Genomic DNA, 70,454 nt, shown 5'->3' with positions numbered 1-70,454 from the left:
ATACCGATACATCGCCCAGCCCTACTTTGAAAGATAATGTCCCCTGGATATACATTTTAAAACTTTAATTTGTGGAAAATAAACCGTGGTTATTCCCCACAGACAAGTCCATCATCATGTGGAAGCTGACCCGCGATGAAACAAACTATGGCATCCCTCAGCGCTCCTTGAAGGGTCACTCGCACTTTGTCAGCGATGTTGTCATCTCCTCGGATGGACAGTTTGCCCTGTCTGGCGCCTGGGACAGCACCCTCCGCCTGTGGGACCTCACCACGTAAGACCTGCCTGCCACCTTACCCTGTGGTGTACTTTCACCCTCTTGCTCATAGGTCTGTAGATTATTCCAATGTACTTGTATTGACATGTTTAGTATGTGTTTGTCGTAGACTCTTCCATCCCGATTGAGGCCGTGTCCACACAAATGAATTAGACTCCTCGCATATTTTTCACGGTCCGTTAAGAAATTTCCATCCTCATGACTAAAATAAAATAAAAAATCTGTACATATTAATCTTTTCACATTCCAGGGTGTACCCCGCCTTCCGCCCGATTGCAGCTGAGATAGGCTCCAGCACCCCCCGCGACCCCCAAAAAGGGACAAGCGGTAGAAAGCGGTATCAAAGATCTGTCCTCATACTAATCCATTCACATTCTGTCATCAGGGTCTCCTTCGGGTCATTAAATAGTATTGAAAGTCATCAAGTAGATTTTGTAAAAATTATAATGATAAATTACCCCTTACATAGCAATTGAAAAAATAAAAACAATGCCCAGAAGCATTAAAAAAATCATACAATTGCCATTGGCAACAAAAAAACAAATGGACTGTTTATTTTTTTTTTGCAAAAAATACACTTCAAGATGTTCAACATTAATTGAAGTTTATTTTTTGCTAACAGATTGAGTCTATTTTATGAGGTTTGTTTACATAGTTAAGACAATTGTTGTTCACCCCACAATGGTTAAAAAAACACTAAAGAAATTGCAATATATTTTGCGTTTGAAAGGGTTATACACATTATATATTATGATTACATGAGTGCTTAATTTGGCCACTTAATGTAAACTTCAATTTTTCAACATTGTCTAATGCTTACAATTTTGTCTTTACAGACAATTGTCGGTTTGACTAACGAGCTAAGTTTCATTAAAAAGCATTACATTAGATTTCCTGATACCTGCAGAAACTGTAGTTTGGCCTATAAGCCAAAAACAAACACAGGTGATACGGTTGTGCATTCTAATGCCCAAGTTCTGCCACACAAAAAGCTAAATTTGTAAGGATAAATACCCGTTTCCATGTAGCTGAGAAGCATTTTTAACATATCCGTATTCGAGTAGACATGGCCTGAATTTCAAATTAAGGAAACCATAGAAACTTGCTCACTAGCGTAATTTTCAGACAATACCGTGCACTTAAATTGTATTTTTTTCTCAAAAAAAGTCAGTGCGCCTTATAACCCGGTGTGCCTAATGTACGTATTAATTCTGGTTGTGCTTATTTACCTTAAAGCAATTTTATTTGGTCAGGGTTTACCCTAGATTGCCAAGATACCTATGGTATGGAGCCGTGGCCAATGTGACCTCACATTTGCTACGATGCATAAATTTTCTTTAAAAAAGCAAAAACAACAAAAAGTATACATTAAAAACAAATTTGTTATAAATTTTAGTATTAATTGATTTAGGTAGAAATATCTAATTTTACATTACAAGACCTCTTTGACAATCAAATCATGTAACAATCCAAGTTGTGTTGTTAATGTGTGGAACTGGTGTCTCTACATGTTGTAATGCCTCCTCTGAATGCAAGTGCTCCAAAAGCAGAATTTCAAATTCTGTGTTTCTACAAAATACGGAATCAGGCAAGACACCAACTGCAGGCATTTTTTTTTTATTGTCGTAAAAAGCGTATTTGTTCTTTTTGTGTTGAGCTGTTTATAAAAGCATTAATGTCTGAAACGCATTAATGTCTGAAACACATTAAATTAAAACAAATTAATTGACCATTCATTGTTAAAACAAAAAAACTATCAGAATAGGGTACACTTATTAATGATGAAAAATTACATCTGTGATACTGCGATTCATTTTGATTTAACTATGAACAATTTGATTAACGCGATTAAATATTTTAATTGTTTGACAGCCGTAGTAATAACATATTTTCTTTACATAATACTGTTTTGCTGTATTTTTCAATTGTACATTGTACTTTGTGATTTTTTTTTCCAAGAGAATTCGTCAATCCTTTTAGTCACTATTTCTTTATTAAAATTAAAAACAAACATAGCCTCTATTTCTGGTGTTATTGTAGACTGTACTCGTGTTTAGAGACATCTGTCACTCTGTCCACGACAAAAAGCGAGCTGCAAATAGTCTGGCACATGCTTTGCGCTGCTGCAAGCCTTCTTCTTGAAAGCCGTCAGCGTCATCTTAAATTTTATAGATCACTGTCGGCAGGTTTCTCGGGATATATTAAAGTATGCGGACATTCTGCCTCCGATCCAGACAAATCCGTGCGTATGGCTTTTGCCCTTGCAACATTCGGTTTCCGCAGCGCTGTTCCGGTGGGGCCCGTTGTTAGCTTGGTTGGCAATAAAAGGTAAAATGGTCAGATTGTGTTTTTTCTGGACATTACAATACTTTATATTGCTTTTTGTTTTCAAGCAAAAACTCAAATTTTAAGAATATAGAACATTACACTCAAAGCTCAAATCTGTCAATGTTTTATTGCAATTTTGGTCATCTACGAAGCCGCACCGCTTGAATTGTCGGCGCAATACGGCTACTGCAGTCAGACGTACTGTGCTTCAACATACAGGTATTATGGTGTGTGTGTTTATAAGGATCTCAAAATTGCATCTAGTAGGAGACATTATCTGGCGTTTGTTTCGCAATGTTATGCAAAACCAACTTTACTTGGTTCTTGCTGTTGTGTATTTGCGTTCTACATTAGTCCCGAAAATGTGAGCGCGTCCGCGGCAGAAGCTGTAGGTAGTCAAGAAGCTTGTTTTTCTCCATCCTCTTGTAGTGGGGCATTCATCCTCCGCTGTTGCCATCTAATATAACGTAGGGTACAGTCTAACATATACTGTATGTGGCAGTAGACTTGCTATGGAAGAGCTAAAACTACTGCTACAACTAAGGTGAAGAGGAGAAGACGCTGTCAAAGTGGAGCCATGTAAATAAGACCGCCCACAAAACAGAAGTTGAAGCGGCTCGAAAATGGTCTGTAAAACATCCATCCATGCAAAATATGGATCAAAGAACCACCATTACATGTTATGTTGACCACAAGGAAGTGATTTAAATGTAGGAAAAAAGTTGTAATATGACCCCTTTTAATCTGGTGTGTGTTTTGTATGAAAATAAACCCGCTCATCAGCAGTGAGCTTAATAATCCGGTGTGACCTATGGTCTAAAAAATAGGATGGTTCGGTTTTTGTTTTAAAATGACATAGGGCGTTTAATAAGGTGTTCATTGGAATTACGTGATAAGCGATCTCTAATGATTTTAGAGTACATGATAAAGTGAAAAGGAAACCACTTACTGATTTATTAACAAGCATGTTACACAACACCGCAGCAAGGGAACCAATGTAATAACTGAGCAATCTGTTTAACTAACATTAATGCCATTGAGGTAATTGTAAACTACAACACAGAATGTGTTATACCCATGCGTTTCAAATATAGCCAGTGCCATCTTGTGTTAAAAACTAATTGGGGTTGCCTACAGCCACGGCTGCTAATGCCAGTCTTTTTTGACCTGCCACTAATTACAGATCCTGGTGGTTATTTACTTTAGTTTCCCATGCAACCAGAGACTATAGGAGACTGCGGCTAATTGAATGCCGGTGTTTATTTGGAATGTTTACAGTAATTAAAATAAACATTCATTCCAGGATCCTCACCATAAAACCTGTATCACCTCTAAAGGCAATTTTTCAACTAACATTTTTAATGACATTGAGGAAGCATGAAACTTCCTAACCTTGGGGCTCAGTGCAGTTTAATATTCCTCTCAACTGTCATGTCTTCTCAGTGGCGCCACCACTCGCCAGTTTGTGGGACACACCAAGGATGTCCTGAGCGTGGCCTTCTCTGCTGATAACCGACAAATTGTGTCTGGCTCCCGCGACAAGACTATCAAGCTGTGGAACACACTTGGAGTCTGCAAGTACACTATTCAGGTGCCAAACAATTTGTGCTCCTAAAGGCTAATTGACCAAGCGACATTTTGAATGTAGGCCTAAAGAAAATACCGCTGTCAAGTCAAAGCATTCTTGTTCATTATTAGGATGAAGGCCATTCTGAGTGGGTGTCGTGTGTGCGCTTCTCCCCCAACAGCAGCAACCCCATCATTGTGTCTTGTGGCTGGGACAAAATGGTCAAGGTATGTCAGTCCTTACTTCCACATGATGCCACATGCCCGATGATTATTTAATGCATGTATTAGCAGAGTGTCACACTGATGAAACACTTATACATATGAGGGCACATTGCTGCTGACTTTGTCATTATGTGACCTACGTGCCGCCATATGATGATGTTTTGCTCCCAGGTGTGGAACCTTGCCAACTGCAAGCTGAAGACAAACCACATTGGTCATACTGGCTACCTGAACACAGTGACCGTGTCTCCTGATGGCTCCCTGTGTGCATCTGGTGGAAAGGTAAACTAATCACTAGACTTTTACTACTAGCTTGCAGCCTTCACCTGTGATGAATCTCATTTGCCTGTCTGTTTATCATTGATGACAAAGAGGCTGTTTCTGAGTTTTACCTGCACCTTTTTGATATTTTCTGGACAGTGAGGTTGCCTGTAAATTGTTTGATAATCCAGGCTGATTGGAGCGTTGTTGTTCCCTTCAGGATGGTCAGGCCATGCTGTGGGACCTGAATGAGGGCAAGCACCTCTACACCCTGGACAGCGGAGACACCATCAACGCCCTCTGCTTCAGCCCCAACCGTTACTGGCTGTGTGCCGCCACTGGCCCCAGTATCAAGATCTGGGTAAACCCTTACTGTTACATGCTTTGTATTGGTTGTGCTGTGGAAAAGCGGTGATGAAACTTCAAATGCCAACTGTATTATTTGATGATAAAGAGGCTGTTTCTGAGCGTTGTGGAAACCAAACTGCTGTTGTCTAAATTGACTGCATTTACTGACAACACACTTGTGTGTGTGTGTGTGTGTGTGTGTGTGCAGGATCTGGAGGGCAAGATTATTGTGGATGAGCTGAGACAGGAGGTGATCAGCACAAACAGCAAGGCTGAGCCCCCACAATGCACCTCTCTGGCCTGGTCTGCCGATGGACAGGTACTATTTACCTTTTTGTGTACAACCCTGATCGTGTTTGTGCATCCCCAGTGATTATACCTATTCACATAAAAATCTGATGTCTTCTGATGACAATCCTGCAATTATGAGGGGCAAAAACAATTCTTTATTTTTTATTTGTTTTACACAATGACACTTTTTTAAATTTTAACCTTTGTTTTGTTTTTATACAGACCCTGTTTGCTGGCTACACTGACAACCTTATCAGAGTGTGGCAGGTTACTATTGGAACCCGATAAGAACTTTTCATCAAAGTAACTTTGAATAAAAGACAGTTTGAAAGAACATGTGGTATATGTGGATTTAATACTCCTTACTGAACTGTTGTTTCTATTAAAGAAAATACGTTATTATAAAACACTTGCAAGTAGAAAGTTAGCTAAATGTAGTACATGGTCCCCATTTAATCTCTGCTTTTGTCTACATTTGTGTTTTTTATAATGCACAATAAGAATAAAATGTTTTTACACACATCATTGTTGTACAGAAACAGACCTATTAAAGAGTCCTAGTCTGCCCACTAGACAGCATTGAGAAGGTGGCTGAACAAAGGATGTTCACATCCATCATGTCTAATCTCACTGCATGCACGACACTGAAGCACAGACTGTACTCCACGGTACAGGAAGAAGTGTTATCGCAGGTCTTTACTACCTGTGACTTTATAAGATGTTTTTATTTTTACTGTGATCTGCTTTTTTTCTTGTGCAATATGGGTGTTAGTGGGGTTTTTTGTTATATACAGTGCAATTGATTAGTGAGCAATGTGAATTCTCACATTTAGTGTTGCACATCAGTCTATCCCTAGGTGCATGTCTTTGGAGGTGGTGGATGTATTCTCACTCATTGTCTACTTTTCATTGCAGTCCCACTTAAGTTCCTGTAAGTACCAGCTGCACTGCAACCACAAAGTCCACATTGTGGGACAAAGTTTATCCTGTTGGGTGACCAAAATGTGTGACTTGCTACAAGTTATCACTCCTGTCCTCTAGATGGCGGTGTTGTCTCCCCGGAGAACTTGCCATTTAGGGAATATCCACTTAGGTTACACACTTGATCTTTTTTTTTTCTTTTTTTTTTTTTAACAAAATCTAGCAACGTAGCATTTTAAACATTTACTATGTTTTATCAACCTTGCTGACTATCTGATTCGGGCTGTTTATTCTAGAGATGTGCAATGTTTGTGGTATCCTAGCAACCCAACGAGTGAGTCTCGGATTGCTGAAGACCCAAACTGCGGCTTATTCGTCATTTAGTGGAAGATGGAACCCACGTCATGGCCTCGTATTTACGTGGAAAGAACTTTGGCTCTCATTAAACCAGATGCAATCCACAGAAGTGAGGAGATTGAGGATACAATTCAGAAAAAAGGCTTCATTATCCTCCAGGTTTGTCTTTTTTTGTGCTTTCTCGTGATCTTGCATGTGATGAAGTAGTTCAACTAAAATGTCCCAACTATTCATCTTTGTTGCAGAAGCGCACAGTGCAGCTGACTCCAGAACAGTCTAGTGACTTCTATGCTGAACATTATGGGAAAGTCACCTTCCCCAGACTGACTGCTTACATGAGCTCGGGTCCGATCATCGCATTGAGTCTCGGCCGCCACAATGCTGTCTCTCACTGGAAGTCCATCATAGGACCTGCTAGAGATGCACAATCTCATCCAGAATGGTAAGACTTACTTATTTTTAAACTGTGAGCGGTGGTGTCCAAAGTGTGGCCCGAGGGCCATTTGCGGCCTGCACCAAATGTTTAACAGCCTGCCTCATGTAAAAATACTATTTAAAAAATAAATAAAAACATATTATAAAAGAGCGAGCAAATAAAATGTAACAAGAAAAAGTTGCCATGCAGACTGTTTTGTTTTTTCCTAAAAGCTGTCATTGCTTGAAAACGAATCATGAATCAACATCAATTCCATGAATTATTGACCGAGGCTTTTAATTATTTTACATAAAATATTCCACTTTGAAATATTTTTTGGGGAAAATATTGCATATCTTAGACTTGGACTTCGACTTCCTTTTATTGTCATTCGAATTTGAACTTTACAGTACAGATAAGAACGGCATTTTGTTGCATTAGCTCATGGTAGTGCAGATAATAATGAATAGATTACTGTACTAGGGATGATACTCGAAACCGGTTTTCCCGGTTGTTCGATAAGAAAATAAGCGAGTCCTCGGACTCGAATCCCTTTTTGAGAACCGGTACCCGTTATCGAGACCACTATAGTAAAGAAAAGAGTTGGTTCTTTATTTTAATCCCTCGGAACGAATCCCGTCCCGACCAGAAATGCTCCGTGTGACATCACAATAAATCAGTCACGTAGCTCAGTCATTAGGCGCAGATAGCGAAAGCAGGAAAACAATGGACGGGAAAAAGCGCTCCAAGGTGTAATAAAGTTCCAAACAAAAGGTATAATCCAATGAATAACTTTACTGAGAGATTTGAGCAGGGTACAAACTCATGAACACTTTTACGACCCTCCGGAAACATAGCAACCAGGCTAGCAACGCACCTCCTTTACGGCAGCTGGCGCAACGTTCTTAAAGCAACCGCAGCAAATACATATATATACAACACATCTCCCTTTTTTAACTTTTGTTTTTCACACTGTATATGTGTTGTCTGTCTAATTATAAATAATGCAGACGAGGCGTGTTGGCTGAGTTCTTGACGTTTACTTTCACGGGTGACGACATGCAACAACACTTTTCGGGGCTACCACGCATGCTCGTCACTCCCGTTGCATGCTGGGTAGTGTAGTTGTTATATTCCCTAGCTCATAACGTCTTTCCCCCTATAAAGAAATAATGTTAGCTCAATAAAGTGTGTTTCTTTTTTTAGCTTTAACTTTTCATTTTTTAGCATTGTAACCACATTTGCAAACAACTTTTCTCTTCATAGAATGTTCTTTCTTTCTTTAAAGGGCAAAAATGTCAAAGCATCATAACAAACAGTTATGTCAAATAGCAGCAGAATTGCACTTTTTGGAGAGCTGTATTATTTCCAGTTTTGTGCCCAAGGGACTGATTTTATTTAACACTATATTATTATTTATACACCTAAAGTGATCACAGACAGGTTGTTTTTGTGTTACTGTATATATTTGTTTTTCTGAAAAATCCCACTTAATATACTTTGGGTAACAACAGTCAATGTTTATTTATTTTATTTTATTTTTTTAGGGGGGTAACAGTCAATATTTATTTATTTATTAGATTAAATTGTTTTCTTATATAATAAAAGTGAGCTTTTGTTAAACCAAATATTGTGTTTTTTTTCCATATACAACAACCAAACTGGACTCGATAAGAGAATCGATAAGGAATCGGTTCGATAAGAGGATTCGATAATAGGCTCGAACTCGATAATTTCTTATCAAACATCATCCCTATACTGTACAGATAAATATATTGCACTCTTGCATATGCATCCACGTTTATGGATGTATGTTATATTGTCTTTACATTCCAGCCAGTTAATCCATTTTTGCGGGGAATTTGAGGGGTTTATTTTAATGCGTTCAAGAGTCTTACGGCCTGAGGGAAGAAGCTGTTACAGAACCTGGAGGTTCTGCTACGGAGGCTGCGGAACCTCTTTCTAGAGTCCAACAGTGGAAACAGTCCTTGGTGGGGGTGGGAGGAGTCTCTGCAGATTTTCTGAGCCCTGGTCAGGCAGCGGCTTTTTTGCGATCTCCTGGATAGGAGGAAGAGGAGTCCTGGTGATCTTTTCCGCCGTCCTCACCACTCTCTGGAGAGACTTCCAGTCTGAGGCACTGCAGGCTCCAGTCCAGACAGAGATGATATCTTGTGTTTGACATATAGAAAAACTAAGTTTTCTTTTGACAAAAAGGCCATAAAACCAAACATTTTTAAAAAACTTCAAATTGATTGAGAGATTTAAAGTGGAACTGCAGTTTTTTGGGAATTTTGCCTATCGTTCACAATCATTATGAGAGACAATTCGACGGATGTATTTTCATAAATAAAGTCGGCTTGCAACAGAGCCAATGGAAGGTCCTCTATTCTGCCCAAAAAACCCAATTTGGATCCCTAATACCATCCAAAAAACGCCAACAGCATTAGATTTACATTTTGTGACTTGAATATTACCCGAGTATTAGTGATATTGTTATTACAAGCGCTAACGCAGACATCCTATTTTTAGCGGCGCTGTGATCACTAGCTTGTGTGGCTCTGTTTACATCAGCGGCTGATGAGCTGCTTTCTCACGTAGGAGTTTGCCGAAGTTTATTCTAGATCATAATCTCTCTCACCTTGATAATAGAAGGATGAGGACGTAATCTGACAAATTGGTAAATTTTGACAGCCAATTTAGACTTGGAAATGGCGAGAAAGACACACATAGACGCTTGATTTCACCCCCCTTTTCTTAGCGAGGATTATGAGTCAGACATTGTACAGTAAATGACGTTTTATTATGTTTTTTTGTCTCTTGTGATGTATGCAGTGAGTAATAATCAGTGATGTTGTTGAAGAAGCGAACGTCATTATACGTTTTTGAAATGAATGTGCTGCCATATGCATAAAATGAGCAAATTACGTAAATATAACTTTTTATTAAATGTGCCCGTTACTACATACATACAGTTTATATTTCCATCATGTATATAAAACCTTAATGGAGGTGTTTGGATGTTTTGAAGGGCTTTTTAGACAGACTAAAGTGATTCCCATTAGCTACATTGTAAGCAGACTTTTGATCGCATTTATTAAATATTTAGAATGCATAAATAAATAAAAATCATGTGTTCTTGTCTTACATAGTTATTGTGAATGTTGGTTCAAATGCAAACAAAGTGCAGTTCCCCTTTAAGTATTGTAAGTTAAACGAAAAACATGCAATACTTTTTTTTTTTTCCATTAACATTTCTCAGACTTGGGGCCCTTTCGGATTCCCAAGAATTTAAAAGGGATTTTTTTCAACAAATGATAATGACTTAAAATCAGCGTTGTTATGAATCATTGACCTAGTTAAGGCTCCAAGTACATCACATTAAATATACCACTTTGAACATTTCTTTGGGGAAAATATGACATATTTTGTGTTTTTGCCATAAAACACGGGGTTTTCTTTAACTGAAAGGGAATAAAACACTGTTGTTGTTTTTTAATTTATATCGACAGCTAGGCCTGAAGATGATCTAGAAATGTAAGCATTGTGTAATAATATTGAAATATATATATATATATAAATGTGTATATATATATGTATATGTGTACGTATGTGTGTATCTTTGTATATGTACATGTGTATATATGTATGTAAATGTGTATATATGTGTGTATATGTATACGTGTATGTATACATCTACGTATATATGTATACTGTGTATATATATATATATATATATATATTAGGGCTGCAACAACTAATCGATTAAAATCGATTATTAAAATAGTTGCAGATTAATTTAGTCATTGATTCGTTGGATCTATGCTATGCGCATGCGCAGAGTTTTTTATTTTTATTTTTTTAAATAAACCTTTATTTATAAACTGCAACATTTACAAACAGCTGAGAAACCCATCCATCCATCCATCTTCTTCCGCTTATCCGAGGTCGGGTCGCGGGGGCAGCAGCCTAAGCAGGGAAGCCCAGACTTCCCTCTCCCCAGCCACTTCGTCCAGCTCCTCCCGGGGGATTCCGAGGCGTTCCCAGGCCAGCCGGGAGACATAGTCTTCCCAACGTGTCCTGGGTCTTCCCCGTTGGACGTGCCCTAAACACCTCCCTAGGAAGGCGTTCGGGTGGCATTCTGACCAGATGCCCGAACCACCTCATCTGGCTCCTCTCCATGTGGAGGAGCAGTGGCTTTACTTAGAGCTCCCTCCGGATGGCAGAGCTTCTCACCCTATCTCTAAGGGAGAGCCCCGCCACCCGGCGGGGGAAACTCATTTCGGCCGCCTGTACCCGTGATCTTGTCCTTTCGGTCATAACCCAAAGCTCATGACCATAGGTGAGGATGGGAACGTAGATCGACCGGTAAATTGAGAGCTTTGCCTTCTGGCTCAGCTCCTTCTTCACCACATATATATATATATATATATATATATATATATATATATATATATATATATATATATATATATATCCATCCATCCACATATATAATGTGTGTGTATATACATAGAAGTATGATACTTTCCCATCTTTGTCCCCGCAGCCTTCGAGCAAAGTACGCCACTTCTGAGCTGCAGAACGCTCTCCATGGCAGCGACTCCTCCCACGCTGCCGAGCGGGAGATCAAATTCATGTTCCCGAACAGTAAGAAAAAGTGTGTATTTCAATACAACAACTAGTACTAAACCAACTTGTTCACTGTGCCGCAGCCGTCATGGAGCGCGTTCCCTCGAGAGAAACCACTAAAGAGTACCTGAGTCGGCATGTCAACCAAACTTTGCTGCGAGGACTCACTGAACTCTGCAAACACAAACCCCTCCAACCCTGTGTAAGTACCCCACTCAATGCTTTACATTTGGAAAAGTACACACGTTCATTATGAACAGCACTGTATCGTGTGCTTCCCAACAGGTTTGGCTAGCTGACTGGCTCATCACACACAATCCAAACAAGCCTCAAATATGTCATGGCGTTCCTGAACTGGACTAAAGGTAGAATATCACTCCCTAGTCTGCACCATAGTGAAGCAGAAAAATGGTCACATTTTTAAACCGCGGACATTTATCCATGAAAATATTGAAAAGCTACTGATGGTGTGTTTGATGGAGAAGCAGCTGGAAGTCCACTCTCCAAGGTAAATGCTGTACATTATTAGCACTGTTTTGTTTTTATCCAATATTTCTAATCTAAAAGTTCCATTTTATTTTGAAAAGGCTTATCACGTGTCAAAACTGTGCCGTTTTGGGGGAGCAAGCACCAATAAAACGGATTTCAATTAATTTCAACGGGAGATGTTGATTTGCGGGAAAAAGTCTTTTAAGTACAAGAGCTCCGTCTTAGAAACTATTTTTTGGATCAGTTTTACATGGTGGCCCCCAGTGTCAAATGCTAACATGTCAATCGAAGGTTTTATGCTTGACTCGGTGTGAGGGAGGAAAAAAAAGTAATTTTTTAAATTTTTATTACCACTTCAAAATGTACTCTGTCAGTTTTGTTTACAAACCAAGAATCAGAAATACTTTATTAATCCCTGAGGGGAAATTAAAATGTTCAGCACAATCCCATTCAAGATCAGACAAACATTACAGGGAGACAGAACAGGATCGCTGACGGGTCTGCCAACTTCCGGCGCCCCTTACAAAAAAGGTAAATAATGGGGAGGTTGAGGAAAAAAAAAATGTGTGTAAGCCTGGGCCCCCGGAGAGGGGGTCCAGACTGAGGCCAAGGGAAAAAACAACTCATAGCCATAGCACGCATCCCTCTTACATGTGTGTAAGAGGGTAACATCAAAGGACATTAGTGAAGTGAAGTGAATTATATTTATATAGCACTTTTTCTCTAGTGACTCAAAGCGCTTTACATAGTGAAACCCAATATCTAAGTTACATTTAAACCAGTGTGGGTGGCACTGGGATAAGGTGGGTAAAGTGTCTTGCCCAAGGACACAACGGCAGTGACTAGGATGGCGGAAGCGGGGATCGAACCTGGAACCCTCAAGTTGCTGGCACGGCCACTCTACCAACCGAGCTATACCTATATCTATAAGGCATTAAAAAAGAAAATAGCAATTTGGTAGATTAATATCATTTGCCGATAATTGCATCCTGTTAATGCATTTTTGGACATGATTTATTATGAATGATTGTTGCCTCCACTTCATTTCATGCATTTAAATTCCATTTCTGCAGTGGGTGAGGAGGTTTCAAAAACTTCCCATTATCCAACATGAATCAGAATAGTTTTATTGCCATTGTTTGAGAACGGGTTCACAAACTAGGAATTTTTCTTGGTGCAATGGTGCAACATAAAACACATATAACACATATTTGGTAACAACAAGAGCTGTAACTGAGCTATCAGATCTTGTTATAGACTCAGAAGGAATTCAAGGAGTTCTTGTTCATGTGCCTGATGGCCGAGGGGAAAAAACTGTTCAGGTGGCGGGAGGTGTGGGTCTGGATGGAGCGTAGTCTCCTGCCTGAGGGGACAGGGGAGAATAGTTTGTGTCCAGGGTGAGAAGAGTCAGCTGTGATCCGACCCACACGCCTCCTGGTCCTGGAGGAGAACAAGTCCTGGAGGGATGGGAGCTTGCAGCCAATCACCTTCTCAGCAGCACATCGATCAAGAAAGACACACACACTTGCTGCATTAATAAAAATAACTTTTTTTTTTTTTACATAACTATGGAAGCCTGGTTCCGCCACTGAAGAAAAATACCCCCATGTTAAGTCATATTATTAAATACAAAATCGAAATTATGAGATAAAAGTAAATTTTATTGAGAATAATTTATGACTTTCTATGTAATTATTTGGATTTTTTAATCTCATAATTTGTCTCATTTTGTCATGATGACTTTAGATCTAATTATGACTTTTTATCTCATTATTTCGATTTTTCATCTCATAATTTTGACTTTTTTTCTCTCATAATTTTGACTTTTTTTTGTCCCATAATTTCGACATTTTGTCACAATGATGACTTTTTATCTAACGAGTATGACTTTTTATCTCATTTCGATTTTTCATTATGACTTTTTATCTCAATATTTTGAATGTGTTCCATAATTTTGACATTTTGGCTTGACAACTTTTTATCTAACAATTATGACTTTTTATATACTTATTTCACATGTCGACTATTTATCTAAAAATGTACTTTTTATCTCATGAGTATGACTTTTTATCTCATAATTCTGACTTTTTATCTCAAAATTTCGATTTTGTTCCATAATTTCGACAGTTTGTCACAATTATGACTTCATCTCATAATTTTGACCTTTATTTTATGCTTTCTACTTTTTTGTCCCATAATTTCGACATTTTATGTCATAATGATGACTTTATCTAACAATTGACTTTTTATCTCATTTTGATTTTTCATCTCATAATTTTCCCTTTTTCTCTCAATATTTTGACTTTCTTTGTAATCATTTTTGACTTTTCATCTCATAATTTCGACGTTTGTGTCCCATAATTTTATCATACATTGTCATGACGATTTTTTATCTATCTTGACTTTTTATCTCCTTATTTCGATTTTTTTAATCTTATAATTTAAATGTTTTTAATCTTTGACATTTTGTCTTATAAATTGGACTTTGTTTGCACAATAATGTCGACTTTTTATCTCATAATTTCCATTTGTTACTCTTTAATAATGACATTTTATATCATAAGTGCTGGCGACTTGTCCCGGGTGTAGACCGCCTTCCGTCCGAATGCAGCTGGGATAGGCTCCAGCACCCCCGCCACCCTGAGAGGGACAAGCGGTAGAAAATAAATGGATGGAAGTTTGACTTTCTTTTCACCCAATGTTGACTTTTCATCACATAATTTTGACTTTTTATCTCAATATTTGAATTTTTGTTCCAGTATTTTGACATTTTATGTCACAATGACGACTTTTTATCTAACAATTAGGAATATGTATCTCCTTATTTACATTTTTAAATCTCTAATAATTTAATCTCATAAATTTGACTTTTTCACATAATGTCGACTATTCATCTCATAATTTTGATTTTTCATGTCAATGTTTTTTACTGTGTAATGTAATGTCGAAATTTTTGTACCCTAATTTTGACATTTTATGTCATAATGACTTTTTATCTAACAATTATGGCTTTTTATCTCATAATTTAATTTTTTAAAATATTTGACATTTTATCTCATAAATTGGACTTTCTTTTCACATAATGTCGACTTTTTATCTAAAATTATGACTCTGATTATGACATTTTATGTCACAATTTTGACTTTCTTTTCACATAATTATGACTTACCATGGGATATTTTTTTCATGACTTGGCTCCATACAAAAATATAATCACTTTCAACTCAGCTCAGTCTGTAGCTTGTGACGTCATCACGTCCACGCAGGTTACTACTTCCGTATGACGTCATAAAGTGGCCGTCTTGTTCAGCAGCATGTGCCGCCATCGGTGAAACAACTGAATAGAATTGGACAAGAATGGAAGAGCCGCAGGTGGACGAAATAGACACGAATGAGTTTACTCGTATTTATGTGGAAAGAACTTTGGCCATCATTAAACCAGACGCTGTCCACAAAAGTGAGGAGATTGAGGACATCATCCTGACGTCGGGCTTCACGATCCTGCAGGTTGGTGGAAAGTAATCCTGTAATATCCTTTAATGGCCACTCTTTCAAATGAGTATTATTGCAAGATTACTCTTTTTATTTTTCATATATTGCGTAATATTTTTTCATTATCTACGTTTTTATATTTCCTAAATATAGTTATTTAGCAGGAACATGCACAACGAGAGAGAGAGAGTGTGTGTGTGTGTGTGTCAAGTAAAAACATCGCAAAAAATATTCATAAAGCTATTTCTAATTAATAAAATTACTTACTAATTTATTGGAAATTTCTCCAATCTATTCATTATAAATTACAGAAATGTACTTCATACTGGGAAAACTGGGTCAATTATGTTATCAATTATGCCCATAAGCCTGATTTTATTTTCTCGAATTAGTTATCGTAAACTAAAATAAAAAAAGATTACTCCCTATATGTCTATAGTTTTTTTTCTATTTATTTACTATCTGTTTTTATTATTTTATTGTTTATTATTATTATTTAAATGTTTTTATTTGTTAATATTACTTTGGTTTGTTCTGTTTTTGTTTTTTTTACTCTTTTTGGGGGAGGGGAGGGATGGCATTGTTGGGATATAAACAAAAATATATATTTTGACATTTAGGGCAGACTATAGATGTATGATGTATGCAAATATGTAATGATAGGAATGTCTGCTGCTGGATGTCAATCAAAATTAATTAAAAAAACATTTTTTTTATGATATATTTTTATTATAAAAATCACAGCAGGCCAGCAGGGTATTTTCCACTTATATAGTAACTAGAGATGTCCGATAATATCGGTCTGCCGATATTATCGGTCGATAAATGCGTTAAAATGTAATTTCGGAAATTATCGGTATCGGTTTTTTTTTATTATCAGTATCGTTTTTTTTATTTTTTATTAAATCCACATAAAAAACACAAGATACACTTACAATTAGTGCACCAACCCAAAAAACCTCCCTCCCCCATTTACACTCATTCACACAAAAGGGTTGTTTCTTTCTGTTATTAATATTCTGGTTCCTACATTATATATCAATATATATCAATACAGTCTGCAAGGGATACAGTCCGTAAGCACACATGATTGTGCGTGCTGCTGGTCCACTAATAGTACTAACCTTTAACACTTAATTTGACAAATGTTCATTAATTACTAGTTTCTATGTAACTGTTTTTATATTGTTTTACTTTCTTTTTTATTCAAGAAAATGTTTTTAATTTATTTATCTTATTTTATTTGATTCATTTTTTTTTTTTAAAGTACCTTATCTTCACCATACCTGGTTGTCCAAATTAGGCATAATAATGTGTTAATTCCACGACTGTATATATCGGTTGATATCGGTATCGGTAATTAAAGAGTTGGACAATATCGGCATATCGGATATCGGCAAAAAGCCATTATCGGACATCCCTAATAGTAACCGATACAAACTGCAGTAAATTGAATACAAACGTGTATTGTACAATCATTTTTTAACTATTTTCTGACATAGTTTAAGAATAGGCAGCATCACACTATTAATACACAAAAATATATATTTATACCTCACCGGACTATCATATACAGTTCTACTCAAGACCCACCTTTCATCTTGATTGAGCACTTCAAAATAGACAGCCCAGTGGTTATGACACTCAAAAAAAAACAAGGAATGCGATATCAAGTTCCGGTTGAGTCATGTCATTTTTTTATTTTTTATTTTATTTTATTTTTTTTACCTTTTTCACTGTGATTTGCGATTAAAATCAAAATGTCTTAATTTTCCAAAATTTTCCCAATAATATACCACTTAATGACAGGTTTGCCCTCTCTCCCTCCATTAAACATAAACGTCGGTAAACTGCTGGGCAAGACTTTTGTTACTTTTATTACCGTGTCAGAGGAGACTTGCTGTATACAAACATCCTGGCAGTCGTGGAGGAGTACGTGACTTATGAGCGCCATCGGGCAGTTTGGGGAAGAATTCTCACAATTACTCAAATAAATGCCCCTTCAGATTTCAAAACACATTTTGAGAGGATTAATGGTTTATTTTTAAAGGAGCCATACGTAATAATTTCATGTCAAGTCATCATTAAATGTCAAAAGGCATTAATAAATCATGTTCTTTTCCAATACCTCTATAATTGCCGGGATATGCTCATTTCAAAATTACATTTACAGCCCCAAAATCTTATCGTTTCCATTTCGATGCCCTGCCCGCCACCGTTTGACCAATTAGAAAGTCCGTGAGTGTGTCACATCCAGGTTGCCGGTTATGCACCGCCCTTTTCGTCAAGCTGCTACCACTGGTAAAGTTACTAAACATGTCAGACCTTAGAAGATCTAAAAGGCGTCGTTACGATTCTCAACTTATTCATGACAAAGTCAGGAACGAAATGACGATTTGCATCGGGGATGCCTTTGAAAGATGGAGACGATTTTTTTCATCTGATGCCAAACTTGCTAATTTCCTCCTTGATAGGTAAGCTAGGCATTTCTTATTACTAGTAATAAATGGAAATGGACATTTGGTATGTAAACTATATTGTCCAATACAGTCTATGATCTTGTCTCACAAAGCTAGCATGTTCCTGCAACAAATGCTTCGCTCCGAGTGTAACGCTTAGCATGCTAGCTCGGTCAATGACACACGGACATACAGGCTAACGAGGGAAATATATGCCTGTTAGCTTGTATGTCCGTGTGTATTCCAACTGACGGGGCAAAATATATTTTCGACAAATAAAATTGTGGATGGGTAGTGCCTGTATAACCATTGCTAGCATTGGTTGTAGTTTGTTTTAGTCTTTGTTTTCTGATAGTACTGACAATAACCATATGATTGCCATTTGTTGTGGTGTTGCACACAGGCATGACATACTTCTTCCTGAAAATAGCCTCATTTCTGTGTAAAATGTGTTGTTTAGAGATTTGTCATTGACAATTAATCCATCAATCAATCAAAGTTTACTTATATAGCCCTAAATCACGAGTGTCTCAAAGGGCTGCACAAGCCACAACGTCATCCTCAGATCAGATCCCACATCAGGGCAAGAAAAAACTCAACCCAATGGGATGACAATGAGAAACCTTGGAGGGGACCGCAGATGTGGGGACCCCCCCTGGGCGACCGGTGCAATGGACGTCGAGTGGATCTAGCATAATATTGTGAGAGTCCAGTCCATAGTGGATCTAACATAATAGTGTGAGAGTCCAGTCCATAGTGGAGCTAACATAATAGTGAGAGTCCAGTCCATAGTGGATTTAACATAATAGTGAGAGTCCAGTCCATAGTGGATTTAACATAATAGTGTGAGAGTCTAGTCCATAGTGGATCTAACATAATAGTGTGAGAGTCCAGTCCATAGTGGAGCTAACATAATAGTGAGAGTCCAGTCCATAGTGGATTTAACATAATAGTGAGAGTCCAGTCCATAGTGGATTTAACATAATATTGAGAGAGTCCAGTCCGTAGTGGATCTAACATAATATTGAGAGTCCAGTCTATAGTGGATATAACATAATAATGTGAAAGTCCAGTCCATAGTGGATCTAACATAATATTGTGAGAGTCCAGTCCATAGTGGATCTAACATAATAGTGTGAGAGTCCAGTCCATAGTGGATCTAACATAATATTGAGAGAGTCCAGTCCATAGTGGATCTAACATAATAGTGTGCGAGTCCAGTCCATAGTGGATCTAACATAATAGTGTGAGAGTCCAGTCCATAGTGGATCTAGCATAATATTGTGAGAGTCCAGTCCATAGTGGATCTAACATAATAGTGAGAGTCCAGTCCATAGTGGATCTAACATAATAGTGAGAGTCCAGTCCATAGTGGATCTAACATAATAGTGAGTCCAGTCCATAGTGGATTTAACATAATATTGAGAGAGTCCAGTCTATAGTGGATCTAACATAATAGTGAGAGTCCAGTCCATAGTGGATCTAACATAATAGTGAGAGTCCAGTCCATAGTAAGGCCAGCAGGAAAACCTATTGTGTATTCAGCTAGTCAGGTCCCAGCACCTCAACCCCTAGTAAGAGGCAGTGGAAGTAGCCCAGTCGATCGCTCTGGATTGGGCTGTGCATCTGGCAAACCTCAGTTAGGGAGAGGGGGAAGGGGACTACAGAATTTGGCAATACGATTTCTGGCCACATTATTATACGTGGCACCTTTTTAAATGAATTTTTTTTTCAAATTTGACTCCAGCAGAAAGGCTTACTTTCTCCCATAGGGCAAGCGGGCAGGTGCTGGAGCACCACAAGGGGTCTATCTGTGCATCCTGTTCATTAGATATGACATTTCAAACAAAATCTGCATTTTTTTGGTGTCCTGTGTCCTGAACTAAAGTGTGCTATCGTTCCTCCCTGCGACAGAAGAGGAAGCTTCAGCTGAGTCCAGAACAGTGCAGTGACTTCTACATAGACCACCACGGAAAACTCACCTTCGACAGACTGACTGCTTACATGAGCTCTGGTCCGATCATTGCCTTGACTCTAGCGCGGGACGACGCTATAACCCTTTGGAAGTCCATCATAGGACCTGTCAAGGCCCCAGAATGTCATCCAGAATGGTGAGTGTCCTTTTGAAGGGGGGTGGTGGTCTGATAGGGAAGGTTTGATTGATTGATGGAAACTTTTATTAGTAGATTGCACAGTACAGTACATATTCCATACAATTGACCACTACATGGTAACACCCGAATAAGTTTTTGAACTTGTTTACTTAGCTCAACTGATGTTCACAAACTAGCTTAGATTATTGTGTATAGGGCTGCAACAACTAATCGATTATATATTATAAAAATAGTTGGCGATTAATTTAGTCATTGATTCGTTGGATCTATGCTATGCCCATGCGCAGAGGCAATTTTTTTAATTTTTTTTATGAATTTTCTATTTTTTTTAATAAACCTTTATTTATAAACTGCAACATGTACAAACAGCTGAGAAACAATCATCAAAATAAGTATGGTGCCAGTATGCTGTTTTTTTTTCAATAAAATACTAGAAAGGATAGAAATTTAGTTTGTCTTTTGTATCCGATTATTAATCGAAGTAATAATCGACAGATTAATCGATTATCAAATTAATCGTTAGTTGCAGCCCTAGTTGCAATCAAACAGCTGGTGTGTAAAAAAAAAAAAAAAAGGACAATACTTACAGTTTAAGGCTGCAGCTAACGATTTTTTTCTATTGATTAATCTATAGATTATTTTTTTCGATTAATCGGTTAATCTATAGATTATTTTTTAGAGTAATCTATAGATTATTTTTCCTTTTACCGATTTTTTTTTTTTATTTAAAATGAGGATGAAAAAATAAATGTAGGCCCGTTTTTTCAAAAGGCATAACTTTTATTTACAAAAATAAAAAGTATGGCCACTCAGTCAACATTGACAACAACATGACAAAATATTCTGTAACAATGTAAACATTTAAAACTTTTAACATTTAACAAAATTAAAAGTATCTTATTTGCTTTTTAATGTGCAAATATAAAAGTCAACATCCAGTGCAAATCCTAATATTCTGCAATAGTATAAGCATTTCAAAAGTAAAAGTATTGCTTATTTTGCTTTAAAATGTGCAAAAATAAAGATAAACATCCAATACAAAAAAGTGCAAAACAAAATATTCTGTAACAACAGTGTAAACATTTCAACAAAAGTGAAAGTATTGCTTATTTGCTAAAATGTGCAAAAATAAAGATAAACATCCAATACAAAAAAGTGCCAATCTAAATATTCTGGAGCACTGTAAACATTAAGTATTGCTTTTAAAATGTGCAGAATAAACATCCAGTCCAACACAGTACACAATAACCAATTCTACTCATTCCAGTGAGTGACTAACAGTTGTAATGAAGAAAGGTTAGCATGTCTACATGCTCTGGTTCTTTTCTTGTTTACAATATTCCCAGCAGGCGCTCAGAAGGGGTCGATGTGGCTGGAACTGAGAGGTAATTAGCCTTCACCTCAAGCCAGGACTGTGAGTGAGCTGAGCTGCAGTTTAAGTTTTTAGAAGGTCAACAGGCTCATAGTGATGTTACTAGTAGTTGACTGGGAGGTGTTTCTTATCATTTGGGGAGAGTCCGCTGCCTGATGCTCACCTGCTAAACACCTATCTGCTCCACGCTGAAGCGCTGACTACATGCGCTCTGAATACGCACTGCTGATTGGCTGATAATGCTTTGTGTGTACCAATCAGATGGTTGTGTGGGTGGGACAATGCTGCGTGCTGAGACAGAAGCAAAAGGAGCAAAGCAGCTTGTTAAGACTTTAGCTTAGCAACTCGTTCGGTACACCCCCGTACCGAATCGAAAGCCCCGTACCGAAACGGTTCAATACAAAACACGCACCGTTACACCCCTAGCAGATACAAATGACACATTCATGTTTTTGTGTAATGATGACAACGTATGCTCACGCGGACGATTGACTAGTTGATGGTTTTCTTTTCAAATGTTCGTTCATAGCCGTTGTGCTGCTATGATAGGCCATTTCCGCTCGACACAGTGTGCATACAACAACATTATTAGGCCGTTTATTGAAATACTCCCACAATTTTGACGACTTTTGGCGTGCGTTTTTCCCCTCGCTCGCATCGTCTGCTTTGCGCTCCGCCATGACGGTAGTGTGACGTAAATATGCAACGCGTCGACGCACAAAAACGGCGTCGACGTATTTACGTAACAGATGACGTCGACTACGTCGACGCGTCGTTTCAGCCTTATTACAGTTTAAACACTTTGTAGGGCTCAACAAACGAAATGAATGGCAAAGACTTCACTACGTCTAAACACTACTGCCATGTAGTGTCTTGGAATGGCAATTGCATGCAAAGTCTACTCTATAATACAAATGAGACAGAGAAGTGTAGGAAAACAAGAAATCAACTGGACGACACAGCTGAGTATTAAAGGTCCATTTTAAAAAATTAGATTATTTTCAAAGAATTAACATTGGTACCATTGAGTACCAATACCGTATCAATTCAAATTTGAAGAGTACCCATCTCTACCACTAAGAGGAAGGGGATTTAACTGGTAAAAGCTAATACTTGGGGGGGGGGGGGACTTTTCCAAAATTCGATAACACAACTTAAAAAAACCAAAATGTTAATAATGATTTTAGGTACATTATGAGTTGAACGTTTGCACCAAGAAAAATTCCTAGTTTGTGAACCCGTTCTCAAACAATGGCAATAAAACTATTCTGATTCTGATTCTGATTCTGATTCTGATTCTGATTCTGAAATGAAATGTCTTTGACATGGCCAATCATGAACAAGTGTATTGCACAATGCTGTCATAGGAGCAAACTGCTCAGTCAGCAATATTACTGCCAATGAGTTGATGAAAAACAACCTTACGACAAGTGGTAACACACAACAGCTAAGTAGCGGTAACATTCCAAAGTACGTGCCGTGGTAGATTAAAAAAAACATGGAACCTGAAAACCAAAAATGGTAGTTAATCACATTTTCGCACAACACCGGCAAATAGAAACAAAACAAAACACCAGCGGAAAGTGATAATCGATTTTAAAAAAAGCAAATCTGAGTAAAAAAAAAAAATACTAAAAAAATGTGCATCCCGAGGACGTGCGGACTTCCGGAAATGCGCGTCCTTTCTGATTTTAATGCGTAAAAAGACAAAGTGTAGGGCTGCAACTAACGATTAATTTGATAATCGATTAATCGACAGATTAATCGATTAATAATCGGATAAAAGAGACAAACTACATTTCTATCCTTTCCAGTATTTTATTGGGAAAAAAACAGCATACTGGCACCATACTTATTTTGATTATTGTTTCTCAGCTGTTTGTAAATGTTGCAGTTCATAAATAAAGATTTATTTAAAAAAAATAAAAAAATTAAAAAAAGCCTCTGCGCATGCGCATAGCATAGATCCAACGAATTGATGACTAAATTAATCGGAAACTATTTTAATAATCTATTTTTATAATCGATTTTAATCGATTTAATCGATTAGTTGTTGCAGCCCTAACAAAGTGTGGATATTGGATACAGAATCGAATCATTAAGCAGAATCATCCATCCATCCATTTCCTACCGCTTATCCCCTTTGGCGTCGCGGGGGGTGCTGGAGCCTATCTCAGCTACAATCGGGCGGAAGGCGGGGTACACCCTGGACAAGTCGCCACCTCATCACAGGGTCAACACAGATAGACAGACAACATTCACACTCACATTCACACACTAGGGACCATTTAGTGTTGCCAATCAACCTATCCCCAGGTGCATGTCTTTGGAGGTGGGAGGAAGCCGTAAAAAGACACAAAAAGTGCGTTAACGCCAACATTGGATACGGAATCGAATCATTAAGCAGAATCAGAATTGTAAAAATCGTATCAATTCCCATCCCGACCCACCACCACAAATAGATTGCCGTTCTGGGGCGGAAAAGTGCTATTTCAACCTCAATTGCTTCAAACAGGTTATTGCACGTACCGTATTTTTCGGACTATAAGTCGCAGTTTTTTTCATAGTTTGGCCGGGGGTGCGACTTATGTGTGAAATTATTAACACATTACCGTAAAATATCAAATAATATTATTTAGCTCATTCACGTAAGAGACTAGACGTAATAGATTTCATGGGATTTAGCAGCAGCGGCGAAAGCTCTGTCACCTCTAACCTTCAGCTGATCGGCTGATCTTAGGGATCGGGTGGGGCAGTAAGGCTGAAAGAGGTCAGAGAGATATGTTGGCGCGAGGTTGTTTAGACATTTAAAAACAAATAAAAGGAGTTTAAAGTTGATTTGGTAACGCATACTCAGGAGCGACTTATGTGTGAAATTATTAACACATTAGCGTAAAACAGGAGTCACCAACCTTTTTGAAAGCAAGAGCTACTTCTTGGGTAGTGATTAATGCGAAGGGCTACCAGTTTGATAAACACTTAAATAAATTGCCAGAAATAGCCAATTTGCTCAATTTACCTTTAACTCTATGTTATTAGTAATAATTAATGATATTTACACTTAATTGAACGGTTTAAAAGAGGAGAAAACACAAAAAAAATTACAATTACATTTTGAAACATAGTTTATCTTCAATTTCGACTCTTTAAAGTTCAAAATTCAACCGAAAAAAAGAAGACAAAAACTAGCTAATTTGAATCTTTTTGAAAAAATTAAAAAAATAATTTATTTAGTCATTTTTCCTGATTAAGATTAATTTTAGAATTTTGATGACATGTTTTAAATAGGTTAAAATCCAATCTGCACTTTGTTAGAATACATAACAAATTGGACCAAGCTATATTTCTAACAAAGACAAATCATTATTTCTTGTAGAATTTCCAGAACAAAAATTTTGAAAGAAATTCAAAAGACTTTGAAATAAGATTTCAATTTGATTCTACAGATTTTCTAGATTTGCCAGAATAATTTGTTTGAATTTTAATCATAATAAGTTTGAAGAAATATTTCACAAATATTTTTTGTCGAAAAAACAGAAGCTAAAATGAAGAATTAAATTAAAATGTATTTATTATTCTTTACAATAAAAAAATAAATTTACTTGAACATTGATTTAAATTGTCAGGAAAGAAGAGGAAGGAATTTAAAAGGTAAAAAGGTATATGTGTTTAAAAATCCTAAAATCATTTTTAAGGTTGTATTTTTTCTCTAAAATTGTCTTTCTGAAAGTTATAAGAAGCAAAGTAAAAAAATTAATGAATTTATTTAAACAAGTGAAGAGCAAGTCTTTAAAATATTTTCTTGGATTTTCAAATTCTATTTGAGTTTTGTCTCTCTTAGAATTAAAAATGTCGAGCAAAGCGAGACCAGCTTGCTAGTAAATAAATACAATTTAAAAAATAGAGGCAGCTCACTGGTAAGTGCTGCTATTTGAGCTATTTTTAGAACAGGCCAGCGGGCTACTCATCTGGCCCTTACGGGCTACCTGGTGCCCGCGGGCACCGCGTTGGTGACCCCTGGCGTAAAATATCAAATAATATTATTTAGCTCATTCACGTAAGAGACTAAACGTATAAGATTTCATGGGATTTAGCGATTAGGAGTGACAGATTGTTTGGTAAACGTATAGCATGTTCTATATGTTATAGTTATTTGAATGACTTACCATAATATTTTACATTAACATACCAGGCACCTTCTCAGTTGGTTATTTATGCCTCATATAACGTACACTTATTCAGCCTGTTGTTCACTATTCTTTATTTATTTTAAATTGCCTTTCAAATGTCTGTTCTTGGTGTTGGCTTTTATCAAATACATTTCCCCCAAAAATGCGACTTATATACGTTTTTTTCCTTCTTTATTATGCATTTTCGGCCGGCGCGACTTATACTCCGGAGCGACTTATACTCCGAAAAATACGGTACTTTTTATGTTATAAATATGTTTTTTTATTCACCATATTTTTGAAAAAAAGCTTCAAAATATATATTCACTGTGGTCTTAAAAGCTTGCATCATACCAGGGCGTGTTCATATCTTGTAAAGATGATAAGAACGGGGAGGGGTTCATGTAAAAAAGGAAATATTGTGATATATTTCCCACTTTTGCAATGAAATTCCGTTCTGATCTGTACTGTAAAGTTCAAATTTGAAAGACAATAAAAAGGAAGTCTAAGTCTAACTTTTGTTTCCCCAGCCTTCGAGCAAAATACGGCACTTGTGAGCTGCAGAATGCCCTCCACGGCAGCGACTCCTTTCATGTGGCTGAGCGAGAGATCAAATTCATGTTCCCAAACAGTAAGATAAACGCATACAGCTGTCGGCATTTGGATGTCAAAATGTGTCTAAAATCCTCTTTGCAGCTCTGACCGTTCCCACCAGAGAAGAAACTGAAGAATACTTGAGTCGATACGTCAACCAAACATTGCTGCAAGGACTCACTGAGCTCTGCAAGCACAAGCCATTAAACCCCTGTGTAAAAAAAAACTATGTTCATCTGACAGTTATCATTTTGCTGTTACTTAAGTGTTTAATATACTCTCATTGTCCTCTCAATAGGTTTGGCTTGCTGATTGGCTCGTCAAAAATAATCCAAACAAGCCTCAAATAAGTGACGTTGCTATTGTGGAAGAAGAACAATAATGTCTAGGAAGAACCAAGAGGAAGGTGCGATTCCAGTAAACGTTCATTTATTAAAAGTATATTATTGGTATTGATTTCTGGCCAGTTCCAGGTCCTAAATGGCTGTCAGAGTGTCCCGACTTGTTGGATTCTCTTCCCAGCCATCTACTTTTTAGGTGAATTGCATGATTTTTGATCTACAGGGAGCAGGGAAGCGAAGAAGCAGCAGACCACTTGATGATGTAAACATAGGCACACATGGAAGTGATCACGTCGCCGCTATTAATACTTTGTCTGCGTTAACACTTATAAGAACAATATCACTAATACTTGGTTAAAGGCTTACTGGAATGAATTTTTTTTATTTAAACGGGAATAGCAGATCCATTCTATGTGTCATACTTGATCATTTCGCGATATTGCCATATTTTTGCTGAAAGGATTTAGTAGAGAAAATCAACGACAAAGTTCGCAACTTTTGCTCGCTGATAAAAAAAACTTGCCCCTACCGGAAGTAGCGTGACGTCACAAGCGGTAGTGCTGCTCACAATTCCCCGTTGTTTACAATGGAGCGAGAGATATTAGGAGCGAGAAAGTGACGATTACCCCATTAATTTGAGCGAGGATGAAAGATTCGTGGATGAGGAACGTTAGAGTGACAGACTAGAATGCAGTTCAAGAGATATATTTTTTCGCTCTGACCGTAACTTAGGTACAAGCTGGCTCATTGGAATCCACACTCTCTCCTTTTTCTATTGTGGATCACGGATTTGTATTTTAAACCACCTCGGATACTATATCCTCTCGAAAATGAGAGTCGAGAAGGCGAAATGGACATTAACAGTGACTTTTATCTCCACGACAATACATCGACGAAGCTCTTAGCATGAGCTAACGTGATAGCATCTGTCTCAAATGCAGATAGAAACAAAATAAATAAATCCCTGACTGGAAGGATAGACGGAAGATCAACAATACTACTATCAGGAGACACAGAACCAAACACTGGACATGTAAATACACGGTTAATGTGTATTCGACGCCTGTCGAAGCCTAGCAATGCTGTTGCTAACGACGCTAACTTAACAACGGGACCTCGTCAGAGCTATGATAAAAACATTAGCGCTCCACCTACGCCAGCCAGCCCTCCTCCGCTCATCAACACCCGTGCTCACCTGCGTTCCAGCGATCGACGATGCGGTCGGCGGCCCGGAGACTTAGGAAGTCAAGCTGAGTTCGCCGCTAGCGCGTCTTCTATCCAACAAAGTCCTCCTTGTTGTGTTGCTACAGCCAGCCGCATACACCGATCCCACCTACAACGTTCTTCTTTGCAACCTCCATTGTTCATTAAACAAATTGCAAAAGATTCACCAACACAGATGTCCAGAATACTGTGGAATTTTGTCAAAGAAAACAGAGCTGTTTGTATTGTGTCCAAAAGGGTCCAAACACTTCCGTGGACCTCGCGACGTCACGCGCATACGTCATCCTCCAAAGCCGTTTTGAACCGGAAGTTCCCCGGGAAATTTAAAATGTCACTTTATAAGTTAACCAGGCCGTATTGGCATGTGTTGCAATGTTAAGATTTCATCATTGATATATAAACTATCAGACTGCGTGGTCGGTAGTAGTGGCTTTCAGTAGGCCTTTAATATTCCAGTCACGAAATGTAAATTGAATATTGTTAGCGCTTTTTGAATGGTTATTTATTGGATTTTATGGGCGGAATAGTTGAGCTCCCATTGGCCCCGCTGTAAGCTGACTTTTATTTACGTCTAATATTTACAATGCATAAAAATCCATCCGTCATGTCTTTCGTAATGATTGTGAACGATAGGCAAACTAACAAAAAAAAGTGCAGTTCCCCTTTAGAGTACTGTACAAATATTCACAATTTGCTCAGTGTGTGACCGACTTAGTAGATCAATGGCCGAAAAGAAGAAATGAAAATTAAAAAGTGAGTCTGCAATTTTCTGAAAACTGCATTTAACCCGTCAGCTGATCAAAAGTTGAAGAACGCAGCCTTAAAAAGTGAAAATCTGCATTAAAATCATTGCACAGTCCAAGTATTCTCACTGAAATGTTATCCTTATGGCGAAAGGCTTTCCGTTTTTGAAGGTGGCATGACTTAATTGCACAAGCAAGGCCTCTGTCAACGTGTCATCGCTGCAGAGTTTGGACGTATGCAACAGAGAAAAGTACAAAAGCAAGGGACAAAGAAGTCAAAGTGGTCGACCCCCCCAAAATTACTTGCGCTATAAATGGATTAAACGGGTTTGTTTGTGAAGACACAGGCTGACCTCGGACCCAAATAAGCAGCCCAATAATTGTAACACAGCATCTGCAGAAGAACGTTTTCAAGTTGGATGTTTAAAGGCCTACTGAAAGCCACTACTAGCGACCACGCAGTCTGATAGTTTATATATCAATGATGAAATCTTAACATTGCAACACATGCCAATACGGCCGGGTTAACTTATAAAGTGACATTTTAAATTTCCCGCTAAACTTCCGGTTGAAAACGGCTTTGGATGATGACGTATGCGCGTGACGTAGCCAGTGAAACAGAAGTATCTGTACCCCATTGAAAACAATACAAAAAGCTCTGCTTTCATCTCATAATTCCACAGTATTCTGGACATCTGTGTTGGTGAATCTTTTGTAATTTGTTTAATGAACAATGGAGACCACAAAGAAGAAAGTTGTAGGTGGGATCGGTGTATTAGCGGCTGGCTGTAGCAACACAACAAGGAGGACTTACTTGGACGCTAGCCACCAACCGCATCTGTGATCGGGTGAAGTCCTTCGTCGCGCCGTCGATCGCTGGAACGCAGGTGAGCACGGGTGTTGATGAGCAGATGAGGGCTGGCTGGCGTAGGTGGAGAGCTAATGTTTTTAGCATAGCTCTGTGAGGTCTGGTTGCTAAGTTAGCTTCATTGGCGTCGTTAGCACAGCATTGTTAACATTCGCCAGCCTGGAAAGCATTAACCGTGTATTTACATGTCCACAGTTTAATAGTATTGTTGATTTTCTATCTATCCTTCCAGTCAGGGGTTTATTTATTTTGTTTCTATATGCAGTTAAAGCATGTTTTTATCATAGCTCTGTGAGGTCCGGTTGCTAAGTTAGCTTCAGCGTCGTTAGCAACAGCATTGTTAAGCTTTGCCAGGCTGAGAATTATTAACCGTGTAGTTACATGTCCATGGTTTAATAGTATTGTTGATCTTCTGTCTATCCTTCCAGTCAGGGATTTATTTATTGTGTTTCTATCTGCATTTGAGCCAGATGCTATCACGTTAGCTCAGTAGCTAAAGAGCTTCGCCGATGTATTGTCGTGGAGATAAAAGTCACTGTGAATGTCCATTTCGCGTTCTCGACTCTCATTTTCAAGAGGATATAGTATCCGAGGTGGGTTGAAATACAAATCCGTGATCCACAATAGAAAAAGGAGAGAGTGTGGAATCCAATGGGCCAGCTTGTACCTAAGTTACGGTCAGAGCGAAAAAAGATATGTCTTGCACTGCATTCTAGTCCGTCACTCTAACGTTCCTCATCCACGAATCTTTCATCCTCGCTCAAATTAATGGCGTAATCGTCGCTTTCTCGGTCCGAATCGCTCTAGCTGCGTTGAAAAAAATAGGAAAATATGAGGAGGCGAACAACTGACTACGTCACGCTACTTCCGGTAGGGGCAAGGCTTTTTTTTATCAGAGACCAAAAGTTGCGAACTTTATCGTCGTTGTTCTAGACTAAATCCTTTCAGCAAAAATATGGCAATATCGCGAAATGATCAAGTATGACACATAGAATGGATCTGCTATCCCCGTTTAAATAAAAAAAATTTTATTTCAGTAGGCCTTGAAGTCAAGTCTCATTGCGTCCAATTTTGGCAGCTGGAAGGTTTGTGCAGTTCAAAGGCAGAAAGCCTTTCTGACTTCAGGTTATGACAATGTGAAAGTATTTGATGACAGCCAGATTTGGACTATTAAAGCCAATTGTCATAAACATTTGACCAGATGTAAGTTTTAATTTAAATTCATTTTTGAATAAACACTTTTTTTCCCCCTCTTGTTCCTGTTTCTTCTTTTTGCATGTTGATAGTAGCTTGTTTACAAATCCTCCGGTTTTAAGACTATGTTAAAGACTTCCAAGCCATAGTTTTCGAATATTTAAAAAAAAAAAACACCTCAGAATGTACATGTTAAAAATAACATATTCAAGGATTTCAATTGTGCAACTTGCTGATATTCAAAGTTTGAGTGGACGCCTAATATGAAAGTTTACATAGGTGTACAGCTCCACTAATGGACATTGGAGTGTTACTTTCAAAGGCAAAATTAAAGTATTGCTAGAAACATAATTTTATATGGGACTTTATTGTATTATATGTATAGTACATGTTCCAAAAAGAAAAAAGCATAAAACACCACCAGAATTAGAGATATTACAAGTCAAAGTGATGAAGCTTAGTGTTTCGCTCATGACTTGGTGTAACTAAACATTACCCTATAAGATGAAGGCAATTGCATTTTATTGATATTTGAAATGTATTCAATGTTTATAAATGAATATTTAAATATACTAAATGTAAAAAAGGGAATACATATTCATAATAATATCATTAAATGAAATCTAGTTTGGTTACGCCATCATGAGCGCAACACAAGGTTGTAAAAGTTTCAACTACAGTTCTAAATAAGATGTCAAAAGCAAACTGAAATCATTACCTATTTAAATTTAGTAATACATAAATATGATTTATCAAAATATAAAAGAAATATACCTGAACTCATGATGGTTACACCAAAAAGTAACGCTATGAATCATGTTTTTCCAAGTTTTTGGGGCATTTTTATGCTATTTCCAAGCATCTCCTTTTTATTATCGTTGATTTTAAATGGTCAAACTAATGCATATTATATATGCATGCCCTAGTAAACAAAAAAAAAGTCATTTATTTTGATTGTTACATTTTGAAGTACATTTGTGCAGGCGGGTGCGAATTAGGGCTGTGAATCTTTGGGTGTCCCACGATTCGATTCAATATCGATTCTTGGGGTCACGATTCGATTCAAAATCGATTTTTTTTTTTCTATTCAACACGATTCTCGATTCAAAAACGATTCTCTATTCATTCAATACATAGGATTTCAGCAGGATCTACCCCAGTCTGCTGACATGCAAGCAGAGTAGTAGATTTTTGTAAAAAGCTTTTATAATTGTAAAGGAGAATGTTTTATCAACTGATTGCAATAATGTAAATTTGTTTTAACTATTAAATGAACCAAAAATATGACTTATTTTATCTTTGTGAAAATATTGGACACAGTGTGTTGTCAAGCTTATGAGATGCGATGCAAGTGTAAGCCACTGTGACACTATTGTTCTTTTTTATTAATGTCTAATGATAATGTCAATGAGGGATTTTTAATCACTGCTATGTTGAAATTGTAACTAATATTGATACTGTTGTTGATAATATTCATTTTTGTTTCACTACTTTTGGTTTGTTTTGTGTCGTGTTTGTGTCTCCTCTCAATTGCTCTGTTTATTGCAGTTCTGAGTGTTGCTAGGTCGGGTTTGCTTTTGGAATTGGATTGCATTGTTATGGTATTGCTGTGTATTATTTTGTTTGTTGATTAATTTAAAAAAAAAAAAAAAAAATTACAAAAATTAAAATAATAACCCCCCCAAAAAATCGAGTTTTTACAAATGAGAATCGATTCTGAATCGCACAACGTGAGAATCGCGATTCGAATTCAAATCGATTTTTTTCCCACGCCCCTAGTGCGAATGTACCCATTACCAGAGCTGTACAAATAGTGAATATTCCATCCATCCATTTTCTACCGCTTGTCCCTTTTGGGGTCGCGGGGGGTGCTGGACCCTATCTCAGCTGCATTCGGGCGGAAGGCGGGGTACACCCTGGACAAGTCGCCACCTCATTGCAGGGCCAACACAGATAGACAGACAACATTCACACACTATAGTGCCTGTGGTCAAGGCTCATATCGTTCAGTTTCGCTCCCACACCAACGGCACAACATCATTTTTACTTCATAAAATAGATTTACTGGTAGTAAGTAAGATACCAAAAGTTCGGAAATTGACACCTAGCCCATTTTGTGTAATCGGTGTTGAAAGCCGGTACTATTTTTCAGTGAGGCGCAGTGATATCTAGTGGGGAGTGGCGCGGTTTTGGTCACATGGACCAATCAGGTAGCAGCTTTATTCTAACAACATACCTGCTATGGCGACGACAACATCCGAGAGTGAAGAGGAACGAAAGACCTCAAAAGTTAGAAAAAAAGTGCGTAAAGAGGAAAATAAAAGATGCTATATGCATCTTTCATCTGTGAACAATGAGGACGTCCAGCACTTCACTCGGACACGGTGGGACACATACAGAAACTATTTAAAACAGTGGCTTTGTCTGCAAGACCAGAACAAGCATCTGGCAGAAATCTATAAACATTGCTCGGATGTAGATTTTGACGCTATTCCTGACGACGCTGGGTTTCACGCAACATGCTACCGACGTTTTACAGATAAATCTGCATTGTTTTATGCCGAGAAAAGGACCGCACGGGCGGTGGGAGAACCATCTGCAGCCGCAGGTCAGTCAGCAGGCACGTCTGAAACTCCCCGAAAGAAACTTCGATCTCGTTCAGGTTTGCCCGTTGCTTCTGCCGGCCCCGTCCTGCCAGCCATCTGTATAATTTGTCAAAAAGTGGAAAAGTACACTCGTGTGGGAGGAAAACGCCAGAGGGATCAACTCACACAAGCAGAAACCGTGTCGGCAGGTATGTGACACACACACACACACACACACACACACACACACACACACACACACACACACACACACACACACACACACACACACACACACACACACACACGTGTGTGAATCTATAGTAATAATGTTACAGTACATAGCGTAGGATTGAAAGAATGTGTTGTTACTTTGTAATAACCAAATGGACCATTTATACACTGTCAGAGTTAAGGGGAGACCTTGGAATTTAAAAGTTTGAGAACCACTGGCCTAGAAAAGGAAGCCCCACCCATCCCCCCATATACCTTCACACCACAGCCCCAATCTCTCTCCCCCCCCCCCCCCCCCACACACACACACACACACCCCTGGACTGATTTACACATCACAACCCCCACCCCTCCCCCCGCACACCTTCACACCTCACCCCTCATCCCTGAACTGACTGAACTGTGACCACTACCCACATCCCTGCTGTGACTTCATGTCACCTCCACTGCTGCTACAATAATTGAAGAATGCATAGTGCACTTTATACATCATCATTGTCATATCATCCATTATCATCTTCACTGTGAACTGAATGTGCAATACTGCTTCTGTCTACTCATGCCCACTATAGATCTGTTGTAAGATCCACACTTTAATTTACTTTATCTTATTTCTTTATTTTTGTTTCTTATTTTATTTTATTATATTTATTAGTATTAAAGGCCTACTGAAAGCCACTACTACCGACCACGCAGTCTGATAGTTTATATATCAATGATGAAATCTTAACATTATAACACATGCCAATACGGCCGGGTTAACTTATAAAGTGACATTTTAAATTTGCCGCTAAACTTCCGGTTCGAAACGCCTCTGAGGATGACGTATGCGCGTGACGTAGCCCGGCGAACACGGGTATGCCTTCCACATTGAAGTCGATACGAAAAAGCTCTGTTTTCATTTCATAATTCCACAGTATTCTGGACATCTGTGTTCGTGAATCTGTTTCAATCATGTTCATTGCATTATGGAGAAGGAAGCCAAGCAAGCAAAGAAGAAAGTTGTCGGTGCGAAATGGACGTATTTTTCGAACGTAGTCAGCCACAACAGTACACAGCCGGCGCTTCTTTGTTTACATTCCCGAAAGATGCAGTCAAGATGGAAGAACTCGGATAACAGAGACTCTAACCAGGAGGACTTTTGATTTGGATACACAGACGCCTGTAGAGAACTGGGACAACACAGACTCTTACCAGGATTACTTTGATTTGGATGACAAAGACGCAGACGTGCTACTGTGAGTATGCAGCTTTGGCTTTTTTTTGCGTATGTACGTAACTTTTTTAAAATATATAAGCTTTATGAACCTTGGGTTAGGTGAACGGTCTTTTGGGCTGAGTGATTGTGTGTGTTGATCATGTGTTTGAATTGTATTGGCGTGTTCTATGGAGCTAGGAGCTAGCAGAGGAGCTAGCATAACACGTACCGTACCTACGTGCGCGTCACGTACGTAACTTTTTAAAAATATATAAGCTTTATGAACCTTGGATTAGGTGAACGGTCTTTTGGGCTGAGTGATTGTGTGTGTTGATCATGTGTTTGAATTGTATTGGCGTGTTCTATGGAGCTAGGAGCTAGCAGAGGAGCTAGCATAACACATACCGTACCTACGTGCGCGTCACGTACGTAACTTTTTAAAAATATATAAGCTTTATGAACCTTGGATTAGGTGAACGGTCTTTTGGGCTGAGTGATTGTGTGTGTTGATCATGTGTTTGAATTGTATTGGCGTGTTCTATGGAGCTAGGAGCTAGCAGAGGAGCTAGCATAACACATACCGTACCTACGTGCGCGTCACGTACGTAACTTTTTAAAAATATATAAGCTTTATGAACCTTGGGTTAGGTGAACGGTCTTTTGGGCTGAGTGATTGTGTGTGTTGATCAGGTGTTTGAATTGTATTGGCGTGTTCTATGGAGCTAGGAGCTAGCAGAGGAGCTAGGAGCTAGCATAACAAACACGCAGGTGTTATTATGCAGGATTAATTTGTGGCATATTAAATATAAGCCTGGTTGTGTTGTGGCTAATAGAGTATATATATGTCTTGTGTTTATTTACTGTTGTAGTCATTCCCAGCTGAATATCAGGTCACCCCCGGCTCTTACAGCATCTTCCCTATCTGAATAGCTTCAACTCCCCACTAGTCCTTCACTTGCACTTTACTCATCCACAAATCTTTCATCCTCGCTCAAATTAATGGGGAAATTGTCGCTTTCTCGGTCCGAATCTCTCTCACTTCATGCGGCCATCATTGTAAACAATAGGGAACTTTGCGTATATGTTCAACTGACTACGTCACGCTACTTCCGGTAGGGGCAAGCCTTTTTTTTATCAGATACCAAAAGTTGCAATCTTTATCGTCGTTGTTCTATACTAAATCCTTTCAGCAAAAATATGGCAATATCGCGAAATGATCAAGTATGACACATAGAATAGATCTGCTATCCCCGTTTAAATAAAAAAAATTCATTTCAGTAGGCCTTTAAACTGTCCACCGTGGGTGCCCGAGCTTTCAGCCGCTCTGCCCCACATCTTTGGAACTCATTACCACCAGACCTTCGTAACTTAGACTCAATATCCCTCTTCAAATCAAGACTCAAAACACACCTATTCCTGACTGCTTATTCATTGTAATCATCTTTTCTTCTCTATCTTTGTTGTTAATATTGTTGTTTTTATCCAATTTGATTTTGTACGGTGTCCTTGAGTGCCCAGAAAGGCGCCTTATAATTATTATATAATAATGTATTAGTATTATTATTATTATAAGCCATTGTTTTCGATTATTTAAAAAAAACACCTCAGGAATGTACATGTTAAAAACAACATATTCAAGGATTTCAATCGTGCAACTTGCTGGTATTCAAATTTTGAGTGGACGCCTAATATGAAAGTTTACATAGTGAATATTAAAGTCTTTAAATGTTGTGCTGACGTCACAGCCATGAAAGAGGTCTTACATAAAGGCACAATTCTTAGTGTTTCTATTCACACACATCGCATATTCTCTGTCCGTGGCCACTTTTAATGAAGGTACGTTGCTTATCTACTGCTGAGAATTATTCATTTTGTGTTAAAACCGCTTTAGTTTTTCACGATGCCGGTGTAGTAGAATATTTAGCCACTGTATTACACGGCTTAAAAACAACGTAATTGTTGAACTTCAAAGCAGTACATCCTGGAATAGTTTATGGCGTCCCTACAAATATGGCTTATTGGACGATAGGCTAAATGTTGCCGTTAAATTAGATTAATGTAAAAATGTACGCACACACCATCCTTCACTTCCGGTTGTAGAGAGAAGCAGCCATTTTGTATGCCCCACATCTTCATCTATCTGTACGAGATGGGCGGGTTTATGACATCACGTGGTACAGTAGCTGGTCTAAAATCAGTCAGAAAAGCTTTTCCCATCCACTTTTATCATGTACAACACCACCCGCATCAATATGAACATTCAGTCGTGTGCGAAAGGGGTTTAGGTTGAGTAAAATGTTAAAAGGAGTGTATACATTGCAACTGCGTGTCTTCTCGGTTTGATCCACACCCGCGCCTGTGATTGGTCAATCGTGTGAATGGCACCACAGTTCCTCCAATCAAATGGCGTCATCACAATACGCCATTCCCCCTCCCGCCCCCACCGGTGTTAGAAAACCAGCCAACGACCGTCGCCTTGTGGGAGAATCCATTTTAAAGAGAGCACTCCAGTTGCGTGATTAGCAAATAGGTCTGCGTACTTTACTTTAAACAGCCTTTTCCCCCCCTCAATTGGCAAGTAAGTACATTATTTATGCCTTTGCGTTGCTGTCGTTGCATTTTTTTTGGTAAATTTACAGCGACTATGTGAAATCGTTGATGCGGCCTATGCTGCGTTGCGTAACTGCGAATAATTCGTATGGCCCTGGTTAGTTTTATTTATGTGAAATACATGGCTGTTTTTTAATGTGTGACAAAAGTAGAATGTATTCTAACGTGTTGAGCGTTTAAGCGATAAATATAAAGCAATGTGTATATTTTAAATTTTTTAAACCGTTCAATAGAAGGCCGAACCGTGCCGGTCAAAATGGTGGCAACGCATGCGTTAGCAAAATGGCTACGTTCACTTACGTAACCCCGCTCGATGCACCCCGGCGTTATTGTACCGTCTTGTGTCTTGTGCTAGGTGTATTAACACAAAATGGCCGACGTCGAGCAACAGTACATGGAGACATCAGAAAACGGCCACGAAGTCGACGACGACTTTAGTGGAGGCGACCAGGCCGGAGGAAACGACGACTGCGGCGGCGCAGGGGCCGACGACAACTCGCAGAACGGCGGCACAGAAGGCGGTCAAATCAACGCGAGCAAGGGCGAGGAGGATGCAGGGTGAGTAAAAAAAAAAAGAGAAGACATTTTGTGCTTATTTTTGGGCTGTGAAGCGGCCGCTTTGGTGAGCCACAAGGTTTCTTTGTTCCAGCCGGCCTTTGTTGGCGCCATGTGCAGAGCGGGTGGGGGATGGGCGCTCCGGGAACAAGCTAATCTGTCACGAACCAGTCTAGCATGCTTGCTTCTGAGTGATTAGATCTGCACTTCTGAGTAAATTATGAAGTAAAATAAAGCTAACGAGCGAAAGTAGATTCCTGATCTGGAACATTCTAGGTCAGTGGTTCTTAACCTTGTTGGAGGTACCGAACCCCACCAGTTTCATATGCGTATTCACCTAACCCTTTAGTGAAAAATAAAATGTTGTTTTTTTTCAAATTCCAGACGAAGTTATGTTTTTGGTAACACTTTAGTATGGGGAACATATTCTAAGTAACAGACTTAATTTAGAGTTTTTTGGACAATAGGGGAACATATTCTAAGTAACAAAGACTTAATTTAGAGTTATTTGGTTAGGGTTAGGGCCAGGGTTAGAGATTTAGGGTTATAATAAGGCCATGCCTCTTAAAGCATTAATAAGTACTTAATAATGAGCCAATGTGGTACTTATTTGCATGTTAGTAAGCAACTAATTCATGGCGAATATGTTCCCCATACTAAAGTGTTACCATGTTTTATTACTGGTGCACAAAATGAACCGTGCATCACCTTGTTCAAAGAACAAAACCAACACAGTGCATGAACTCACAACAAATTACACACCTGCAAACCAGTCGGCTGTTTTGCATGAAGAGGTGCATGTTAAATGTCAATTAAGGAATGACAGGGTGCGTCATATGAAATTTTACCTACTAAAGCAGTGGTTCTTAACCTTGTTGGAGGTACTGAACCCCACCAGTTTCATATGCGCATTCACCGAACCCTTCTTTAGTGAAAAAATGAAATGTTTTTTTGTTTTTTTTTAATTCAAGACAGTTATGTTTTTGGTAACACTTTAGTATGGGGAACATATTCTAAGTAACCAAAACTTAATTTAGAGTTTTTTGTACACTAGGGGAACATATTCTAAGTAAAGAAGACTTATTAGTTATTGGGTTAGGGCCAGGGTTAGTAGTTTAAGGTTATAAGGCCATGCCGCTTAAAGCATTAATAAGTACTTAATGACTAGTTAAGAGCCAATATGTTACTAATTTGCATGTTAATAAGCAACTAATTAATGGTGAATATGTTCCCCATACTAAAGTGTTACCATGTTTTATTACTGGTGCACAAAATGAACCGTGCATGAACATCACCTTGTTCAAACAACAAAACCAACACAGTGCATGAACTCACAACAAATTACACACCTGCAAATCAGTGTGACTTCTGCTGTTGCCGTATCCGTAATACGCCCGATAGGGAGGAGTTTTAATTTACACGATGAGTTGGGTGTGTCTTGACCTCCGCCGAACCCAGGTTAAGAACCACTGTTCAAGGTGTACACCCCCATTTTCCCAGTCCCATCCCCCAACCCATACACGCAGGGATGGAAAAAGCCTCAATTGACCGTAATGTTTTGTTTCTATTCAGGAAAATGTTTGTTGGTGGCCTTAGCTGGGACACAACCAAGAAGGATCTCAAAGATTACTTCTCCAAGTTTGGCGAGGTGTCAGACTGCACCATTAAAATCGACCAGACAACAGGCCGGTCACGAGGCTTTGGCTTTATTCTTTTTAAGGAGCCTGCTAGCGTAGATAAGGTGAGCAGAGAACCTTGTTTTAATTTTTAAAAATAATACAAATATTTACTCACTTTGCATGCATTGGTGACTAAATCATGCATGTGTGAATTTCTTTCACAAACAAAAGTGATAATTGTTTATATTGTTTACTTATAGGTTCTGGAACAGAAGGAGCACAGGCTGGACGGGCGACAGATTGACCCCAAGAAAGCTATGGCCATGAAGAAGGACCCAGTCAAGAAGATCTTTGTGGGGGGCCTTAACCCAGACACTGCAAAGGATGTCATTGAGGACTACTTTAAAACATTTGGAGAGGTATGACCAGAGTCCTTTTACAGCAGAGATTGAATCCATCATGTAGTTGTCGACTGAACTCTTCAATCTTGTCCTTGTTTAGATTGAAACAATTGAGCTTCCTCAAGACCCAAAGACTGAGAAAAGAAGAGGTTTTGTATTCATCACATACCAGGAAGAGGGTCATGTGAAGAAAGTCATGGAGAAAAAATACCACACTGTCGGTGGAAGCAAGGTGAGCCCGTGTGTTCTAATGTTGGACTGTTCTGTGGGTCTATGATGTGCTAATGTGGTTTGTTCTGTTGCAGTGTGAAATTAAGATAGCCCAACCCAAAGAGGTCTACCAGCAGCAGCAGTATGGTGCTCGTGGATTCAGCGGTGGTCGCGGAGGCAGGGGAGGCCGTCCAGGTAAGAATCCTTTCAAATAAGTGCTTTGCCAGGTTTTGGTGATGTGAAAGAGTACCAAAGCTCTATTTTGTTTGTTTTTTGTAGGTCAGGGCCAGAACTGGAATCAAGGTTACAACAACTACTGGAACCAGGGAGGAGGAGGAGGCGGAGGCGGATACAACCAGGGCTATGGCTATGGACAGCAAAGCTATGGCGGCTACGGTGGTGGCTATGGCGGCTATGACTACTCTGCTGGTTATTACGGCTATGGGGGTGGCTACGATTACAGTAAGCGATAAGTGCCCCCGGGGGAAAGACTGAATTGGAGAAGCTTATTTTCTTGGTCCTCCTTGTTGTACAGAACTCAGTCCCTTTTTCTCTTGTCCTCCAGACCAGGGCAATACAAGCTATGGGAAAACTCCAAGACGTGGCCACCCGAGTAGCTACAAGCCATACTGATCACACGTAGTGCAGGTATGCATTTTTGCATCATCCATGGTAGTATGAGATTATAGCTCGTACCATTGGTGCCTTTTTGACCCTCCCCTCTCCCAAAAAAATCCTCATCTACTCTTAATTCCATTCCAACATTGTGGTGGGGGCTAGGGTAGCTTGTTTTGATGGGGGTCTGGATCCATTCCACCTATCATCACCCTAAGATGCATCCCTACAAACACTACTTGATCGATACGGGTTGAGCTGGTGGTGGTTAAGAATAGGACGTTTCACCTAGGTGTAATTGCTTTCGGTTCAAAGTCTTGTCTATTCACCGATCTGTTTAACTCATTCATGCAACTGTTTTTGTCTTTGTAACTGCTTAAATTTGGTTTATTCTCAGTAACGTTAAGCAACGTGTTTCTCTCTTAAGGTCTAACGTAAATAAGAAAAAGAGATCCATGGTCAGACCACAGCGACCTTGGGCTCTGGCTTTTCCTTTGGAGTTGGCAGAAAATTTGGACTCATGCTCCATTTGTACAGATCAAGTGAGGAACTGGGGAAGCAAATGTCACTTTTCCACTTTTATTTTATATTGTTTTGTGTCCATTTACATTTCCAGTGATGGAAGTGTTATTTTTACTGTACTTTTTGGTACCTTTTGAATCTAATGTATTGTATGGTTGTATTTTTACATGTCTACTGGATTTACAAACAAAACAGCAAGAGCTTTTAAAGCTCACAAATAAAACAAATTAGGCTTTTTTTTTTCCAGTGTACTAGATCTTTAGTTATGTTCCCCCTGTGCTGGGTGTTGGATACAAGTTGCATGGGTGAGACAAAACAAAGGATTGAAACTAAAGGGTTCATTGTAAACGTGTAATGAATGTTTGCAGATGGCTTGGTAAAAAGACAACCAGCATCTTTTTTTTTTTTTTTTTTTTTTTTTTTTCATTTTGTTTTTTGGCTTTTAAGGAGTTTCTTCCCCGTTCGTGTTTGCAATTTTTAAGTGGCTTTACTAGTGTAACTCAACTGAACGCAAGCCTGTTAAATGTAAGAGGGTATTTCCCTCTCTCACTGGATACTCATTCCTCTAGTGTCTTGGGCAAATTGGTAGAAATAAACTTTTGATTTATATTACAAATGGATCTTACTGTTATTATTTGTAAAGATAATGTTAACTGTATTGATTGTACTGTTAAATGGCTTGCTCAATATAGCTGGAGTAATGTGAACATCGCGACGGATGCCCCTTTTGGAAGCTGCGGGAGAGGGCTTCACCACCTGCAGTGTTAAATGTCATCCCCCTAGATGTGAAACTGCAATACTTGAACATAAGTAGTGTGAGTGTGGTCGGGTAAGTGCTTATATTTAATAATGTGCATTGAAAAGATTTGTCTGAGCAGTACTGATACAAGAAATTTATTTTTTTAATGTTGCTAATTATTTATATATAAAAAAAAACAATTTACTTGCATATTTGTTACACAATCTGCAAAGGTAACAGTAGTGTAGAAATGTCTTAGGGCAGTTCCTTCAAATGGACTCTGCATACTGTGACAGTATTGCAAAATGGCAGCTGATTCCTATGGAAACCAATTAAACAATGTTTACATCACAGGATTAAAACCCTTTCAGTATATGCCTTGAGGTTCCTAAATGCAGTGAGGTCAGGAAATGGCAGCACATCTGCTAATAAGTCGTCTCTACCTCTGAACTATGAATGTGACCATCTGACAATGTCTGAACACATTAAAACATTTTCTACAGGATTCAACGCACCTTTCATTAGATGTCTTCCTTTTCTAGTTTCACATCAGTGGCTGGCTTCCATGTCTGGGAAGTAACATTTAAGTGTGAAAAAGGTTGCGAAAGTTGAACGTGACAATTTTGTCAACCTGTGAGAATGCGGTCGATACATTGCACCACCAGCTCAGCGTCCTCCATACTGAAGCACATGGGAGGTTTAAACTTCACCACGCTGTCCCAGGGGCCGTCTGTACTCACACAGATGCGATCCTCCAATTTAAGCCTAAACTACAAACAGTTAAATCAACAATATTTAAAAGGCACATTTTCTGTATGTTACCTTTTAACCACTTGTGCTGCAGCTTTAGTGGCAGGTGTCAGGAGTTGTCTGTCTTCAACCAGCTCAACTCCAACAAAAAGTCCCTCTCCTCTGTTCAGATGGATCAGGGTGTTACATATATTAAAATAGGCATTTTGAATTATAGTCAAAATTGTCTATGCTACTTTTACCTCAGAATCTCAAGATCAGTGCTTCAAACTTCAATCACAATGCTTGGCTCTCCAATGACTAACAATAGCATGCAGTAGTATAGTAAAACTAAGTATTCATTAAGAACAATGAGGTATTTTTTAAAAGCATATTCATCATTACTATCATTACAGTTTGAACATGAACACTTTGAATATGTGAAAGTAACACTAATCAAGTAATTCTTTGATGTACCACTAGATGGAGCCTATGTACTGGTAGTGGTACACGTACTACAGTTTGAGAACCACTGCTCTAAATTCATTACATACGACTGCATACTTTCTAATCTGTAGATGCATCTTTATTAATACTCCTTTGCAGTGCCATTACCTTACGTCTCCAATAATTTGATGTCTGGTTTTAAGCGTTGACAGCAAATCCTTAAGATGTGTGCCAACCCTTGTGGCATTTCCTCTCAAGTCTTCTTTTTCTATGACGTCAAGGACGGCTAGACCGATGGCACATGACACCGGATTACCGCCAAACTGCAACAACAAAAAAAGCATGCACAAACAAATGCATTCAGCTTCTTATTGTTCTGACTTGATAATATGACTGATAATGTAATGATCAGAGCCTATTCACATTTTCTGTATCAAACATGAATACAGGGTTCTGTCATTCTAGTCATGTTTGTATTTTTATATACAAGCACTGCACTATTGAAAGATACATAAGATGAACAATTTTTGATTCCAGGGAGCAAACATGGAACTGAAACTAACATAGCCCCGTATCAAACATGAATACAGGGTTCTGTCATTCTAGTCATGTTTGTATTTTTATATACAAGCACTGCACTATTGAAAGATACATAAGATGAACAATTTTTGATTCCAGGGAGCAAACATGGAACTGAAACTAACATAGCCCCTGGTTTAAAGTGTTGGTCTTTAAGTGCTTCATAAGCTAAGAACATCCATCCATTTTCATTGACACAATTAGGGGCCAACACACTGTATTGAAACACTCCAAACATTCCCACTTGCAATGCCACACTAAAGCCGACATACCGTATTGAAATACTCCACACCGTTGTCAGTGAAAGCTCCAGCTATCTCCGCCGTAGTCACCACACACGCTACAGGATGCCCGTTGCCCATGGGTTTGCCCATGGTCACTATGTCCGGGCAGAAATCTGCACCTTGCAGCTGAAAAGCCCAAAAGTGACTCCCCGTGCGTCCGAAGCCTGTCTGCACCTCGTCTGCCACGAACACTCCACCTGCTGTGCGCACGTACCTGTGTGGAGCATGAGCAGTAAGTGTCTCGATCACACTGCTAATAACCATGTAGACCTACTCTGCAACTTTGGCTGAGTAGCCTTGGGGCAAAACGAGTTGTCCTCCCACGCTCGGCATGGATTCAGCAAAGAAGGCCGAAATCTATAGGAGGGGACGTTGTTAGATGAGCATTGATACGTTGTGACTTGTTGACTACATCACCTTTCGACCTTTGAGGTGCACCTCCTCTATCAAGTCTTTGACTGTATCGGCATACGCTTGTCCTGGATCGGGCTTGTCTTTGTACACACCTCTGTAGGTGTCCGGTAAAGGGGCCTGGTGGGGTCAATACCATTAATAAGAGATTTTATGGAACTGCGGTATTTCACTCACCACATGGACCCATTCTTTTTGTCCGGTCAGTTTCCGGAACTTGTACGGACTGATGTCGATGAGGGATTTGAGATGACCGTGGTAGGCACTGAAAAGAGACAGGTTGACGTTTAAAAACGTGTGATCTGAGGAGATGAACGTGATTTATTAAAAAGGGGAAGCATCACTGGTCGAGAACGATGACGTCCTCGTGTTGGGTGTACTGCTGGGCCAAGCGCAGAGCCAGGTCATTGGCCTCGGACCTGTGAGAACACAGGTTGTTTATCAGTGATGTTCTGACTAGAAATATTTGTTTCTCGGGCTCAAGATTCTGAAAACGGGCAGCATTACATCATCATTGGCCTCGGAGCTGTGAGAACACAGGTTATCAGTGATTTTTTTGTTTCTAAGGCTCAGATTCTGAAAATGGCAACATGACCTACGACTTGCAGCAATCACAATGGTTTCATTTATTACTGCAATGGCCCACGTTGCTGACGCAAAACCTACCCGGAGTTGACAAAGTAGAAGACAGAGAGTCTGTCGGGCAAGGTGGCAGCCAGGCGGTCTGCATACAGGACTAAGTTGTCGTGCAGGAATCTGGTGTTGGTGTTCAGAAGGTCCATTTGTTCTGATGCAGCCTTTGTAACACTGGGGTGGCAGTGGCCCACTACAGTTAAAAAAAAAGCAAGTGGGGTTTAATAAAAAGATGCCACTAGATGGCAGGAGTGTGACAATGTTTTTTTTTTTTAAACTGAAAAATGTTGATCGCAGTACATTTACCGTGATGGACATTGCTGATACAGTCCAAATAGCGCTGGCCGTTCTCGTCAAAAAGATATTGTCCCCTCGCCCTCACGATCTTAACCGGATCGTCTGAATAAAAAAGTTTGCACGATTGCCTGCAATCAAATACAATGTCAAGACAGTTATCACGTGACACGAAAAAAAGTGTCAGTTACATACTTTAATAAAAAAAAAGCAGTTACCCGATTAACCTTCTCCTCATTGCCAGGGTGTTGTCTTTGCTGAGGAGGATTGACGCCATGTCTCGTAACGGGTGGGTTTATTTTAAAAATACTCGGTCCGGTCTTGGAACGCTCTGCGCATGTGTACAAACCACGTCAGCTATTAGTGTTTTTGTCTTCACAGGTGAGCGAAATGGATCAACATTACACGCCAGTTTCCTTTAGTGTATACGCTAAGTTACGTTATGCTTTTTTTTTTTTTTTTTTTTTTTTAACATTTTGATCGTAATAATTTGTTTAAAGGTGTTTGGATTCTTACACTTCCGCCTTCGACGTCGACTCGTAATGGAGTGGTCCAACTGGGGTGGATACGTGCGGGCGAATAAAAAAAACATGTTTCTCAAAGCTAAAAAAAACATCAAAAAGTAGTCGCGAGTCACGTATAAAACTTGTATTGTAAAAAAGATGTGCTCGTAATATCCGCTGCGGGTGACATTTGGAGACTCTACCACCCGCCCTTCCTGTAATGGTATCGCCCAGAAGCTATATAAACCCTCGGCTTGGCGACGCTCATCCGGTGCACTGAGCAGCCTCGGTTGCTAAGGAACCGCCAAACGAAGGTAATGCATCAGGACAGCTGTGTAGCACGCTAGCTTGCAATAACTTAAGCTGCCGCGGACGTGCTTATTCAAACTTGTCACCTGTGTTGTTACTCTCTTATTTATCACATGAACACTTTATGTGCGGTGTCAATTTGCTAATTAATAGTAAACAGGCCGACTAGCTCAAAGAAGTGTTACCCCCATAGCATGCTAGCTCGCTAAACTATGTCGTATTGCTGAGCTAACTTCTGATTATAAGCGCACATAAATCGTGTTGTGACACGACTAGTATGTTTGATGTATGGAGTGATATTCAGTCCCGTTGTCAGAAGCAGTCAGTCTAGTTAATGGTGTACTATTTTGTAATAAACTCGTTTGACAGTATGTTATTGTGAAGGCTAATTATGCAAAGCTCGATCAAACTAGTGTGTATTGGTTGCAACATAGCTCATTGGTGTCAAAATGAAGTTATTTTAGGGTGTTTGTATGCCTACTCCCTGCAGGCCACATCTGACTGCCAACAACAAGTGTTGAATCACACCATATTTGCTACTTGCATGTTGGAACCAATCTTAAAACACTTTACTGGCTGCATTGAAGGAGTGGTAGAAATAACCATCAACTGTCGCATTTGAATCTAACGTTTGGTTTTGGCTGTATGCAACCATTTGCTTAGGTATGGTATCTTTTTTTAATGGAGCTGTGCAAAGGTTCTCTTGCATGCAACAGAGGATTTAGTCTTTATTTGCACATCCCCAAAAAAAGACTTTGAATATACCCAGCTTTGCCATAGTAATATAAATGCTGGGGACTTGGTCATTATTCCTTTGTACCCTTTGCAAAGATTCTATGGCATGCTACCAGCCTCTATCCCCATTCATTTTCCCTCACACTTCCCCCATTCTCTCCCTTTCCTTCTCTCCCTCCCCCTTCTTCACAAGTCACAACTGCTGTTATCTGTTTAGTATAACTCCCCCATTTTTGCCCCAACACTTTCCATTTGGAACTTACTCTGTATGTTCTATGCCATGCATGACAAATAGTTTGTACATTTTTATATACCAATAACAGACTGCAGTGCTCACTTGCTATGTGAACATGATGGAATGTGAAGTGTTTCTTTGTTCTGGTTGTCCTCGTGTCCGTGTGTGCTCTCTGCTTTTGTGAACATGAACTTCTGCTCGTGGCCTGCCGGAGACTCACTTTTTCAGTGGGACATGTATGCAGGTTTTCATTCTGTCAGGGACTAAAAGGTCCTATAAACTATGCCATAACCCCTATACCACCGTTGTTACTTTAAACAATGATAATGTTTCATACTGATCTATTGCCTCGTCCATACAGGTGGGACCACGATGACGACGACTGGAAGTAATTGAAGTGTGGAGAGGACACGCCATGCCAGGTGTCTGACCCAACAGTTCCTGGATCATAGCTGCCATTATGGTGACACTTATCACAGAGCAGCTCCGAAAGCAAAGTTTGGAAGAGCCTTATCACAAGGCTTTCAATGGGAACGTGGTATGTAATTTGTTTCTATTACGGTTCAGTTCACTTTGATACTGTGCACATTTTATTACATTTGCATTCTGAGACTCTCTCAAATATCCAACTCGAACTGCAACAGATGTCTCCATAATTTGTTGATAGCGAATTTTAATGATTAGGTTGTGGTACCGGAATTCATTTCCGTAACAACACAGGTGCTGACGTAAACCGTAGTAACCAGACCAAAAAACTACAAGGAGTCAGGGCTTACACACTAAGCAGGTTTTTTAGGGCCACAATGACTATTACGACGATCGGTCACTTGAGTAGCTGATCATCCAAGTGGTCTGCAGGTGTTTGTTGTTCTACTTTGACGGACTAAATGACCTCGTGGGCACAATTATACGTTCTCTGCTGAACTTATAATCAGCTGTGAGTCAACATGTTTTTTGTAATACTTTTAGTTCAGTTTAGCAGCATCAGGGCGGCCGCCATTCAAAAGCCCATAAAGACAATTGCTCATTTAGCATCGCTTTAAACGCCGTCATGGTGACAAATTGACAGCCCTATTTATAAAATGACCAAACTATTTAAGTTCATATTGAAGCCAAACCTTTTCCCTAAAGATATCATGTTTAAAAACATTGTTAAAAAAAAAAGGTTTTGCCAATTTTTTGCGTTTTGTTTACTTTTTCAAATAATGCCGAAGAGCCAAAACAGCATTGCATTGCCGTCACTGCGGTAGCGATATCGAACACTTTGCTTTTCACATGGACCTCTCAACCTATTTTTTTTTTACCTTTTCATATACACTTTGCACATTATCTGCAATATAAACACATGACTATTTAACATGGGCAGCACGGTGGAACAAGGGTTAGTGCGTCTGCCTCATAATATTAAGGTCCTGGGTTCGATCCTGTGCTCGGGATCTTTCTGTGTGGAGTTTGCATGTTCTCCCCGTGACTGCGTGGGTTCCCTCCGGGTACTCCGGCTTCCTCCCACCTCCAAAGACATGCACCTGGGGATAGGTTGATTGGCAACACTAAATTGGCCCTAGTGTGTGAATGTGAGTGTGAATGTTGTCTATCTGTGTTGGCCCTGCGATAAGGTGGCGACTTGTCCAGGGTGTACCCTGCCTTCCGTCCCGATTGTAGCTGAGACAGGCTCCAGTGCCCCCCGCGACCCGAAGGGAATAAGCGGTAGAAAATGGATGGATGGATGGACTATTTAACATACTGCATTGAACTGAATTGCAGACGTATTTGTGTTCATTGTTTGTACGTGATTATCAATATAAGTGAAGTGAAATATATTTATATAGCGCTTTTATCTAGAGACTCAAAGCACCTTACATAGTGTAAACCCATTATCTACAGTACATCTTTAAGCTACATTTAAAGAAGTGTGGATGGCACTGAGAGTGGGTTGGTTAAGTGTCTTGCCCAGGGACACAGCGGCAGTGACGAGAATGGCGGAAGCGGGGATTGAACCTAAAACCCTTTACAAGCCACCCCTAAATACAAATCTTTACATATGTTATAAAATGTTAGTACATTATTTCTTAATATCTGCATTTTTGTTGGTTGTATCTTTTATGCACTCACTCAGGCTCCCATGGCCAAATGTACTTTTAGTCACCAAAAGTAATGGTTCCGGGCCTGGCTGTCTTAAGTAAATTTCCACAAATTATGGATTTATGGAACATTTATATTACTAGATCATAAAGAACCTGTTTACCACAGCTTGTGATATTAAGAAAGCCTCTGAGACATGATATAACACCCTCATAGTCGCCTTCACAAGCTGCAAACTTCAAAAAGCGATCTGGCGAGGGACGACTGTTTTACCATACCACGAGGCTGGTCAGCCCTGGGCCCTAGCATAATACATAACCAATATTAAAGACCCAAATGGGGCCCCCAAACAAAATCTTCTTTAGGACCACAAAAAGCCCCGGGCGAAGTTAACTAAACAGATAATGGTGAGCATCCTGTCAAATGCTTCACTTAAAGGCCTACTGAAAGCCACTACTACTGACCACGCAGTCTGATAGTTTATATATCAATGATGAAATCTTAACATTGCAACACATGCCAATACGGCCGGGTTAACTTATAAAGTGCAATTTTAAATTTCCCGCGAAACTTCCGGTTGAAAACGTCTATGTATGATGACGTATGCACGTGACGTCAATCGTTGAAACGGAAGTATTCGGACCCTATTGAATCAAATACAAAAAGCTCTGTTTTCATCTCAAAATTCCACAGTATTCTGGACGTCTGTGTTGGTGAATCTTTTGCAATTTGTTTAAAGGCCTACTGAAATGATTTTTTAAAATTTAAACGGGAATAGCAGATCCATTCTATGTGTCATACTTGATCATTTCGCGATATTGCCATATTTTTGCTGAAAGGATTTAGTAGAGAAAATCGACGATAAAGTTCGCAACTTTTGCTCGCTGATAAAAAAAAGCCTTGCCTGTACCGGAAGTAGCGTGACGTCACAGGAGCTAGTATTCCTCACAATTCCCCGTTGTTTACAATGGAGCGAGAGAGATTCGGACCGAGAAAGTGAGGATTACACCATTAATTTGAGCGAGGATGAAAGATTCGTAGATGAGGAACGTTACAGTGAAGGACTTGAGAGGCAGTGATGGACGTATCTTTTTTCGCTCTGACCGTAACTTAGGTACAAGCTGGCTCATTGGATTCCACACTCTCCTTTTTCTATTTTGGATCACGGATTTGTATTTTAAACCACCTCAGATACTATATCCTCTTGAAAATAAGAGTCGAGCACGCGAAAGTGACTTTTATCTCCAAGACAATACATCGGTGACACACTTAGCTACTGAGCTAACGTGCTAGCATCGTTCTCAAATGAAGATAGGAACAAAATAAATAAACCCCTGACTGGAAGGATATACAGAAGAGCAAAAATACTATTAAACCATGTACATGTAACTACACGGTTAAAAATTCTCAGCCTGGTAAGGCTTAACCATGCTGTTGCTAACGACACTAAGGCTAATTTAGCAACTTAGCAACCGGAACTCACAGAACTATGTACTCTCTCCTTTTTCTATTGTGGATTACGGATTTGTATTTTAAACCACCTCGGATACTATATCCTCTTAAAAATGAGTCGAGCACGCGAAATGGACATTTAAAGTGACTTTTATCTCCAAGACAATACATCGGTGACACACTTAGCTACTGAGCTAACGTGATAGCATCGTTCTCAAATGAAGATAGAAACAAAATAAATAAACCCCTGACTGGAAGGATAGACAGAAGAGCAAAAATACTATTAAACCATGTACATGTAACTACGGTACACGGTTAAAAATTCTCAGACTGGTAAGGCTTAACAATGCTGTTGTTAACGACACTAAGGCTAATTTAGCAACTTAGCAGCCGGACCTCACAGAACTATGAAAACATTAGCGCTCCACCTACACCAGCCAGCCCTCATCTTCCCATCAACAGCCGTGCTCACCTGCGTTCCAGCGATCGACGGCGCGACGAAGGACTTCATCCGTGGGTTGGGCGGCAAGCATCGGCTAGGCGTCTTCTATCAGGGTAAGTAGTCCTTGTTGTGTTGCTGTAAGTATTGTACTTAGCCGCTAAGACACCGATCGATCCCACCTACAACGTTCTTCTTTGCAGCCTCCATTGTTCATTAAACAAATTGCAAAAGATTCACCAACACAGATGTCCAGAATACTGTGGAATTTTGTCGAAGAAAACAGAGCTTTGTGTATTGTGTCCAATAGGGCTCAAACACTTCCGTGCATTTTATGACGTCACGCGCATAAATCATATCCAAAGGAGATTTTCAACCGGAAGTGTGGCGGGAATTTTAAAATTGCACTTTATAAGTTAACCCGGCCGTATTGGCATGTGTTGCAATGTTAAGATTTCATCATTGATATATAAACTATCAGACTGCGTGGTCGGTAGTAGTGGCTTTCAGTAGGCCTTTAATGAACAATGAAGACTGCAAAGAAGAAAGTTGTAGGTGGGATCGGTGTATTAGCGGCGGACTACAGCAACACAACCGGGAGGACTTTGAGATGGATAGCAGACGCGCTAGCCGCCGACCTCACCTTGACTTCCTCCGTCTCCGGGCAGCCGACCGCATCTGTGATCGGGTGAAGTCCTTCGTCGCGCCGTCGATCGCTGGAACGCAGGTGAGCACGGGTGTTGATGAGCAGATGAGGGCTGGCGTAGGTGGATAGCTAATGTTTTTAGCATAGCTCTGTGAGGTCCTGTTGCTAAGTTAGCTTTAATGGCGTCGCTAGCAACAGCATTGTTAAGCTTCGCCAAGCTGGAAAGCATTAACCTTGTAGTTACATGTCCATGGTTTAATAGTATTGTTGATTTTACTGTCTATCCTTCCAGTCAGGGGTTTATTTATTTTGTTTCTATCTGCATTTAAGCCCGATGCTATCATGTTAGCTCTGCAGCTAAAGAGCTTCGCCGATGTATTGTCGTGGAGATAAAAGTCACTGTGAATGTCCATTTCGCGTTGTCGACTCTCATTTTCAAGAGGATATAGTATCCTAGTGGTTTAAAATACAAATCCGTGATCCACAATAGAAAAAGGAAAAAGTATGGAATCCAATGAGCCCTTGTACCTAAGTTACGGTCAGAGCGAAAAAAGATACGTCCTGCACTGCACTCTAGTCCTTCACTCTCACGTTCCTCATCCACGAATCTTTCATCCTCGCTCAAATTAATGGGGTAATCGTCGCTTTCTTGGTCCGAATCGCTCTCGCTGCATTGAAAACAATGGGGAAATGTAAGGAGCCTTTCAACCTGTGACGTCACGCTACTTCCGGTACAGGCAAGGCTTTTTTTTTATCAGCGACCAAAAGTTGCGAACTTTATCGTCGATGTTCTCTACTAAATCCTTTCAGCAAAAATATGGCAATATCGCGAAATGATCAAGTATGACACATAGAATGGATCTGCTATCCCCGTTTAAATAAAAAAAAATCATTTCAGTAGGCCTTTAAAGTACTGTAATGTTGGCAGAATATCGATGAGGCAAAATGGCACAAGTCAGCCTTTTATTGGCATGCACAAAAACAGCTGTAGTTCTTGGAGTCAGATGCAATCCACACTTTCAACACCGCCAACACGCTTCCTAAAACGTCTTCCTTCCCAAGCTGGCTCCAACCCAGTGTGCAAACGTTACTGCCCCCTAAAGGTCATCCTCTGAATCACAGCTCAGAAGCCGTCACAACGCTTGCTGTACTGTCACTGTAAGATCTTGCACATTGTCTGTGTTCTGCATTGCTGCTGGTTTTGCTGTGATTATGTCTTGGAGATTTTATTTCATATTGGTAAATATATGACTTTGTTATAATTGTATTTATATCATTGAATTATTTAAAAATTGCCATTCTGTTCAAACTTGGCTGTCAGAAAATGTAAAAATATTCGGCATCAATAGCACAGCTCCACATAACATTAGCACAGCTGCACATGACAGTGGTGAGCCAATGATAACGCAGGACACGCAATGCTAACAACACCGGTAATGCCCGCAGCTGTCTTGGCTGCAACTCTCGAGTTGTGTTTCCAGAACAACACACAAGACAATTACCCTTGCATGTATTGTCCGTGTTTTAGTGGCCTGCTTGGAGGATCCTCCGGGCAACTGTTGTCTAGTTGCGCTCCTCCTCCACCTTCCTTGCGTCTTATTACAATGACTGGCAGAAAAGTGAACATTGTTCAATTAGCTTTGGCTTCATTCGCAAGCACCTGAAGACACATGACATGTTTGCCCATCTGTCATTGTTCATCCTGCTAAGCAAACATAAGGGTTTACCATACTGCGAAGAACTGAACTGTACTGTCTGGTACTAGAAAGATACAGTAGCTGTACTTGTCAGTGGTGTTTTTGTAACGATGTCTTTTGTTTCCAGACGCTACCTGCATTAGGCTCCAGCCCCACTATCTCCTGGAGAGCATGCAAGTCCACCCAAGGCAAGTGCAGCGGATTGATCTGCTGCATGTTGAGACCTTTCTCATTTTGTCGTCTTTTGGCATTTTCAGAGAGCAGCGTTGCTACGCAGCCACTATTCAAAGCCGAACCTCTGGATGCAACGTGTGGACTGGACTCCACGTGGCCTTGCCAAGTGGGAAAACCTCTCCACGGAGCTGAGGTTTCCATTGCAAACGAGGCTTTCCAGAGCTCCCCTCCTCCACCGCCTCCTAAACGTCACTGTCGCTCCCTCTCTGTACCAGAGGATCTCTCCCGGTGCCGCTCCACATGGCATCCTAGTGCATCCAAAGTTTGGACCCCAGTAGAACGTGCCAGTCAAAGCGTAGGAACATCTAATGTAGGCTCTGGAGACGGCTTGTTGCCTCTCTGTGGTCCCAGGACCTTCTCTAAGTCGTCCTCTTTACATTCCTCCTCGAGCCCCACTTTCTTTAGCTTAGCACTGTCTGCGGACTCTCCACTGCCATGGAGCTTTCCGTGGGACCCGTGTGAATCACCAAAAACAGCTTGCTCTTCATCACTGGCCACCACTTCCTCGTGCTCCTCGTCACCGACGCCCCTCTCGGGCCACTTGGTGCTGCACCGCCGCTACTCCCTCTCTCCTTTGCAAGTTTTGAATACGTCCATGTTGGCCCAGCACCCTCGGGCAGCACATGCTGTGGGCATGGAGGGCCCTGCCTTGTCTCCTTCTCCCACGTCAGCCTGCAGCACGCCATCCTCCTCTCGACGCGACCCGCACCCAGCACTGCCACGATGCCACTCGCAGCCCTGCGACATGCGCAAACCTCGCTTGAAGAGGCGCCATGACCCAGATGTGTTACCTGGCCCGAGGCCAGGGCTCGACTTCAGCAAGATGACACAGGTTAGCTCATTTTGCTCTTTGCCATACAGTATTAATGGTGCCGGTAATTGGGGTTTAAGGTCATAGGGTTTTCCCACCCCAGATTATAACCTGACTTCACTAAACACATCTGGGGAACATTTGGTTTGAAAATATTGTGCAAACTGCAGTTTTTCATTCGGTTTAAAGCAGGGATGCCAAAGTCAAGGCCTGCGAATGAATTATCTATGGCCCCCGGTAGGGCTGGGCGATATGGCCTTTTATTAATATCTCAATATTTTTAGGCCATGTCACGATACATGATATATATCTGGATATTTTTGCCTTAGCCTTGAATGAACACTTGATGCATATAATCACAGCAGTATGATGATTCTATGTGTCTACATTAAATCATTCTTGTTTATACTGCATTAATATATGTTCATTTTAAACTTTCATGTAGAGAGGGAAATAACTAAGTCAATTGACCAAAAGTGTATTTATTAAACAGTTATTAAGCAGTGGCACAAACATTCATGTCATTTCAAAACAAAGTGCAAGATTGTCAGAGACATTTTAAAACAAGCTATTAGTGCGCTTTTGTGCATGATGTCACTAAGATGACATATCAAAACAACACTAAATTAAAGTGTACTTTTTGTACAGAACGCCACTATAATAGTTAAAAACAAATAAAGTGCACTTTTGTGCATTATGTCACACAAGATATTTCAACCACTGTCAAATAAAAATGAGCTGCATAATAGGTTCCTGCGGACGTTATCTCCTTCGGTTGTTGACTTTTTTTTTTTCATACGGTGTTGATGTGGAAATAGTTGCTTCGGCATTTTGTTGGTGTGGCACCGGCCGGAGATGTTGACATGCAGAGTTTCAAGTGGGGTTGGGTAGTGAAGTGAAGTGAATTACATTTATACAGCGCTTTTTCTCAAGTGACTCAAAGCGCTTTACATTGCGAAACCCAATATCTAAGTTACATTTAAACCAGTGTGGGTGAAGTGTCTTGCCCAAGGACACGACGGCAGTGACTAGGATGGCGGAAGCGGGGATCGAACGTGCAACCCTCAAGTTGCTGGCCGCTCTACCAACCGAGCTATACCAATCGTTTGAATTCGAACGATTCCGATTCTTTGTTTCGATTCCGATTCCTGACGATTCTCGATTCCGATTCTTTTAAGAGGCCGGGTCAAAAAAAAGTTTAGGATATTTTAAATGAGCTAGCTAACCTACAGTCTTTCTGAATGAAATAGTCTGACATTCTCCATCAATTTTAATTCTATTAACTTTTTATGAACTTTACTATAAATTCCTCACAGGGCTGTTTTCAACTAGAATATAAATATCAAATCTATGAACTTGAATATAAATATTATAAATTATGAATACATTTTCCCAGGGGTACACTTTCCTCAAGAGAGCTTTATTTTTTAAAACCTCATGAAAACACCTCTACACATAAGTGTATGATGCTGCAGGAAACCTCATGAAAACACCTTTACACATAAGTGTATGATGCTGCAGGAAACCTCATGAAAACACCTTTACACATAAGTGTATGATGCTGCAGGAAACCTCATGAAAACACCTTTACACATAAGTGTATGATGCTGCAGGAAACCTCATGAAAACACCTTTACACATAAGTGTATGATGCTGCAGGAAACCTCATGAAAACACCTTTACACATAAGTGTATGATGCTGCAGGAAAGAGCACATCGCGGAGCCTGGCTAGCAGGTTGTAAATTGTCCATGAAATAATACGCGGGCTAATTTGTTAGCTGCCTCAACGTTGGTGCAAAACACATTATTTATTGCATATATATTGTTTTACTTACCGGATTCGGACTGCAGTGCAGTCACCGAGGTGCCAGGCTGGGCGTCGAAGCCAGAGGAAGAGGCAGAGGAGGACAGTCGGGACACGCATTTATTTGTACTCCATGAAGTCGGAGGTGCTTCATCATGTTCGACGTGCACCCTCCTAAGCACGAAACAGTCCTGTCGCACGTGTTACATTTAGCCGATATTTCATTTTTTTTAGTAAAGTTAAGCCACACTTTCGACCGCAGACGCCCGCTATCCATGCTTGACTGACTCGCTCGGCTGCATAGGCTCGGCTATGCTAACACTTCCGGCGGTGGGCGCTTCTTTGTTGGTGTTCAGCGGCTTCTTCTTCCGGTCGGCGGACTTATTCTTTTTTTCCGGTCGGCGGACTGGGTATCGAAACTAGGAATCGAAATTTAAACTTTTGAACGATTCCGGAGAGAATCGGAAAGTTAGTCCCGGGTTCCAATCGATACTCGATACCCAACCCTAGTTTCAAGCACTCCTTATTCTCTAGCGGGTGACTTTTCAAATGATGCTACACATTAGCACTGCTGCTACTTTTTGTAGCAACACTTTTGCTGCATAAATGTTGAACATATTCCCACTTGAAGCCAAACCACCGCCAGACGATGGACCCCGTGTTGTTTTTCTTGGGAATTAATTCTTCCTCCATTTGTTACCAGATTCGCACCTTCTCTCTCTCGTATTACCACCCGCACCTCACTGTTAGCATCACAGCTAACGTTGCCATGCCGCTACCTCTCTGGTCCGTGGGAGCGTGTGACGTTGCTCACGTGACGTGTGTAAGAAGGTGCGCTTGTTTTATGTCTCTGTGAGAAGGAGGGACAAGAAAGAGTGAGAAGAGCCTGTAGTGTAATGCCAGCAGCTAAAAGCAACTGCGTGAGAACGTATACACGAATATCACGATATAGTCATTTTCTATATCGCACAGAGACAAACCCGCGATATATCGAATATATCAGTGGTTCTTAACCTTGTTGGAGGTACCGAACCCCACCAGTTTCATATCCACATTCACCGAACTCTTCTTTAGGGAAAAATACAATGTTTTTCTCTCAAATTCAAGACGGTTATGTTTTTTTACGGGTGCACAAAATGAACCGTGCATGAACATCACCTTGTTCAAAGAACAAAACCAACACAGTGCATAAACTCACAACAAATTACACACCTGCAAATCAGTCTGACTTCTGCTGTTGCCATATCCATAATACGCCGATAGGGAGAAGTTTTTATTTACACGATTAGTCGGGTGTGTCTTGACCTCCGCGGCGAGGCTCCACCGAACCCCTGAGGCCGATAGACCGAACCCCTAGGGTTCGATCGAACTCGGGTTAAGAACCACTGGAGTATATCGATATATTGCCCAGCCCTAGCCCTGATATTTGATTAGTATTGGAACCTGCTGCTGTTTTGCACGCACCAATACTCCATCAGTGTTGGCGCTAGGAATTTTCAAAAAGGGTCCCAGGACCCCATCAAGTCATAAAAATAGGGTCCTACAGTAAATTTGTGGGGTCCCACTTTTTGTAACTGTTTTGAAAAACCAATGATAAATGTATGCATTATCCTGTCATATCTCACATTCTATATTGGGTTTTGGAAAAAGGTTATCATAAACGTTACTTAACCTCTAAAGCAGGGGTGTCCAAAGTGCGGCCGGGGGCCATTTGCGGCCCGCAGCTAATTGCTTACCGCCCGCCACACATTCTGGAAATGCTATTGCAAAAATAAAAAATAAACATTTAAGAAAGTGGAATGCAGTTGACACAAAGCTGCCATGCAGGCTGATTTTTTTCTTTTGTCTTTCTTAATTTTTTTTTTTTGCCATTGCTCCAAAAAATTTTTTACCAAAAAATCAATGTTATAATGAATTATTTTTAATTCTCCAATTACTTCAAAATGTCACTTTAAAAGGTTTTTTGTGGAAAAAATATTGCATATATTGTGTGGTTGCCATATAAAAACATCTAACAAAGCATAAAACAAGCCAAAATAATAGTTCAAATGTAAAATTAACATATATCTGAAGTTGATCTCGTGTTGAAAGTAAAAAATAAATAAATAAATAAATGTATCACTTTGAGTGGGGCACCTTTTGGATCCCAAAGATATTTAGTGGGATTTTATTTATATTTACACTGTGATTACTCAAAAATAATAATGAATCAATGGTGTCCTGCATTATTGATTATGCTCTAATGACTAAATACTGCATATTTCAGCTTTCCTAAAAAACTGAAATGTTGTCTGACAAAAAAGGCATAAAACCTTTTTTTTTTTTTTTTTACTTCATATCAACCTGAAGTTGATATAGAGATTTACTGTAAGCGTTTAATCAAATAAAAAAAATAATAATTTGACTTATTTTTAACGTTTTAATGACTGAGACCCTTTATGGTCCCCTGGGAACCCTATGGGTAAAAAAAAAAAAAAAAAAAATCCATATATTTTGTCATGGTTTGAAAATGGAAAATATCAAAAGAGCCCCCGCATGCTTTAATTTTTCCATTTTGGACACCCCTGCTCTAAAGGCTTAGTGGCCACATGCGTGGACAGCACCTTTTAGCTCGTATTTCCAAAATTGTGTACACTACTGAATTGGGGTCTTATGCTGACATATGGACACTTATACTGCTATCTGGTGATGTCAGAAGAGTATAACATACAATGGAATTTGGGAAAAAAAGTGTAAAAATAAAAATGTGCATGTCACTACACATGAAGTACACGTTTGTGTACTTATGGACTAAGTATATCATATTTAAAGATGATTTTTAGTTTTTATTGTAATTAGGGTCCAATAAGCCCAAATAGCAAAGAGAAATGAAAAAACCCAAATAGCAAAGAGAAATGAAAAAAGCATGTAAACAAACAGCTTGGGCCTTAAAGGCCTACTGAAATGAATTGTTTTATTCAAACGGGAATAGCAGATCCATTCTATGTGTCATACTTGATCATTTTGCGATATTGCCATATTTTTGCTGAAAGGATTTAGTATAGGACAACGACTATAAAGATCGCAACTTTTGGTATCTGATAAAAACAACCCTTGCCCCTACCGGAAGTAGCGTGACGTCACAAGACAAAGGATTCCTCACAATTCCGCTTTGTTTACAATGGAGCGAGAGACATTCGGACCGAGAAAGCGACGATTACCCCATTAATTTGAGCGAAGATGAAAGATTTGTGGATGAAGAACTTTAGAGTGAAAGACTACAGTGTAGTGCGGGGTGTATCTTTTTTCGCTCTGACCGTAACTTAGGTACAAGCTGGCTCATTGGATTCCACACTCTCTCCTTTTTCTATTGTGGATCACGGATTTGTATTTCAAACCACCTCAGATACTATATCCTCTTGAAAATGAGAGTCGAGAACGCGAAATGGACATTCACAGTGACTGAACATGTAAATACACGGTTAATAATTTTCAGCTTGGCGAAGCTAAAAAAAATAGAAGCTAACTTAGCTACGGAGCTAACGTGATAGCATCAGTCTCAAATGCAGATAGAAACTAAATAAAAAAAAACCCTGACTGGAAGGATAGACAGAAGATCAACAATACTATTAAACCATGAACCTGTAAATACACGGTTAATAATTTTCAGCTTGGCGAAGCTAAAAAAATAGAAGCTAACTGAGATGCGGCGGCGGGCGTTGTACGCTTTTGACGACACCTCCGGCCGCCATCAGAGTCGGCAAGAAACATATATTTACCCAAAGTTACATACGTGACATGCACATATCGACACGCACGTACGGGCAAGCGATCAAATGTTTGGAAGCCAAAGCTGTACTCACCGTAGTGCGTCTGCTATCCTGCTCAAAACACAACACAACCTCCTGGTGTTGGTGTTGCTACAGCCAGCCGCTAATACACAGATCGCACCTACAACTTTCTTATTTGCAGTCTCCATTGTCCATTAAACAAATTGCAAAAGATTCACCAACACAGATGTCCAGAATACTGTGGAATTTTGTCGAAGAAAACCGAGGTATTTGAATTGGGTCCAAACACTTCCCTTGACCTCGTGACGTCACGCGCATACGTCATCATACCGTGACGTTTTCAAGCGGAAGTGTGGCGGGAAATTTAAAATTGCACTTTATAAGTTAACCCGGCCGTATTGGCATGTGTTGCAATGTTAAGATTTCATCATTAATATATAAACTATCAGACTGTGTGGTCGGTAGTAGTAGGTTTCAGTAGGCCTTTAAAGACCTACTGAAAGCCACTACTATTGCAACACATGCCAATACGGCCGGGTTAATTTATAAAGTGACTTTTAAAACTTCCCGGGAAATATCCGGCTGAAGCGTCGCGGTATGATGACGTATGCGCGTGACGAAGTCAGAGTAACGGAAGTTATGGTACCCGTAGAATCCTATACAAAAAGCTCTGTTTTCATTTCATAATTCCACAGTATTTTGGACATCTTTTGCAATTTGTTTAATGAACAATGAAGGCTGCAAAGAAGACAGTTGTAGGTGGGATCGGTGTATTAGCAGCGGACTACAGCAACACAACCAGGAGGACTTTGTTGGAGCGCTAGCCGCGCTAGCCGCCGACCTCACCTTGACTTCCTACGTCTCCGGGCCGCCAAACGCATCGGGTGAAGTCCTTCGTCCTTCTGCCGATCGCTGGAACGCAGGTGAGCACGGGTGTTGATGAGTAGATGAGGGCTGGCTGGCGTAGGTGGAGAGCTAATGTTTTTAGCATAGCTCTGTGAGGTCCCGTTGCTAAGTTGCTAAGTTAGCTTCAATGGCGTCGTTAGCACAGCATTGTTAACCTTCGCCAGCCTGGAAAGCATTAACCGTGTATTTACATGTCCACGGTTTAATAGTATTGTTGATTTTCTATCTATCCTTCCTTCTATCCTTTATTTTTTTGTTTCTATATGCATGATGCTATCACGTTAGCTCGTAGCTAAAGCATTTCGCCGATGTATTGTCGTGGAGATAAAAGGCACTGAATGTCCATTTTGCGTTCTCGACTCTCATTTTCAAGAGCATATAGTATCCCAGGTGGTTTAAAATACAAATCCGTGATCCACAATAAAAAAATGAGAGTGTGGAATCCAATGAGCCAGCTTGTACCTAAGTTACGGTCAGAGCGAAAAAAGATACGTCCATCACTGTCTCTCAAGTCCTTCACTGTAACGTTCCTCATCTACGAATCTTTCATCCTCGCTCAAATTAATGGGGTAATCATCACTTTCTCGGTCCGAATCTCTCTCGCTCCATTGTAAACAATGGGGAATTGTGAGGAATACTAGCTCCTGTGACGTCACGCTACTTCCGCTACAGGCAAGGCTTTTTTTTTATCAGCGAGCAAAAGTTGCGAACTTTATCGTCGATTTTCTCTATTAAATCCTTTCAGCAAAAATATGGCAAGTATGACACATAGAATGGATCTGCTATTCCCGTTTAAATAAAAAAAAATCATTTCAGTAGGCCTTTAAGAGGTTAATTCATTAAAAAAAAGAATACAAAAGAAAACCAATTTTTATGCATATGTCAATTTATTCAACTCCTAAACATTCATTCACTTTCTTCTTTCCTTCATGGATCTAAACTTTGCCGTTGCCAGTATTTTTTTCTATATTTTTATTGTAATATTTTCACAATGTGTCTGTTCTATTTTTGGCCAAAGTAAGACAAAGAAAATAATCTGAAGTTGTCTTTATTTTTTTAGTTTTAATGCCATGATTTTAATAGTCCGGCCCGCGTGTGCGCAGAGTTTCCTCCATGCGGCCCCTGAGCTAAAATGAGTTTGACACCCCTGGTTTAAAGGTTTTACTAAAATACGAGCTATGATACACAGACAAAACAGCGGTACCTCGGTCTTCATACGCCTCACTTTTTGTATGATTCCGTTTCCGCCCTGTTTATTTATACTGCCAGTTATTGTATTGCCAAACATTGCATGTATAAACTCCTACGTATGCCAGCATATCATTTCGCTGAATCGAGTACCCAAAGAATTCCATGCGTTTATTTTAATTTTTTTGGGTACGACTGGAAAGAAAGTTGCAAGTGAGAGCTCTTTGATAAAGGTGAGAAACACCATTTAATAAAAAAAGACAAAAAAGAACTTGTAACAAAGTGCTGTAAATAAAAACAAACAATGTATACCACATGTTTAATACGTCCACATATTGTCTCCTAAACATCATTGCACTGAGCAGCCAGACGTGCAACCTATTGTTGCTGTGCTAGCGCTACATAGGACCCTAGATTTATAACCGTTTGACAAGATAATACAACCAAAAATGATGCAATATGTTACTGCAGACATCAGCAGCCAAATTAAGAGGAGCCTTTGTAACCCATTAGGAAAGGGTTCTATTATCATTTACATACCAAATACTAGGGGTGTCAAAATGACTCGCAAGTCTTACTTGTAACGATTCTTAATAGATTGAAATAAATCTAAAACCGGTTCAAAAATATATATTTTTTTATATATTTTTAAAAATCTGTCCTATCCAGTTGATGTATAGTTGAATATATAGAAGTGTGCGATACTTCTCCTGACTTATTTGTATTTGACTTTATTACACGTTTAGGTAAAATTTTATTAAACAAAACCAACTTTCTTTGAAGTAATATAGAAATGTATCAGAGCTGTTATTTTTAAAGACAAATCTACACTACCGTTCAAAAGTTTGGGGTCACATTGAAATGTCCTTATTTTCAATGAAGATAACTTTAAACTAGTCTTAACTTGAAATAAATACACTCTATACATTGCTAATGTGGTAAATGACTATTCTAGCTGCAAATGTCTGGTTTTTGGTGCAATATCTACATAGGTGTATAGAGGCCCATTTACAGAAACTATCTTTCCAGTGTTCTAATGGTACAATGTGTTTGCTCATTGGCTCAGAAGGCTAATTAATGATTAGAAAACCCTTGTGCAATCATGTTCACACATCTGAAAACACTTTAGCTCGTTACAGAAGCTACAAAACTGACCTTCCTTTGAGCAGATTGAGTTTCTGGAGCATCACATTTGTGGGGTCAATTAAACGCTGAAAATGGCCCGAAAAAGAGAACTTTCATCTGAAACTCGACAGTCTATTCTTGTTCTTAGAAATGAAGGCTATTCCACAAAATTGTTTGGGTGACCCCAAACTTTTGAACGGTAGTGTAGATATTCAAAGAACTGGCACCCAATGTTATTTAAAAAGTATTGATTTGGAATCTAATCGTTTTGAATCAAATCGTTACCCCAAGAATCTAATCGAATTGTGTGGTGCCAAAATATTCACAGCCTTACCAAATACTAAATCATTTTGATATATATTGTTATTGCAGAAGGCTGCAATGTATATCACAATATACAAAACCAGGGAAGTTGGCACATTGTGTAATTCGTAAATAAAAACAGAATACAATGATTTGCAAATCCTTTTCAACTTATATTAAATTGAATAAACTGCAAAGACAATGTTTGAACTGTAAAACTTAATTTTTTTTTGCAAATAATCATTAACTTAGAATTTACTGGCAGCAAAACTACAAAAAATTGGCGCAGAGGCGGTTCTGGGTGTTGTTGATAAATGGCTGTGGCTTTGCATAGGAGAGTTTTAACTTGCACTTGCAGATGTAGCGACCGACTGTAGTTACTGACAGTGGTTTTCTGAAGTGTTCCTGAGCCCATGTGGTGATATCCTTTACACACTGATATCGCTTTTTAATGCAGTACCGACTGAGGGATCGAAGGTCCGTAATATCATCGCTTACAAGCAGTGATTTCTCCAGATTCTCTGAACCTTTTGATGATATCACGGAGCGTAGATGGTGAAATCCCTAAATTCCTTGCAAAACTGTTTGAGAAATGTTGTTCTTAAACTGTTGGACAATTTGCTCACGCATTTGTTGACAAAGTAGTGACCCTCGCCCCATCCTTGTTTGTGAATGACTGAGCATTTCATGGAATCTGCTTTTATACCCAATCATGGCACCCACCTGTTCCCAATTAGGGAATTTGGGATGTTACAATTAAGTGTTTGATTCCTCAACTTTCTCAGTCTTTTTTGCCATTTGTGCCAGCCATTTTTACCAGTTTGAACGTTAAATATCTTGTCTTTGCAGTCTATTCAATTGAATATAGCTTGAAAAGGATTTGCAAATCATTGTATTCTGGTTTTCACTTCGGCATAGCTCGGTTGGTAGAGTGGCCGTGCCAGCAACTTGAGGGTTCCAGGTTCGAGCCCCGCTTCCGCCATCCTAGTCACTGCCGTTGTGTCCTTGGGCAAGACACTTTACCCACCTGCTCCCAGTGCCACCCACACTGGTATAAATGTAACTTAGATATTGGGTTTCACTATGTAAAAGCGCTTTGAGTCTAGGGATGATGTTTGATAAGAAATTATCGAGTTCGAGCCTATTATCGAATCCTCTTATCGAACCGATTCCTTATCGATTCTCTTATCGAGTCCAGATAGGTTGTTGTATATGGAAAAAAACACACAATATTTGGTTTAACAAAAGCTCACTTTTATTGTATAAGAAAAAATAAAATCTAATACCGGTAAATAAATAAATATTGACTGTTACCCCCCTAAAAAAAAAAAAAAATATTGACTGTTGTAACCCAAAGTATAGTAAGTGGGATTTTTCAGAAAAACAAATATATACAGTAACACAAAAACAACCTGTCTCTGTGATCACTGTAGGTGTATAAATAATAATATAGTGTTAAATAAAATCAGTCCCTTGGGCACAAAACTGAAAATAATACAGCTCTCCAAAAAGTGCACTTCTGCTGCTATTGGAACATAACTGTTTGTTATGATGCTTTGACATTTTTGCACTTTATTTCTTTATTGAAAGAAAATTCTATGAAGAGAAAAGTTCTTTGCAAATGTGGTTACAATGCTAAAATATGAAAAGTTAAAGCTAAAAAAAGAAATACTTTATTGAGTTTAAATATTTCTTTATAGGGGAAAGATGTGATGTTATGAGCTAGGGAAAATAACAACTACACTACCCAGCATGCAACGGGAGTGACGAAAAGTGTTGTTGCATGTCGCCACCGGCAGCTGAGAATGAGGTTATGAGCACGCTGTGAAAGTAAACGTCAAGAACTCAGCCAACACGCCTCGTCTGCATTATTTATAGTTAGACAGACAACACATAAGTGTGATTTTGTTTTGTTTACAAGGAAAGAAAAACAAAAGTTAAAAAAGGGAGACGTCATATATATGTACTATGTGCTGCGGTTGCTTTAAGTTGCGACAGCTGCCGTAAAGGAGGTGCGTTGCTAGCCTGGTTGCTATGTTTCCGGTAGGTCGTAAAAGTGTTGGTCATGTGTTTGTACCCTGCTCAAATCTCTCAGTAAATGTATTCATTGGATTATACCTTTTGTTTTGAACTTTATTACACCTTGGAGCGCGGTCCATTGTTTTTCCTGCTTTCCCTATCTGCGCCTAATGACTGAGCTACGTGACGTCCCGGGACGGGATTCGTTCCGAGGGATTCGAATAAAGAACCAACTCTTTTTCTTTACTATAGTGGTCTCGATAACGGGTACCGGTTCTCAAAAAAGGATGCGAGTCCGAGGACTCTGTTCTTTTCTTATCGAACAACCGGGAAAACCGGTTTCGAGTATCATCCCTATTTGAGTCAATAGAGAAAAGCGCTATATAAATATAATTCACACTTCACCGGTTTTGGGGTTAGTATAGGTAAAAAGTTTTTTAAACTGACGTCTTGCTTGGTGGCTGTTTGAGGTGTATTGTTCTACAAAATACTGATTCCAAATTAAAACGACCGACATTCAGCTGGATTAGAAAAGTTGGCTAAACGGTGGCTGAGAATGATACGACCTGATAATGAAGACGCGCCTCTTTCCACTGCAGATTGGCAACGGCGACGTGACGGCCGCTACATGCGGTTGCATGGCGCCGGCGCGGTCCCACGCGGAGAAGAACGCCGCCGTCTCGCCCGCCGATTTCCCGGGCCGAGCGAGCATCGGACCGCTGAGCGAGAGTGAAGAGGACGAAGACGACACAATCAAAAGGACTGCAACACCAGAGGCGCAAATGGTTTTTGAAAGAGACTGCACAGAACTAGACTTGAACCTCATAGAAGAGAACTAATGTTCGAGGAGAGCATCCTTAGCCATGTTTTAAGCACACTCTTAGGAACCTGCTCGCCGCCTCAGGTTTATTATGTCTTATACTCAAGATCCAAGCAGCTATAACAAACACAGCACTCTCAAGCTAGTTGGACAAGTCAGTGTTCTACATAGTGCCTCCCTTATCAACGCTCCAAAGTCAACCTGACACCTCTTTTTTGCAGAGTATGAAGAGTTATTCATTTATTTAGCAGCCATATGGAATTAGCACTGGGGTCCCCACTTTAGATAAGAATGCATATTCCAGTCATCCAGTCACTGACACAAGTGACAAAAATGTGCTGATAGAAGTCATATCGAAAACAAACCCTCCACAAATGATTTTATGATCGTCATGTAGGTTTAGATAAAACCTAGTGAACATTAGCCACCAAATGTAACATGATCCACTTTTTATTTTGCGTCCTGACAATGTTAAGTTTATTAAGTGTTCTGGTTGTAGTGTCATCCTGCAATTGCACAAGCACAACAAATCATACAATACTTATTACTTGCGTATTATTTCCCCAAAAATATATAGTTATTTTTTATTTAGTGAGTGTACTTAATGGTTTGGGTTAAGCATGGATACTTAAGTACGCTAACTCACACCAGTAACACGGAACTTACCGTATTTTTCGGAGTATAAGTCGCACCGGCCGAAAATGCATAATAAATAAGGAAACAAACATATATAAGTCGCACTGGAGTATAAGTTGCATTTTTTGGGGAAATATATTTGATAAAAGCCAACACCAAGAATAGACATTTGAAAGGCAATTTAAAATAAATAAAGAATAGTGAACAGGCTGAATAAGTGTACGTTATATGAGGCATAAATAACCAACTGGTATGTTAACGTAACATATTATGGTAAGAGTCATTCAAATAACTATAACATATAGAACATGCTATACAGCAGGAGTCTCCAACGCGGTGCCCGCGGGCACCAGGTAGCCCGTAAGGACCAGATGAGTAGCCCGCTGGCCTATTCTAAAAAAAAAAGCTCAAATAGCAGCACTTACCAGTGAGCTGCCTCTATTTTTTAAATTGTATTTATTTACTAGCAAGCTGGTCTCGCTTTGCCCGACATTTTTAATTCTAAGAGAGACAAAACTCAAATAGAATTTGAAAATCCAAGAAAATATTTGAAAGACTTGGTCTTCACTTGTTTAAATAAATTCATTAATTTTTTTTACTTTGCTTCTTATAACTTTCAGAAAGACAATTTTAGAGAAAAAGATACAACCTTAAAAATGATTTTAGGATTTTTAAACACATATACCTTTTTACCTTTTAAATTCCTTCCTCTTCTTTCCTGACAATTTAAATCAATGTTCAAGTATTTTTTTTTTTATTATTGTAAAGAATAATGAATACATTTTAATTTAATTCTTTTAGCTTCTGTTTTTTCGACGAAGAATATTTGTGAAATATTTCTTCAAACTTATGATTAAAATTCAAAAAAAATATTCTGGCAAATCTAGAAAATCTGTAGAATCAAATTTAAATCTTATTTCAAAGTCTTTTGAATTTCTTTTAAAAATTTTGTTCTGGAAAATCTAGAAGAAATAATGATTTGTCTTTGTTAGAAATATAGCTTGGTCCAATTTGTTATATATTCTAACAGAGTGCAGATTGGATTTTAACCTATTTAAAACATGTCATCAAAATTCTAAAATTAATCTTAATCAGGAAAAATTACTAATGATGTTCCATAAATTATTTTTTTAATTTTTTCAAAAAGATTCGAATTAGCTATAGTTTTTCTCTTCTTTTTTTTCGGTTGAATTTTGAATTTTAAAGAGGCGAAATTGAAGATAAACTATGTTTCAAAATTTAATTGTCATTTTTGTCGTGTTTTCTCCTCTTTTAAACCGTTCAATTAAGTGTAAATATCATTAATTATTAATAATAACATAGAGTTAAAGGTAAATTGAGCAAATTGGCTATTTCTGGCAATTTATTTAAGTGTGTATCAAACTGGTAGCCCTTCGCATTAATCACTACCCAAGAAGTAGCTCTTGCTTTCAAAAAGGTTGGTGACCCCTGCTATACGTTTACCAAACAATCTGTCACTCCTAATCGCTAAATCCCATGAAATCTTATACGTCTAGTCTCTTACGTGAATGAGCTATATAATATTATTTGATATTTTACGCTAATGTGTTAATAATTTCACACATAAGTCGCTCCTGAGTATAAGTCGCACCCCCGGCCAAACTATGAAAAAACCTGCGACTTATAGTCCGAAAAATACGGTAGTTATTTTATTTTTTATTTAGTGAGTGTACTTAATGTTTTGGGTTAACCCACTCATTGTAAAGCATGGATACTTAAGTACACTAACTCACACCAGTAACAAGGAACTTAATAAAACGTAAGTTCAGACAGGCTCCTCCCCTTCAAACAAACACATTCAGCATAATAATGGTAATGTGTACATTCCAGGGTTCCTTAGTACTAATCGTTGTGTGATGCTCCAAAACATTCACACATGGTTTTTAAACTTCTTCTCCAGATTTTGTCGCGTTCTACCTTCCACATGTTTCACCCGATATCAAACCGTTCTAACTTCAAACTGTTCAGCCTATTCGGGAATCGCGGTCTTTCCCTTGAAAAATTCCCAGAATTCCAGGTTTCCCCGGAAATTTTTTCCAATTCAAAATGAATTGGCCCTTTTTCAATCGATTCATACCATTTGACTTTCAACACATTCCATCATCCTGGAAAATTCAAATGACCCTTTTTCCAAGTTCAAAAAAATTCCAGGATTTTCCAGAACTCCTACTTTTCTAAAGCCCTACTTCCACCCTTTTTTCTGGCGACTACTCCCACCACATTTCTCGACGCATTTCAACCGTTTCACCATCAAAATATTCCTCTTAATCAGGAAAAAAAACAAAGTTGTTTTTTGAACTGGAAAAATTCTTGGTTTTCCCGAAATTCCAGGAATTCTGTAATGCCATATTTCAATTCAACATGTTACTACTTCAACATTTCTCGACTGATTTGAAAAAATCCAACACCAACCATTTCAACTCATTCAAGTTCTTTTTTACCATTTTCGAAAAAATTCCTGCTTTTCCCGAAATTCCCAATTTTTCTGAAATGGGACATTCTTCAAAGTTTTTCAAACTGATTCAAACCGTTCCAACTTCAAACTGTTCAGCCTATTTGAGAATCGCGGTCTTTCCCTTGACAAATTCAAAAAATTCCCCAATTTCCAAGAACTCCAGGACTTCCGGGAGATTTTTCCAATTCAAAATGAATTGGCCCTTTTTCAACCGATTCATACCATTTGACTTTCAACACATTCCATCATCCTGGAAAATTCAAATGACCCTTTTTCCAAGTTCAAAAAAATTCCAGGATTTTCCAGAGTTCCTACTTTTCTAAAGCCCTATTTCCACCCTTTTTTCTGGCGACTACTCCTACCACATTTTTTGACGCATTTCAACCGTTCCACCATCAAAATATTCCTCTTAATCAGGAAAAAAAACAAAGTTGTTTTTTGAACTGGAAAAATTCCCGGTTTTTCCGAAATTCCAGAAATTCTGTAATGCCATTTTTCAATTCAACATGTTACTACTTCAACATTTCTCGACTGATTTGAAAAAATCCAACACCAACCATTTCAACTCATTCAAGTTTTTTTTACCATTTTCGAAAAAATTCCCCAATTTCCAAGAACTCCAGGACTTCCGGGAGATTTTTCCAATTCAAAATTAATTGGCCCTTTTTCAATCGATTCATACCATTTGACTTTCAACACATTCCACCATCCTGGAAATTCAAATTACCCCTTTTCCAAGTTAAAAAAAATTCCAGGATTTTCCGGAATTCCTGCTTTTCCAAAGCCCTATTTCCACCCTTTTTTCTGGCGACTACTCCTACCACATTTTTCGACGCATTTCAACCGTTCCACCATCAAAATATTCCTCTTAATCAGGAAAAAAAACAAAAGTTGTTTTTTGAACTGGAAAAATTCCCGTTT

The 70,454-nt window shown here is 39.3% G+C and overlaps 6 protein-coding genes across 13 annotated transcripts in view; 5 read left to right on the top strand and 1 right to left on the bottom strand.

The window, feature by feature from the left end:
- The window catches only part of rack1 (receptor for activated C kinase 1), a 7,365-nt gene extending 1,735 nt beyond the window's left edge, over nt 1-5,630 (top strand). The window contains exons 2-8 of the mRNA XM_062045917.1: nt 103-274; nt 4,049-4,196; nt 4,304-4,399; nt 4,568-4,678; nt 4,878-5,018; nt 5,214-5,324; nt 5,519-5,630. Coding sequence (XP_061901901.1) covers nt 103-274; nt 4,049-4,196; nt 4,304-4,399; nt 4,568-4,678; nt 4,878-5,018; nt 5,214-5,324; nt 5,519-5,584 — 845 coding nt within the window. The 3' untranslated portion in view covers nt 5,585-5,630. The remainder of the gene's footprint in view (nt 1-102; nt 275-4,048; nt 4,197-4,303; nt 4,400-4,567; nt 4,679-4,877; nt 5,019-5,213; nt 5,325-5,518) is intronic.
- Nucleotides 5,631-6,232: 602 nt separating this feature from the next.
- LOC133648034 (nucleoside diphosphate kinase homolog 5-like) lies at nt 6,233-12,632 on the top strand. 2 transcript variants are annotated; one of them, XM_062043807.1, is made up of 6 exons: nt 6,233-6,389; nt 6,514-6,733; nt 6,820-7,016; nt 11,536-11,636; nt 11,702-11,820; nt 11,904-12,632. In XM_062043807.1, the coding sequence occupies exons 2-6, from the start codon at nt 6,608-6,610 to the stop codon at nt 11,979-11,981; spliced, it is 621 nt and encodes a 206-aa protein (XP_061899791.1). In that variant the 5' UTR covers nt 6,233-6,389; nt 6,514-6,607; the 3' UTR covers nt 11,982-12,632. The 2 variants fall into 2 exon arrangements, with proteins under 2 accessions (XP_061899791.1, XP_061899790.1); XM_062043806.1 differs by having other exon boundaries at nt 6,233-6,733.
- Nucleotides 12,633-15,371: 2,739 nt separating this feature from the next.
- nme5 (NME/NM23 family member 5) lies at nt 15,372-27,064 on the top strand. Of its 4 annotated transcripts, none has more exons than XM_062043805.1 (6): nt 15,372-15,614; nt 19,973-20,169; nt 26,244-26,344; nt 26,410-26,522; nt 26,606-26,713; nt 26,872-27,064. In XM_062043805.1, the coding sequence occupies exons 1-5, from the start codon at nt 15,465-15,467 to the stop codon at nt 26,687-26,689; spliced, it is 645 nt and encodes a 214-aa protein (XP_061899789.1). In that variant the 5' UTR covers nt 15,372-15,464; the 3' UTR covers nt 26,690-26,713; nt 26,872-27,064. The 4 variants fall into 4 exon arrangements, with proteins under 4 accessions (XP_061899789.1, XP_061899788.1, XP_061899787.1 ...); XM_062043804.1 differs by having other exon boundaries at nt 26,781-27,064; XM_062043803.1 differs by having other exon boundaries at nt 26,775-27,064.
- A 9,349-nt stretch (nt 27,065-36,413) lies between these two features.
- Nucleotides 36,414-41,477, top strand: hnrnpaba (heterogeneous nuclear ribonucleoprotein A/Ba). 2 transcript variants are annotated; one of them, XM_062045916.1, is made up of 9 exons: nt 36,414-36,530; nt 37,660-37,862; nt 39,432-39,600; nt 39,739-39,897; nt 39,980-40,111; nt 40,185-40,284; nt 40,369-40,551; nt 40,655-40,737; nt 41,132-41,477. In XM_062045916.1, the coding sequence occupies exons 2-8, from the start codon at nt 37,675-37,677 to the stop codon at nt 40,720-40,722; spliced, it is 999 nt and encodes a 332-aa protein (XP_061901900.1). In that variant the 5' UTR covers nt 36,414-36,530; nt 37,660-37,674; the 3' UTR covers nt 40,723-40,737; nt 41,132-41,477. The 2 variants fall into 2 exon arrangements, with proteins under 2 accessions (XP_061901900.1, XP_061901899.1); XM_062045915.1 differs by lacking the exon at nt 36,414-36,530 and adding an exon at nt 37,117-37,272.
- Nucleotides 41,478-41,811: 334 nt separating this feature from the next.
- phykpl (5-phosphohydroxy-L-lysine phospho-lyase) lies at nt 41,812-45,703 on the bottom strand. 3 transcript variants are annotated; one of them, XR_009825990.1, is made up of 13 exons: nt 45,561-45,703; nt 45,349-45,473; nt 45,082-45,241; nt 44,760-44,834; nt 44,593-44,680; nt 44,422-44,535; nt 44,279-44,361; nt 43,993-44,218; nt 43,310-43,464; nt 42,788-42,877; nt 42,597-42,695; nt 42,481-42,534; nt 41,812-42,284 (listed from the first exon to the last, which is right to left on the bottom strand). XR_009825990.1 is itself a non-coding variant. In XM_062045912.1 (13 exons), exons 1-12 carry the CDS (start codon nt 45,617-45,619, stop codon nt 42,515-42,517), a joined length of 1,329 nt encoding a protein of 442 aa, XP_061901896.1. In that variant the 5' UTR covers nt 45,620-45,703; the 3' UTR covers nt 41,815-42,284; nt 42,481-42,514. The 3 variants fall into 3 exon arrangements, 2 of the variants coding, with proteins under 2 accessions (XP_061901896.1, XP_061901897.1); XM_062045912.1 differs by having other exon boundaries at nt 41,815-42,284; nt 42,597-42,730; XM_062045913.1 differs by having other exon boundaries at nt 41,819-42,284; nt 42,597-42,730; nt 45,355-45,473.
- A 399-nt stretch (nt 45,704-46,102) lies between these two features.
- LOC133648032 (protein FAM53C-like) lies at nt 46,103-68,063 on the top strand. The gene is made up of 5 exons (XM_062043800.1): nt 46,103-46,159; nt 47,486-47,662; nt 53,568-53,628; nt 53,698-54,506; nt 66,201-68,063. Exons 2-5 carry the CDS (start codon nt 47,585-47,587, stop codon nt 66,438-66,440), a joined length of 1,188 nt encoding a protein of 395 aa, XP_061899784.1. The 5' UTR covers nt 46,103-46,159; nt 47,486-47,584; the 3' UTR covers nt 66,441-68,063.
- Nucleotides 68,064-70,454: the final 2,391 nt, after the last annotated feature.

The sequence above is a fragment of the Entelurus aequoreus genome, linkage group LG04 (genome assembly GCF_033978785.1).
Source record: "Entelurus aequoreus isolate RoL-2023_Sb linkage group LG04, RoL_Eaeq_v1.1, whole genome shotgun sequence".
NCBI lineage: Eukaryota > Metazoa > Chordata > Actinopteri > Syngnathiformes > Syngnathidae > Entelurus > Entelurus aequoreus.
This window is presented reverse-complemented; position numbering and strand designations above follow the sequence as displayed.

Bases quoted from the DNA above. Each gene is read 5' to 3' on its own strand.
- phykpl (XM_062045912.1), bottom strand. From the start codon at position 45,619: ATGGCGTCAATCCTCCTCAGCAAAGACAACACCCTGGCAATGAGGAGA. The intron at 44,219-44,278 runs GTAGGTCTACAT...TGCTCCACACAG, and splicing joins TACTCAGCCAAAGTTGCAGA to GTACGTGCGCACAGCAGGTG. The intron at 43,465-43,992 runs GTATGTCGGCTT...TTGTTGTTGCAG, and splicing joins GTGTGGAGTATTTCAATACG to TTTGGCGGTAATCCGGTGTC.
- hnrnpaba (XM_062045916.1), top strand. From the start codon at position 37,675: ATGGCCGACGTCGAGCAACAGTACATGGAGACATCAGAAAACGGCCAC. The intron at 39,898-39,979 runs GTATGACCAGAG...GTCCTTGTTTAG, and splicing joins ACTTTAAAACATTTGGAGAG to ATTGAAACAATTGAGCTTCC. The intron at 40,552-40,654 runs GTAAGCGATAAG...CTTGTCCTCCAG, and splicing joins TGGGGGTGGCTACGATTACA to ACCAGGGCAATACAAGCTAT.
- nme5 (XM_062043805.1), top strand. From the start codon at position 15,465: ATGGAAGAGCCGCAGGTGGACGAAATAGACACGAATGAGTTTACTCGT. The intron at 15,615-19,972 runs GTTGGTGGAAAG...TCCCTGCGACAG, and splicing joins CGGGCTTCACGATCCTGCAG to AAGAGGAAGCTTCAGCTGAG. The intron at 26,523-26,605 runs GTAAAAAAAAAC...TCCTCTCAATAG, and splicing joins ACAAGCCATTAAACCCCTGT to GTTTGGCTTGCTGATTGGCT.
- LOC133648032 (XM_062043800.1), top strand. From the start codon at position 47,585: ATGGTGACACTTATCACAGAGCAGCTCCGAAAGCAAAGTTTGGAAGAG. The intron at 53,629-53,697 runs GCAAGTGCAGCG...TGGCATTTTCAG, and splicing joins AGCATGCAAGTCCACCCAAG to AGAGCAGCGTTGCTACGCAG. The intron at 54,507-66,200 runs GTTAGCTCATTT...TTTCCACTGCAG, and splicing joins ACTTCAGCAAGATGACACAG to ATTGGCAACGGCGACGTGAC.
- LOC133648034 (XM_062043807.1), top strand. From the start codon at position 6,608: ATGGAACCCACGTCATGGCCTCGTATTTACGTGGAAAGAACTTTGGCT. The intron at 11,637-11,701 runs GTAAGAAAAAGT...ACTGTGCCGCAG, and splicing joins CAAATTCATGTTCCCGAACA to CCGTCATGGAGCGCGTTCCC. The intron at 11,821-11,903 runs GTAAGTACCCCA...GCTTCCCAACAG, and splicing joins ACAAACCCCTCCAACCCTGT to GTTTGGCTAGCTGACTGGCT.